Genomic DNA, 72089 nt, shown 5'->3' with positions numbered 1-72089 from the left:
GAGCAAGGTAATGATAGATGCAATGTTACCTTGAGAAAAAAAGCAAGGCCTATTCATACACATTTGTTTGGTCACATTATTGTGTCTGGTCAAACAACTTTTGCAGACTTTAGAAATAATAATTTTTAAAATACCTTCACAACCTACATACCACAGGAAATAGCAGGATTAGGGTACATGCCACAAGCAAAGATGCCGTGGTGGAGGTGCCTTCAACCCTCTGAAAAGTTTGTATCTCTACATAGTTGCCAAGCAGGGAAGAAGAAGAGTTGGTTTTTATATACCTACTTTCTCTATCACTTGAGGAAGAATCAAACCAGCTTACACTCACCTTCCCTTCCCCATAACAGACACCCTGTGTGGTAGGTGGGGCTGAGATAGCTCTAAGAGAGCTGTGACTATCCCAAGGTCACTCAGCTGGCTTCATGTGTAGGAGTGGGGAAACCAACCCGGTTCACCAGATTAGCCTCCGCCACTCATGAGGAGGAGTGGGGAATCAAACCCGTTTCTCCAGATCAGAGTCCACCACTCCAAACCACCGCTCTTAACCACTACACCACACTGGCTCTCGCCAGAATACTTAACAACTAAAGGATTTTGATTAGGTAAATCACAAGAAGGGGTTGTATTGTTTTCATGTTGAAAAATAAGGATCAGTGTGCTTGACAGAAAAGTTGTGAACCTTCAATATAGTAATAAAAATGATGACCGAGGAAACAATCCACCAGGATAGTTTGGGAAGCTCTACTGAAACAAATGGGAGCAGCAAAAACGCGGTCTTTCATAGCTTCCAATGTGGCCTTTCCAGGGGATTGTTCCTCCAGGAGTCACAGCAGAAGCTGGCTGTTTCTTCCATTCTGCACAGAGTGGGGCTTTTCCTCCAGTGTAATATAAATTTAACAGGGAATAGCTCAGCTGAGGAAGCATTTTGGGGGCAAAGGCAAGTAGGGAAGGCAGCTAGACATTTTCATTTTGAAAACAGTCTATCAAAAGCTGTAAACTGTAGCAGGTGCTGCCAAGTATCTTGCCATAACATCTTACTTGCACTTTTAAGCTGCCGCTTCTCTCAGATACCGGTTTATTATCTCTCTCTTTTTTTTAAGTCTAAACAGAATTGAATGTGGGAGCCTGGTGAATTAGCCTTTGAATAAATAACCCGTCCATCATTTGGGTCCGATTGACAACTCCACCGCAGTCCCCAGGGGAGGAAACTAATAAACCTCTAGTTGCTTTGCTATTGTTTTCCTAAAACAATTTGACTTCCGTTGCGATAGCCTCAGATTCCTTCATTAAAAATAGAGTTGCTGGGAGCCAGAGGAAGTGCTCGGCTCGAGCCAAGGCACTGCTTACAAGAAAGCCTTTTTGAGACCACATTTATTTCCCAATTCACAACGATGACTCTCTAAGTGAATCAGAGTCCGACAGCTGCTGGGTCATGTCACACGGCACTCAGAAGCTGGAAGACCCTGCTTCCTTCACGTTTTTTGGAAACCTTCAAACAGCCAGCTGATACCAGGAAAGAAGAAGTGCAGTCCCTGCGACCATCCGAGTTTTATTTACCTCCACTAAAGAGTCAGTCGCCAGACAAGGATCTGAGCTGGATATGGAGAGGTATGTTCCCAGTGGCCTTGAACGCTAGATGAAAGCTCAACTATTTGTAGTAAGTAATCGTTTTCATCCATCGCATTTCGTAGACCTCCTTCTCAATACCATCCTAAACATAGTGCCACCCTTCAAAGTCCATCTAAGTCAATGGGCTTAGAAGGGGGTAACTTTGCTTAGGACAGCACTTTTATCTATTCTAAACATTGCAAAAGGAGTTTTTTGAAAAGACATATGTGTATTATGCAGGGGGGAGGGTTGTGTTATATCGTATTATTCTGTTTCACCAGATTTAAGCAAATTCCATTGATTGAAGGCATGGTTGTATAGCTCTCTAACCGCTGTGCTGTGTGGTCCTTGCAAATCAGATGGCTGCCCAAATTGCACTTTTCCTTTGAGAGAATGGGAGATCTTACTTCCTTCTTTTTCAGAATGACTATAGACTTAACAATCAGGTCATAGGCACCTTTATACTGAAAAGTTAATCTCACTGAATTCAGTAGGGTTTGTACTCCCATTAATATACATAGGATTGCTACCTGAATGTTTGCAAAGGATGCAAACATAAAAAGCATCATACGGGTGAAGAGCATACGTTTGTCATTCTTCACAATACCTGTTATAAAGTCCACAGTTACATCTTTGCATTGGAAAGCAATTTTCTTTATGGCTTGTAATCCTAACCATTTACTATGTAATATCCTCTTTTCTTCCATAATGCAAACAAGGTGGTCTTTTTTCTACCTAGTATAACTATAAATTATTTGGCTCATGGAGGAGAAGTGAATATTAGGATGCAAATACTAAAAATAATAATGAAGATGATTGTGAAGTTTTGAGATTTAACTTCCAGAAGCAAGCTCTACGAATCTTTTAATATCTCAAAGAATTCCAAGGTGTGTTTTTTTAAGGTACACATTCTCCATCTTCCACAAAATTCCACATACCAAATGCTCTCTGTTTTTGATAGCATGTAAACATACTAAACTATAGACTGGACTGTACCCTATTTGGACAAGTTCAGCAGAAGCAGTTGCACCAGGCACCCTTATGAAAATAGGGTTGCAAATTCAGTTTGTAATTGGGACATGTTATGGTGGATTCATATAACGACTTTTCCTCCAAAATGCTTGGGGATTCCCACCCCCCATAATTCCTAATTCTGTTTGAAGCAAGGTTGATTGAAGGAAGTAATGAGTATTCTGTAAACCCCCTAAAACAAATTATTAATACATATAATAACCAAGATACCAAAAGGTGAACAGTTTCATAAGAACCAATTCTATGAGATTTAAAAAAACAGACACAGTTGTGGAGTAGAACAAAAACGTTATGTGGATCTTACAAATCAGTCTGTTAAACCATTTTTTACCATGATAAAATAATCCACACAGGTATCCCTGCTCTCCAGACTTAACAAACCTGATTTTAACCATGTTACACCTGTTTGAAGAACTTTTCACAAGAACAAGGCTCACCTGAATCTCCTTTATAAGGTTACACGCAAGGAAAGACTGTGGGCAAAAACGCATGGTTGCTTTAGCCTCCTTTATTCCCTGTTTCAGCCAGGATTCAGCCAGGATCGCACTCATGTATTTTCGCCGAACGTGTGTTCAATCCTGGCTGAATCAGGGAATAAAGGAGGCTAAAGTGACCATGCGTTTTCACCCTATGATTGAATGAAGTAGTTCCATATTACTAGAATTCAGGTGTTGCTTTGGCAAGGTTCAATTGGAGAAAGGGACAATTCATGCTCACATCTGGTTCTTGTTTTTAATGCAAATACTTGGCTATGAGATATGTGAAAGGGTACTGAAGAAAGCCTCTGAACATATGCAGAGCTCCTCTCCTTGCTACCAAATATTCACAATGTCCCTACATCTAGAACATAAGTGAAGGTTGCATGACAGTCAGTGCAATCCTAAAAATACCTTCCTGGGATTAAGACCCACTGAATAGATCTGCGTCTCTCAATGTGTATAAGTGAACCCAGAGAATATCACACTTAACAAATATTGATTTAGTTAATAAAGCAGTAAAATTGTGAGTTGCCAATATTAAGATCTCTAGTCCAGCTATGAAAGTTAATATGGTTTTCTGAAATTTAAACATTAAAAGGATTACTCTGACTTGTTCCAAAAATATGAAAGAACCTCATAGAACAAGTACTTGTTCTCATTTACTTTAACCACCGAAGGATATTAAACAGCCACCCAGTTTAACAAATCCTAAGTCAAATCCAAAACCTGAAGCTTCATGCCCTTTAACTTTGAGAGTTAAAATGAATTTGCTTTCAAAAAAGGTCTCAACATCCCCATCTGTTAATTTTTATGACAAATGTTCTCTGAATGTGTGGCTGTTTTCCAGATTGTTTCCAAATAGTTAAGAGCCAGGTTGAAAGTCAATGTGGTGTAGCAGCTAAAGACAAGGATCTGGGAGACTCACTACCATGAAAACTCACTGGGTGACCTTAGGTCACTCTCTCTCAGCCTCACCTACCTCATAAGGTTGCTGTGAGGATAAAATGGAGGATGGGTCTCCAGTTGGGAGAAAATTGGGGAACATCTGTAAATATATACATATCTAAACAAATAATAGTCCATAAACAATATTATAATTGGATGTCCAGAGATTCTCCAGGGAAATCATGCTCTGCCAACTCCACTTTGCTGGTGGCATTTGGGATCGAGCTCTGTATTTAATTGTACTTATATATTTATGTGATACAACATAGTGGCTAAGAGAAAATGAGCCTCCAGGAGGTTGCCAGTTCAAAGCCATCCCCAAACTCACTGGGTAGCCTTAGGTAAGCCTCTCTACTCCAGCTTGCAGTATGGATTTGCTATTTTACCTGATAAACATGTTAGAAAGATTAGTGCAACAACAGATCCAAATGCTTTGAACACTGAGAGTAGTTGTGCTATACAAATGCTAAATATGATTACACCAATCAAAACAACTTAATTTTTAATTGTGATATCAGGTTTTCATTCTGAAAGTGAAATGTCAAATTTTTAAGTAAATTTTTAATTTTTTTAAATTCTCCAGAGTTTCAGATTTCCCCCCCCCACACACACACACCCAGTTTAAGTACTGGTGTTGTTGTAGAAGAGTTAAAAATAACATACCTGCCTGTGAAATTGAAAAGCTGCTCTTTATAGAAGCATTATCACTCGAACAGCTAATGGACTTCAAAGGAAACATTTTTTTTATAGTGTGCCAATGAACAATGCTGTTTTCTTGCTCTGTAGAGCGACTGTTTCAAAGCACAATCCCAATAGAGATGTCTTTGCTCCTCTGGGCCTCTTAACAGGTGTCATATATTTCCATTGCCTCTTTTGACTCTGTCAACTGAATCAAGGCTGTTTTTTTTTTCCTGACTGTGAACTGCTGTGCCTTCTTATATCCAGAAAGGCATTAATTAATCTGTTCAAAATGTTAGCGAATGGACGAGAGGTTCATAACCTGAAGATTTTAACCAAAGATCATGGGTTGGGTTCTAACTACGGCAAGTTGAAGCTCTGATTTCAGAACAGATTTTCCTTCTTCTTATTATTCCTGCATCTTCCCCCACAACCCAAGCCATGCACAAAAATTGCTCCTGAAGATTGGGAGACCCAGAGGGACAGGGTGGGATGTAGCATGTGGAAGCTATAGTTTAAGTGGGCATTCTGAAAAAGTCGTGGAACCCTCCCCCCTTTTGCAAGTAGAACAGAAGTGCTTTCTGGTCATTGAAGCTCATTTTTGGATTCCAGCTATTAGCTCTGGACTAATTTGGGGGGGGATTATTATTGGGAAAGTCCTCTGTTGTCTAATTATATAAATATACATTACATAAGGTTGAAAACAATGCTAATCTGCTCAGGATTCCTGTTCAGAAGAGGTGGATTGAAAGTTCACCTTTGTAATCTCTATTTAACTAGGAGGCTGAACCATTTAATGTTTTCATTGAAGTTACTGGCTTGGATTCAAACTTTGTTCACTGCCAATGGAAGGGCATCTCCACCAGCAGAGGGCAGTGATTTTTACAAATTCCACCCTCCCACTGCTGGGCCCTGTGGTACCCGGCACTGTTCCTGGAGTTCCCTGATCCTTGTGATCTATGTTAGGGAGGGGCACAGTGGCCCACAGAAAAAAAGAAAGAAAGAGGAGGTGGGACAGTTCCATGTATCTTGCTGAGCTCAGCACACACTACTTTGGATCGAAGCCACTGTCCACGCAGGCCAATGCCACCTTGTTCTACTTAATTAGATCAGATGTTGTGGGTAGACTTTCCCCAGACGGACTGGGTGAGGGAGAATGAAAGAAAGCTAGTGTAAGAATCTGAACTGGAAGTCCCTGAATCAACTCTCATCTTCACCATGAACTCACTATAGTTAACTTTAGACTGCCCATTCAGCCTACCAATAACACTTGCCTAACTTACAGAGCTGTTCCTAGCTCTGAGATAATGTTGGAGAAAGAGCTCTGAGCTTTAAAGAAAAGGGCAATGTAAGCACTATTACTGCACCATCACTCCTTCAAATAGTAAAGTGGAGACTAACTCCTGTTAAAAAGCATGAAAACAGCAAATCTACGCCAGCTACAGTCAAAGTAGGGATATCTACATACTTAAAGGACTCTAAGGTCTGCAGCAAAATATCACTTTGCCAATTAGTCTTAAGAGAAAAAAAGAGGGGGTTGTGCTGGCATGATAACGACTGAATATTCTCTCGGACTCATGGAAAGTTGAGAAAAGGGTAATGAAAATTAGCTGGCTTAAGGCCCTCAGGAATTCTTGAGGGTGGAGATTTTGAGGGGTAGGAGTGGGATTTCCAAATTGTTTCTCTTCTGCAATTTTCCACCTTGTTATCTGGCTATCATGTTTATATCTGACTGTGTTCCTTCAAGTAGCTCAAGGTAATATAGCTGTAATATGTCTATTTTATTCACACAAATACCCTGAAAGTTATGTTTCTATTACATCTATCTTCAGCTGGCTTCACATGAATCCAGACACCTCTCTTTAGAATAAGATAGATAACCCTTTTTCATATGATGGGAAAAAATGATTAATTTGATAGATACATTTAATTATTCAATAGTCATTCTTTCATAGACCTGGAAATAAAATTTGCCTCTCTGCCCAGCCCCTGTCAACAGTATGCAGCTTAAGTCCTGTGATACATAAAAAGACTTGGGGCTAGTGACTGTCCCTTGGCTTAAGTCACAGGGCTGTTGTGAGGATAAAATGGAGGGAGGAACTACATAAGCCACCCTGAGTTTTTGGAGAAAATGTAAGGAAAAAATGGGCTAGATGGATCTGAGTTTGATTCCAACAGAAGTTGGTTTCAGGTAGCCAGCTCAAGGTTGACTAAGGCTTCCATCCTTCTGAGGTTGGTAAAATGAGCACCCAGCTTGCTGGGGCTAAAGTATAGACGACTGGGGAAGGCAATGGCAAACCACCCCGTAAACATAGTCTGCCTAGTAAACGGTGTGATGTGATGTCAGCCCGTGGGTCAGTAGTGACACGGTACTTGCACAGGGAACTACCTTTACTTTTTTTAATAGATGGATATGTAGACTGCATGATAACACAGCAGCTCAATCAATCTGTGCCAGAGCTGGGCTTCAGCCTACTCACAGCTGTTTGTGTACTTTTAGCTTCAAGCCCTGACAGGTGCTTCATCAGAGCTATTGGGGAACATCTGATAACAACTGGGGCATATTGAAGAACTATCCACTGTCATCAAGGAGTATCAACCTCAGAAAGGAAAGGGCAGCTAGCAGACATAGCAATATTTTCTGTCCCCTTTCATAAATGACTGAATGGGCTCCAATGGGGAATGTAAAATTATGGGGAATGCAAAATGATGTCAAGAATGTGCTTGCCAAGCTTTACTGATTTATTTTTATTATGCAAGATGATGTTGTATTCCAAACCAACAGAGCCATTCAGTTGAATGAAATCCAAGAACTCATGTAATTGCAGTAGACATGTAGCAGGAGCATATAATAGGATTCCACAGGTTTTCCTATGAGCAAAAAACCAAATGCACACTTACATCAATATCTATATTGGTTTTTTAAAAAGACTTTTGGGGGATAAAGTGCACGTACATATCAGCATCCCAAAATGGCCACTTTGTTAGGAAAAACAGCTTTGGAAGGCAAAGAAGCAAAGGTGCTTAGTTGCTGACCCACCAGCTGTTTGTTTGATCCAACTGGCCTCTGACAGGGTTCCACATGCCTGTTTGTAAGTGTAAATTTATGTCCGAAGGTGGATTTGAAGGGAAAGGGGAAAGGAAGTGTAAAGCAGCCCCCTCCCCACATTCACACTTGCATTTTCCACCTATCATGTAGAGCAACGTAGGTTTCCAAGGCAGACCAAGGTGTCACAAGAATGCTCTCTCTCACCCACGCACGTACACATGCCCAGACGTTGTACTTATTGGGTCTCCCCCAGATTTTCAGATTCTTGTGCCCTACACCAGTGCGGCCCCATTGTTGGGTTTTTGTTTTTTGTGGGGGTCAATCCACACAGGGGAGCCTGCATGTGTGGCCGCTAGAGACATAGGTGAGTTATTAGTTTGTTGCCAGGGAGAAGTTCCAATAAACCCTGGAAATGCCTATGAGGGGAAGGAACCTGCACCCCATTTTGATTTCCCGTAGCAAGGTTCTGGCTGCTCTTGCGAAGCCCCAAAGCTGCTTCCATTCTCAATAGGCTGTTTGTGTTGTCAACAAAGTCCAGAGTGATCTACGTCGATTTTGAACCCCTTCATGAATTTTTGTTTACACACACCCATATATCTTTCCCTCTGAGCAAAGCTCTCCCAACGGAATAAGAGGATTCTCCAGACTGTTATCGGATTGATGGAGCTTTTCACAAATGCCATAGAACAACTCCTCTCCACTCCTGCCCCCCACCTCACAGTCATCAAGGATCCCTTTTTCTTCTTGAGTCAGGAATGTTTTCTGAGAGACCTCTGGTTGCACAAAGAGCATCACTGTGTCTCCTTTTAAAGAGAGTTCTGTTATCTTGAGAGGGTTAAATGGGCAATGCTTCTGTCGTGACAACTGAAAAGAGCAGTGTTAAAAACAACGATTAACACAGTAGGCGCCTGCATGAATTAACGGAAAGGTGGGCCATGCAGCAAGGCTGGCGGAGGGGAGGGTGACTAGGAAAGGTACTAGGAACACCAAGTGTGAAGGGGCAATGGGACCAGACGTAGGAGGAATGAGACACTATGTGAGGGAGGGAGAGACACACAGTAGCTGGAGGAAATAAAGAGAAAGTAGCAGGAAAAGAGAAGGAAGATGATTTTGAGGTACAAAGTGCTAAGAAAGCATTAAGAATGTATTGAGTAATAGAAGGAAGAGTCGTTTCAAGAAACAGGAGTCAGGTGAGTAAAATTATCATTTAGCAATCCTAATTGCAAACTGAAAATGAAATTGGAGAGACAATGGGGGTTACCGCACTTTGTATTCCCAGCGATGTATTAAGAGTTGGAAAATGCTATAAAAAACATCGCTTTAAAAGGGTTTTTGGATACCACGGCTTATAAATGGTTGGAAGACGTCTTCACAGGTAAAGGGTCCAAACAAAGTGCGAACAGTGTTTTTTATAACGTTTTCAAACTCTTAATACATCGGTGGGACTACATAGAAAGTGCGAACAGTATTTTTTATAATATTTTCAAACTCTTAATACATCGCTGGGAATACAAGTGCGGTAACCCCCAATATAAAAGCGTGACAACGTAAGGTTTTAGTCCTCTAGCCTAGAACCTTGAATGCAATGCCTTGTGAGGGCTGAGGCCTAAGAGAATAACAGATTAGAAATGACTTGATTTAACTTAAAACATGCACTATTAAAACCATCTATAATCTGGAAGAACCATGGGAGCATCTGCCGGAGATCTCAGTTTTGTGAAGCTGAAGGAATCTTGTGACAGAAAGAAAATCTCCCAAAGCAGTTTTGGGAGCAAATTTAGGAAGAAACGTCAGATACTGGGTAATTTAAGCAGAGTTACACTATTCTAAATCCACTTAAATCAGTGGGTTTAGAAAGGTCCAACACTGCTTAGATGGCCCTGCTGGAACAGTGCAACTTTTTTCTCAGTGGATTCTTTATAGATTTTTGTGTTTAATTCCTTGGCAGTGGAATAATGTGAGCAGTGAGTACATGCTGTACCATATCCTTTTGAAATTATACACATCCTTTTATGATTTCATAAGCAATAATCCAGTGTTTGGGATCCTTAATTTTATCTTTCCTTTCTTACTGGATCAGACCAACCACTGAGATCTGATAACCATGACCACTTATAACCACTGGATATACTTGGTTATTGTTGACGGATTTTTGATGCTGCAGGATCTTCGTTGTTTTTTGGAGGTTTTATTCCATTGTTTTGTATGTTCATGCTTGTGGGGAGAGTTTTTTTTTCTGCTTTTGTCCACTGTTTGCAACTAAATAGACTGAGCATGAGAAGGATATTCTGGTGCTGGTAGTGAAGTGCGCCAGTCATGTTCTAAGCAAGTCTTAGCCTATAGAAACTAACAGCTAGATCTAAGGTGTATTGACTTTAAATTCTAACCATTTCCAAGTAAGCATGCCTAGAATTGAAATCCAAGAACTGCTACAGATTGAGGCAGGTCAGTGGTCAAATTAAGTTCATTCTTGGCTTCACTGGGGCAAGAGCAGCTGAAAAACTCTTGCAAATCCCCAAATATCTTGGTTGGAGCCCTTAAATATCTCTGCCAAGAAATTCCCAAGGGATTATATCTACTCAGTTTACTAATGCCAATAAAGGCTTCATATTCGTATTCATACCTACCCAGCTTGACTCCTCTTTGGGAAGAAAGGCAAGTTTAAAGTACCTTAAGTAGTATGCCATTTTGGATCTTTTCTTGCAAGTTCCCCATCAAACAAGTGTCTTGCTTTGATATTGTTTATGCACGGTATTGGCCCACCCTCTATGTAATGTATTTGTAGGTATGTACATGTGAGCGCATGTATGTGAAGGTTCTGAGACAGTATACAAATGCTCTACCTCCTTAGCACTTAGTGTATGGGGGATACAATATCTTTTACCTTCATTCTGAGTCTTCCCTTTCCACCTTTGTGCTCTCAGCACTGCCTTTGTTTAAGTACATGTCATTGTTATGGCTCTAACTAATAGCATCCATGGCTTCAATCATGATGAATTAGACACTCATTTCCCATGCCACACAGTTTCAGAACTGCTCTAAACAGTTTCCAAAAGTAGCTAAAGGGCATTGCCAACTCCAGGCTGGGAAATTCCTAAGGGATTTGGGGGCAGAGTTTAGGGAGAGGGGAGTTTGGGGAAGAGGAGGAGCTCAGCAGGGAAATGATGTAAGAGGCCACTCTTCAAAGGTGCCATGTCCTCCAGGGAACTGATCTCTGTAGTATGGAGATCAGCTGTAATTCGGGGAGATCTCCAGCCTAGGGATGCCAGGATACTGCTCACCACCCCACAGCTTTGATGGCAAACCAAGAGGCGGTTGTGCTGATGTGCAATGCATCAACACCATGTTTGGGTGAAAACCCAGACATATGTCAGTGCATCATTCTGGAAATTGGTACTACCATAGAGTTTCCAGAGCACTGGCTGATGCAATGACATCACTTCTGCCACTCACTGTTTCACCTAGACACAATATGGACTGCTGGGAGATCACCCACCTGACATGGGCGAAGTGCATGTCTTTCCAGGCCGCATCTGGAGGCTGGTGGCCCTAAGGCTGAGCCATTTTACCAAAAAAATATTCGTAAAACCCTTTAAGCAAACAGATGCACGCAAGGCCTTCTCTCTCTCATCAGTATCCTTCAACTCGATAATATTGTAATTCACTTTAGGAGGAGAGTTGATTAGGCTGGACTGCTTGCAATTTGGTCTAATCGATTCTGTCCCCGCATCAATATGTGTGCGACTAGAACTACTGGGAATCTGGAAAACAAGTGAATCAGCATCTTCCTCCCTTCCCTGCATATTATGTTGTTAATTTTAAATGTTAACAATGATGGTTCGGGAAAGTTCCTGTCATTGCTCTACACTTTAAAGTCTACAGGAGTCTTTAACATATCTTCTGTCTTTAACATATCTTCTGATGGTCAGCTTAAAGCAATGATTAAAAAAAACAAACGTTGCCCCTATTTGAGATTTCAATCAAAACAACAAGTGCAACTGCATTTGCTCCATTAAGAAAACACCAGTTCTGACAAGGTATTATTTCTGCCATCACTTTCTTTTCTAAATTTTGATATGCTGGGAGAATTTTTAAAAGTTCAGAGTTCAAAATGACAAGATTCTAAATCCCGATCATTTAGGAACTGTTCTCACTGCAACAAGTATCACTTTAGTTTTACCACTTAGCATTTTATTTTACCCCTGAACTTTGCCCTGTGGAATGTCAGTACTTCACTGGAAAACATTTGAGACATACCAGAATATAAAATATTTTCTCCTCTGGTCCCTTGTCTTTGGCTTGCCCCAGAGGTGGATTTCTCACCATTCCGCTCCTCTGTCCTTGTCTGCTGTATCTCATGGCATTGGAAAGAAGGAATGTGTGGTGATGCACAGAGAGAGAATTTCAGGGATTGTGCTGTGTGTGTCTTGGGGTACCATTGTTCTGAGACTGAAGGCCAAAAAATGGGTCAAAGAGTTAGATCCACTAATCTTGGTTCCTCTTCTTCTTCTGAAAATCCCACAAGTTTGGTGCAAATCTGAGGAAGAATTAAATACATTTTACATTCTTCCCCTTAAAAATTTAGCAGATTCAGATATTCTCTATTATTATTGCTAGTCGACACTTGAAAAGTCATGTTATCTGCAACATTGTGTGAATGTGGTAATGATCACATATGGAGTCTGTGTGGAGTAGTGATTGGAGTGGCAAACAACAGGTTTGAATCCCCACCCTGCCATGGAAACTTGCTGGGTGACCTTGGGCCAGTTACAAACTCTCAGCCAAGCCTATCTCATAGGGTTGTTGTGAGGATAAAATGTAGGCGAGGATAACAATGTAAGTTGCTTTGGGTCCACCTTGGGGAGAAATGAAGTATAAATGAAGTAAATAAATAATAATAAGAAAAGTTGGTTTTTATATGCTGACTTTCTCTGCCACTTAAGGCAGAATCAAACCGGCTTACAATCACCTTCCCTTCCCCTCCCCACAACAGACACCCTGTGAGGTAGGTGGGGCTGAGAGAGCTTCACTGGCCCAAGGTCACCCAGCTGGCTTCATGTGTAGGAGTGGGGAAACAAACCCAGTTCATCAGATTAGCCCCTGCCGCTCATATGGAGGAGTGGGGAATCAAACCCGGTTCTCCAGATCCAAGTCCACCCCTCCAAACCACTTCTCTTAACCACTACACTACACTGGCTCTCAGTAGTATTTTTTTAGCCATAAAAGATACAGCTAAAACAATACAACTGATATTGTTTTAGCCATAAAAGATATCATGAGAACAATGCATGCTCAATCAGACAAGAAGCACAAATTCAGAGCCATATCTATAGGACATCCTATGAATCCTGGAGGCCATCCTGGATAGTCATCCATGTATGTGGGGCATTGCGGGGAATTTGCCGTTGGCGCAACCAGCCTGCACATATGTCATTTTATTACTCTTTGTGGGCTCTCAAAACGTTTTGGATTTTGGTTTGGATATCAGATTTCCAGATAAGGGATACTCAACCTGTATATGTCTCTGTTTGCTTCTTCAATCCATATAAATATATGGAGAGCCATGCCACTGAAGCAGAACATTTCTCAAAGGAAAATGTTTGGGAATAGGAGTGGGTGGAGGATGAAATTGGGAAATGGACACAGTAGGTGCAGAAGAACAAGGAGCTGAAGAAGATTGTTCCATCCCAAGGGCACATATATAACCAACCAGTTTATACATCTACTGCAGAGAAATCTTTGTGTGCCCTTTCTGAGCACACTGTATCTTGCTCCTCTGTTTTGTTATGCTTGCTATTACTACTTCAGTCTCTCAAAATTTTACTCCCTTTTAACTTTTCCTTTTAATTGGCTGCATACTAAAATGAAATTACAGTCTCCCCACCACCACCTACATTAAAACAATGCCAACATTTCTTAATCTCTCTAAGTTGCTCCATATTATTTGGCTGTCCTCACTGATGTATCCAACACCTCCTAATTTAGTACCAGCCGTAAGATTTACATGGTTAGTTACATGCCAGTTAACTCGGCTTTGAAGTCACTGATAAAGATGTGAAGTAAAACTAGGCCTAACACCAAGCTGTGGTGTTAGCAAGCCTCCCGTACACTCACACCCAAGGTCATTATCTGCCACTTAACATTATCCTCCAGTTACAGACCTTCAGCTGGTGCTTAGTTGGATTCATAAACCTGGATGTGAACTTTCAAGCTATAAGTCATATATCAAGACTGAATACTTTTCTACATTTTATAATATATTTCTATATTCTATAAAAGACCGATATGATCAGCTTTTTGAGGAATTACAGATCTGGGCTTTGAGGGATGTCTGTATGTTTAAAATGATATATTAATATAGTTTGCAGCACACAAATCTCTCTGTTCTGTAGGTCTGAGGACCTTCTATCACTTTTTCTTGTGGGAAAATGTTAGCTACAGAGTTCTGCTATTTATATCACTGCTTCTCCAATTTTAGCTACTACTCCAAGTTAAAAAATAAAGTGAAGAAGTCTTAGCTTCTTCAACCCTGGGAAGAGAACTGAACCTTGTACAAAAAGAGTTCTCTGAACAGCAGGAGTTTGCATGGGCGGGATGAACTCTGCCCACCTTGTCAAGCATGTTTGTCAAAATCCCTGCTCTGTCTGGCTCATAGAGTAATGGAGTATTGTGACTGTATTCTCCCTTCTCATTCAGAGCATGTGACAGCATACGTCAAAAGAGGCTGTGGCCATGAAAACTAGGGCCTTTTATACATGGTCTGTTTCTGCTAGATCTGCTGATCACTAACTGCACAGTATTTACAGTCAAATTCTCAAAACACTATGCCCAAAGGATTTATCCCCTGAAGAAATTGCAGGAGTACCTTGTGATCAATTATGCATCCCCAGCGAAAATGCAGAGCTTTTGAACCACGCATGAGTCCTTTCCCCCTGAAAACACTGCTTTGTAATTGGGGTGTATGTGGTGTATTTTTTAAAAAATATGTCATCAGCCCCCACCAGCCCCACAGCGGGATTCTTTCATTTGCTCTGAACCGAGTGGCCATTTTATAGCAAGAGCAGAGAAGGATCCGAACCAACCCCACCACCACCACCAATTTGTTTCTGGCTATCTCAATGCAGGGGTCATAAGAACATAAAAACACTTGCACAATCATTTGTGACCATTTCATTATTCTATCAGTAGTCTTGCACTTCCCAAAAAAAAAAGCTTTCATGCCTATAAAAGGATGCACATAAGGGGAGAGTGACAAATAAGCCTGGCTCTGTTCCATCCTTCCAAGAAGTGAAACTGACCCACACTCGCTGTGAAACTGACCAAATAATCAGCCGCTTAGGTTGTTTGTGATTATTTCAGTGTTCTCTCAACTGTTCTCGCTGTGAAACTGAGCAAATAAGCAACCTCATGGTAGTCCAGCATTATTTTCTCACTAGTGCATTCACAAATGGCTTCGAAGGGAGGGATTGGATGAGGGGGACAGACACATGGGAGGGAAAAGCAAGAATAGGAGTAGGGAGAAAAAACCCAAGTGACAAATATGCACAGGACCAGCTTTCGATTTGGAATTGAGGCAGATTCAAGGTAAAACAACATCCTGAAAATGTGGGGGGAAAGCGAGGGGAGAGCGAGGCGACTTCTGAAGGTCAGAAAATACATGCATAATTAAAGTGAAGCCCTGAAGTAGTTGGGGGGTGAATGCAATGCTTTTGTCCTGTAAATGATGGAGGAAAAGGAACTAACCAAAAAGTCCTTTTGGGATTTGGAGTGCAATATCTAGATACATCAACTTCTTCTTTCAGTTATATCACTCAAAGCTGCATCCCACAAGTATGTTGACTTCTAGGGAAGAAAAAGAGATTTCTTAAGCACCAGGAAGGTGAAAGAAGCCACTGGGGAGTTGTGCTAGGTTAAATGAGGAAACACTGGAACACTGAGCTCTTGAGAGACTGGCCATTCATTCACTCACGCTTACCAAAGACCCAGGTTAGGCATACAGAAAGTTCTCAGGACAGCTACTGTAGGTCATTACTTATCACATGTAGCTATGCTGGTATTCTGATGAATTAAAAAAAAAACCCACAAGAATTCAAGCTTCACAGCTTAATTCTGTGTTGATTTATCCAGAAGTAAATCTCAGTGAAATCAATTAAACTAATTGTCAAGTAAATGTTCTTAGTATTGAAGCTTTAATTGGTAGATTAGACAACTAAATCATTAGTAGATTAATACAGGGGGAGCAATATTAATAGGTGAGGCTGAAAGTGAAATTTACATTTTCTGTTGTTCTGAAGGCATTTTGACATCCCACTGCCATACTATAATGAGAGGATACAACATTTTACTCAAAAGAAAATTGGCTTTATTGCTTCTTTGGTAGGTTTTGTGGTAGCCTTAGAGATGTTTAAATGCCCCTCCATTTGTAAATAATATGTTAACCAGCTGTATTCACCTCTCTTCTTCAAACTCTCTCTCTCTCTCTTACTATCTTTTTTCAGAGGCTACTCCTAGTGAGCAAAAATGGGTGACTGGAGCTTCCTAGGAGAATTCCTTGAAGAAGTCCACAAGCATTCCACAGTGGTGGGGAAAGTCTGGCTGACTGTGCTCTTTATCTTTCGGATGCTTGTCCTGGGCACAGCAGCAGAGTCCTCATGGGGAGACGAACAGTCCGACTTCATGTGCGACACCCTGCAGCCAGGCTGTGAGAATGTCTGCTACGACAAAGCTTTCCCCATCTCCCACATCAGATACTGGGTCCTGCAGATTATCTTTGTCTCCACCCCTTCCCTGTTGTACATGGGCCATGCAATGCACACTGTGCGTATGGAAGAGAAGAGGAAAATCAAAGAAGGAGCAAAGGCAAACAGTGACACTTTCCGCCAGCATGAGTATCCTGCAGTAGAAAAGACTGAGCTGACCTGTTGGGAGGAAGGAAGTGGGAGAATCATTCTTCGGGGCACTTTGCTGAACACGTACGTCTGCAGCATTTTAATCCGCACCACCATGGAGGTAGGCTTCATTGTTGGACAATACATGCTATATGGAATCTTCCTTGAAACACTATATGTCTGTCACCGGAATCCCTGCCCCAATCCAGTAAACTGCTATGTCTCTCGTCCTACGGAGAAGAATATCTTCATCATCTTCATGCTTGCAGTAGCTGCGCTGTCCCTCTTCTTAAGCCTGGCCGAGCTATATCACTTGGGATGGAAAAAAGCCAAGCAGAAGATCTCTGGTTCTTACAAAAGCAACCCCAGCCCAGCCGCTGGTAAACTGGATTTGGGATCTCAAGAGAAGATCACACAAAGTTGCACTCCTCCTCCGGATTTTAATCAGTGTCTGGCTAACCCTGGTGGGAAGTACATCAGCCCCTTCAGTAATAAAATGGCCTCTCAACAGAACACAGCCAACTTTGCCACAGAGAGGGTTCACAACCAAGAGGATGAAGTTGAAGGGAGTCACTTTATCCAGGCTAACTATACACAAAACCCTGAAGCCGGCAACAGCTCTGCCCCTTGCCTGCTCCCTAATAGCTACTTCCATGACAACCGCAGGACCAGCAGGACCAGCCGTTCCAGTAGTAGTAAGGTGAGATCTGATGACCTATCAGTGTGAACTACCTTCAGCAGGAACAAGAAGGGATGCCTCTCTGGTACACCAGACACCTGAAGTTTTGCTTTTGAAATCCTGCCTGTCTGAGCTCCAGTTCAGCTCATTTTAAGTAGCTGGTTTGACATATTCCAAAAATCTCATTTCAAAGTTGATTTCATGAACTGAAAAAAATTGTTTTTGGAAAGGGGATTGATACACTTTCCAAGAAATAATTAGAAGAAATATAGCATTCTCATGAAGAGCTGTATTTACTCAAATCATACCCCACAAATTTAAACCAGTATAACCAGTATAACTTCGTGAAGAACCCTGGGAACTGTAGTTATGAGACAGGGCTGGGAAGTCTTGTTGGAGGTCACAAGTCCCGCTATAGAACTACAATGTCAAGGATTTATTGATAAAGAACCACAACGGATAACAAGTTTATATGTGAGTTAGATGCGTGACATGGACATATCTTCAGACTGTAACCACTTACGAAATTATCAGGGAGGTGCAATGGGCACACATTATGACAGTTGTAATTTATATCCTCTTGGATAAAGATGAGTCATTGAGTTTAAAGACATCTATTTTAAAGATTAGGCTGACTTCTAACACCAGTTGGTGTTATGCTTTTTCTACTCCATTTCTGCTTGGGAATAATTTTCAGAAATTTCACAAGCATGCCTTGTGACAGTTTTTCTCCTCTTGGCAAACTAAAATATCAGGTTGTCTGATATCAATGTCCTTACTTTTCCTTATTTCTCTGCTGGCCTTCACAAAATATACCAGCGTGACATACTTATCCAAAGTAAATGTGCAATGAATTTTACTTGAATTTTTGATATACATGTGTCTGTATGTAACCACTTTAGACTTTGACTAACCAAAATGTTTGCCAGCCTCACAGCACGAGACAAACACTTCCTCAGTATGGCAGCAACTGCTGTCGTTTCAACAGAAATCTTCATTTTATGGAAGCAGTATTTCCCATGGAAACAAATACAGTTGCAGGAAAGATCTGGAGGAACCCTGAGGCGGCTGGCATATGGATCTGTTTTTGTTGTTTTATTTAATAATCTTTATTCCATTCTTCATTATAAAGTTTAAAGAACCTGGCAGGGATACATCCACATTCAAGCAGTAATGAAAGTAAGATACAGTTTCAAGTAGGGAGGACCTTTCCGACCTTAGTTCCGGAAAGTTCTAAACTGTATATAGTTTGGATGGCTAAAGAAAAAGCCAGGAGAGTCTGAGGCAACCAGATCACAGCAGTGTTATCCAAGGAGACCTTAGTTTCACCTATGCAATTTATATAGACTTTCCAGTACAGGCTGAAGTCCAATCAGACCTTCAAGAAACTGGTTTGCCATATGGCTTGAATGATAAGTTTCTATGGCTTCCTTGTTCACAGTGGAATAGATATTTCTGCTTTTGACCCTGAGGTACCTGAATCTATGCCTCATGGGTGCCAGTGCCTCACAAAAGGTGCCAAATTCAACCAACAGGTAAGCCAAGGCTTTGGCGTATCCACAGAAGACCTAAAGCAAAATTCTCCCTTGCAAATTTACCTCATCCTTCTTCTTAAGAACATTATCTGGTGATTTATGCCAAGCATGTCTGACATTTATCTCTAAAGAACAAGCACCATTCAATTTTGTTCATTCAGGTTGGATCAGCAGCAGCCTGCCAAAGCCAGCTTTGCCTTGTAAACTGTTCAGATGCACACAGGCATGGGTTGTGGATCAGTCTGCTTATTACAGAACTGAGATAAGGGAATTTACCTTGTCTTCTGATTTTAGGAAGGTCTAGTAGCTTGCTGGGGGTAAAGGGAAGATGACTGGGGAAGGCACTGGCAAACCACCCCACAAACAAAGTCTGCCTTGGAAACGTCGGGCTGTGACGTCACCCCATGGGTCAGGAACGACCCGGTGCTTACCTTTAGTAGCTAGAAAGCAGAGTGCTCTGTCTCCCTTTTCAGAAACTATCTTTAATGTGTTTTCTGTAATGTTACATATGGTGCTCAAATTATGGGAGAGGAAGGGGACACCGTACCATCATTACTGCGAAGGGCTGTCTTGCAAGTGGACATTCCCTGTCCTTTTCTTGGCCCGGGGTAGTGAGGGCACTGTGGTAAAGGCATGTGATAAGAAGCAGGGAAAGTCTGTATTTAGAGCATCCTTTCATCAAAGTCCTTAATTTTCCCATAATCCAAACACTATACGGAAGGTGGGAGTTTGCATGTTCTGTACTCAAGACGTTTTGGATAATCTACTGTGCTTTGTTTTGTCTTAATAAAGTTTGGACTAGAATTCTTCTCCTTTGCCTCTCTTCTCACACAGCCAGTATGGGAAGCTTAAAAGCCACATAGTAGGATAAGCACACAAAAAAAACCTTTCAGTCCTAGGTGCTGACCTTCAAAAATCATAACAAGTAAAACAGTCTCAGATTTGGTAAATTCCATGCTACATTAGGGAGTTACAGCAGAAGTACAACAGAGTCCCATGACTTTTTAAACACTAAAACATTTGTTATGGTATAAAAACAGAAAGGGTCTAACATCATATGTCTGAACATGTAATCATTATCTAATGTTCAGGCTGACTGACATACAACATTAGATGTGTTCCGTGATATATTGAAAAATATGTAGATTCCTCACTAGAACTGTTTGTGTTCCTACTTAAGCATTAAAGACTAACAATTTATTCCAGCATAAGTGTTTGTGATTCAGAGCTCACAAAAGCTTGGTGATGCTGGAATAAATTGTATCAGTTTTTAAGGTCTTTGAGGACTCCTATTTCATTTTGCTACAACAGACTTGACGTGACTACCCCTTTGAAATTATTTGGACATTGTAGCACATAAAGCACCACTAATTTCTGAAATCTGGGAGTGGCAATTTGAATTGATCTCACTAAAATGAAAACAGAGATATTCTTGAAGATCCCCCCCCCTTGAATAGAAAAAAAGTGTGTAAAAGCAAGCAAAAACCTCTCTCATACAGGTACATCACATCATTTCCTTTGGACCCTTTCTGGTAATACTTCTCAAATTAACATTTCTTTGAAAGGTTTATTTACATTACGGATAGCCTGCCTTTCTTGCGGAGACTGAAGGCAGATGGGACATTTTCCTCCATGAACCAGAAGTACAGAACATATTTTGTTTGCTTATGAAACAGGTTTTCCCACAACACCAGGATTATTACAGCAAGGCTGTACCTATCAATCCTAACAATACAACCACCATTATGTAGTGTTGTCATGCTATCATAGATGCTGGTTCAGGACTACTGCCATTGCATCCTAGAAGTGCTAGCTTTCTGAATTTGATCTGATTTTAAACAAAAACTAGCTAAACGCCTATCAAATTTTGATGGAGGGCAGCTCCTTTCCCTCCTCCACTATTATGACTTCTCTGCACACAACACACACTTGAAACTTCCAGGGTCTGTCTTCTGTAGGTAACATGGAAGGGTTTCTAAGAAGAGGACCAGGGAAAGGAAGGCTGTCTTTCACCAAACAGCAGAGTCAGGTGACAAAGTCTTCCCTGGACCCAGACTGCTTCTACTCCATCATGAATGGGGGAAAGAGAGAGGGGCTAGGGAGGTGAAATGGGGGAAAGAGAGAGGGGCTAGGGGAGTGAATAATCTCTGAGAGCTTCAAGTTCACCTGACGCTCTCATCCCCCACCCGGGTTCAGAGTAAACAGGGAAGGCAAAACAGCTCCGTCCACGTATAGAATACAGCACCCCCTTTCCCAGCACAACCTGTATGTCACACAAAACCCTGGGCATGGCTTGTCCTCCTTCTGCTACTTCTGCAGCTATTCCAGGGTTCCTCGTAACAGAGAATGCTGCTAAGGCTGAACTATGCAGCACTGATTCTAAAGTCGTTTGACGATCAGCTGTTGAGATCTGCATGCCATAGCTGAGGGAGCAACACCAATAAGGAATTCTGAATCTAGCCAAGGTCTTCCAGCAAAAGCATTCCAACTCTATAAAAAGAAAACCTTTCTTTAAAAAATGCCATTAAATTTAAAAAATGCAGTTCGTTTCAGTATCCTAAAGTTCTCTTCATTTAATGCAGAGTTCTTTTTCATAACGGTTACTGTGGAGTAAAGTGACGATAACAGAAACAGAGCCCTGGATCCCTAATACACAAAGCATGTTCTCTACAACTGTTTTCCTCTCTGCTTATTTGATCCAGGGTTCACTGATGGACCTCAGGCAGCTTGCAGATCTGTGATCAGGTAGAAGAGGTGGAATGCTCCCTTGGCCTTCTCACATCCAGGAACCCAGCTGACACCTACTCACAGTTCTGAATGAAATCAGTCCAGTTTCCTCTGTCCAGATCCTCTTGTGTACATTCAAAATTCCTTCTAACGTTCAGCCCTATAGAACAATTCTTTAAAAAAAAGATGGTACAAATGCAGGGGGGAGCACATCTGCAGCCCAAACGTTTACGGAAATTAGTATATTTGGATGAGATCCAACTTGTGTATATAACTCACTTGTGTATGTAATTTCTAACATGATGCTTAGAATGAAATCAATAGGTGAGAACATAGAAGGGCAGGCTAGAACACTGGAACAGAAAAGATTTTCTTTCTTATGCAAAGGCTAAAAGGCAAAAGTTGCTTCTCTCTGCTGCCTCCCTGGGGAAGGGAAGGGACACTGATCTCTTTGAAGCAGGAATCATTCTTTCCACCTCTATGAAGAGCTGTCGCCTCCTGAAATTGTGCTTTCCAGAAAATTGATACTTGGCATGTTCTGACAATCCTCTCTTTTTAAGGTATTGCCACCTCGAAGTACAAGACCACGGAAAACTTTGAAAATGTAGTCTCAGATCAGCCAACTGATAACCATCAATGGGTGGGAAACTTTTTAAAAAAAAAATGAGTAGGTATTTGTGAGCTACAAATAGAATGAGACGTTATAAACCTTTCAAAAAGGAGATTTATAATGGAAACTTTGACAAACTTAACTATTCTAGCTGTCCTGCCAGGCACAATTACAATCCGCAGCATCTTTCAAATCAGTTGGAGCCTTTTGACTATATGTGTGTGTCTACTATACATACTAAAAATACATGTCAAAATGAGGAAACAGATATTGTATGGGAATAGCAGATGCTGCTTGGAAGCAAAGCTCTCTACTGGGATTTGCCCCCGCAGATGCCAATCATTGCCTTATCTGCTGCATTATGTTACCTAGCAAATTGAAACCCTCTCTCCACAGAGCTCTCCCACTACAGTGCCTGGGGTACTCCCGAGCTGTGCACCCACTGTCAACCCACCACTACCATACCCACACGGATATTCACACTATTCCATCCATAACCTCCTTGGGATTACTGAGTTTCTGAAAATAACTTGCATCCAACAGCTGGGCTGACTAGCAATGTCTTGAATGTGCATACCATGATCCCTGAGACACAGCTAAAGTCCTCTCCTATCCGTTGCCTGATCCCCACCCACATCAAATACTGGGGTGGTAAATTAAAATAGAAAGCAATTCAGAGGAGGACTGATGAATATGGAATACAAAAGAGCCTGAAGGCTTTCTTATGTAGGCTGGTCTTGTGGTAGTAAACAAGTCCTTAAGATGGAAAGTATTGTTGCGTGTAGGGGTATGCACCAATTTTTTAAATTTATTTTTTGGTATTTTTCGGGTTCAGGTTTATCAAACCCAGAAATTTTCGGGTTAATAAACCTGAACCTGAAATATACCCCAAAAAACCCAGGATCTTTCAGATCCAAACTGCCCCCCTTCTCCAGGGTCCGGAGAAGATTGAGAGCGTGTGTGACAGGCCCAAGTGGGGATTCAAACCCGGGTTTCCCAGATACTAGTCCAACACTCTTAACCACTACACAGTGGCTCTCACAATGACACAAGCCCTTCTCAAAGCAGGTTCTATATTACCTATACAACCTGCTGATAGAAAAAAGTTTAATAAATTTCTTGAGACACCTTGCTTGTATGTTCCAAAAATATGAAGGCAAAAACAAGGTGGACCGAGATTTTTTTGTACCAAATTACTACTTAAATAACAGTGGTTATCAAGAATCATCTCATTTACCAACCTGCTGTCTGACCTGTTCATCATCTATAAATGGATAACAATAAATGCCTCCCTGAGAGAGGTGATCGTCACCCTTGCCTTGAAGAAAGGCTGTGGTGCATCCACTTACTCTGGACCCAGGAGAGTTGAATAACTACTGCCCAGTCTCAAATTTACCATTCCTGAGCAAAGTAATAGAACAAAGGGTGACTGAGCAACTTCCTGAGTGAAGCTGATTGTTTGGATCCATTCCAGTCTAGTTTGAGGACTGGTTATGGCACTGAAATGGCCTTGGTCTCCCCGGTGAAGTGTGTGACTCGATTGATTTTCCTGGACCTCTCAGCAGCTTTCAGTACCATCAGTCATGGTATCCTTCTGGTCCACCTTTCAGGGTTGGGAATGGGAGGCACAGTTTTGTGGTGGTTCCAGTCCTACCTCAAAGATACACTTCAGAGTGTGGTGCTGGAGGACTGCTGCTTTGCCCCTTGGCCCCAGGCCTCCTGCAAAGTTTCATCTTCTCCCCCATGCTTTGCAACACCTAAGTCTGACAGCTCATCTGGAGATTTGTACTGAGTTGCCATCAATATGTGGATAACACACAGCTCTATCTCACACTTCCAGCAGATCTCAGGGAGGCTGTGGAAACCATGAACCCTGATGGCAGTTTTGAGAAAGATGAGGGCTAGCAAACTGAAACTTAATTTAAACAAAATAGAAATGCTAATGGTTGGGGGGAGGTCTGACCCAGGAAATGGGAAATTTCTTGGTCTGGGTGGCATTGCACTCCTCCTAAAGGAGCAGGTTCATAGCTTGGGGGTGCTGCTGGAATCAGGCCTGCGGTTGGATGTACAGGTGGAAGCAGTGTTCAGGTGCCTTTCACCAGCTTCGACTGGTGAGCCAGCTGCAGCCGTTCCTGGGCAGGAAAGATCTTGCCACTGTGGTGCACATCCTGGTAACATTTAGATTAGATTGCTACAATGCTCTGTATGTGGGACTGCCCTGGAAGACTGTCCAAAGTTAATAGTTGGTAACAATGCTATAGGCAGAATGCTGAATAGAGTGGGTTGTGAGGGGCCATATCACTGCAGACTTGTTCCCGCCATCTGAGACTAGATGGATGGCAATATCAGAAAGGGCCTTCTTGGTCATGGCACTGAAACTCTGGGACGTCCTCCCCAGGGAGAGTCATCTGACTCTATCGTTGTCTTCTGCCAGCAGGTGAAGCATTTGTTTGCTTTGTTTGGCATTCCCTCTCTAACTCATACTAATCTCCTCCCTTTGTGTGTTTATATTTTATATGTTTATATTATGTTTTGTTTAAAAAAAATTCTATATATTTTTATTTTAAATACTTTTAATGTCTGAAAAGTTTTTAAATACAAATACATAGATTTTTAATTTTTTTATTTAATGTTCACCTCCTTGGGGACACTGAATTGGGTGCAAAGATAGCATCAACATGTGTTCAATAAAATAAATGTGTTTAGTTGACTGATCCAAAGATACTCTTGTCTTAGCAACCTCACTTGGAATGTCTTTTAGATAGCTGGATGGAATTCCTGTTTTCTATCACCATGCATGTAATGGCCTCAAAGGAATAAAATTTATTTCATAACTACTTAATTACTGTTATTCCATTGAATAACTTGTGAACTAATTCACTGATCATAACCCATGCAATACTCCGCTATTGTAAGGAAGCATAATGTTCAGCCCAATTAATTTAGGACTATAGAGACAGTTATACCAAATGACACATCACAGACATGTTGGTTTTGATCTCATTAGGAAAGCTTTCAATCAAATCTTGAGCCTCCAGGGAGAAAGGCATATTTCATGGAGGAAGCATGAGATCTGGAAACCAACTCCTTAATGTGGGAGATTCATCTGAATGAATTTAAGATTGACTGAACATTTTAAATAATTGATTGTTTCAATGTAGTAGGTGATGCTAATTCCCTAGGCTCAATCTCCCACAGTATCTTTGCTCAAACTATCTTGATGTCATAAATTCAATACAATTACAACTAAGTTAAAATTTAAGCTAATATTAAACCTATCCAGAATTTGCAATTAACCCAGGTTCCGCAGTTTTTCAAATGCTCTAACCCTGATGCTAGTAAAACCATATACTTACTCTCTAAAATAAAATAAAAAGATAGTGCTGTAGAATCAAGCCCTCTTTTTCCAAAATGTACTTCAAATGGCTCTGGCTGCTGTCGTGTTGGCCCATCTAACTACTGGTAGTTGGGTGAAATAGGGGTCCTGGTGAGCCTTCTTTCCAGCCAATTTTGGAGAATAGAAGAGGCATGGACATGACAAGGGACAACTTGCTGGGGAGAGGGCTTGGTGGACTAGTCTCTCACCACTGCTCCCGGAGTGATTCCATCTAAGAAGAGACTGAAGAAGAGCAGCTGCATCTTCAGCCATTCCTCTGGCTGATTACAGAGGAGAAGAAACCACGGGCAGGCAACAAGTGGACCACCTTCTCATTGTATCTTATACAGTATCTCTGGACTGTAGGTATGCACTTGGATCAGTCTTTGAGTCGCCACAAATGTGTAAGTCTTTGACTAATTTATCTGAATAAATATACACAGGATGTCTGTTGTAGCACATGGTATAGGATCCCCAAATACCAGTAAGACTCATTTCTGGTTTTGCTGAATTAGAATGTATCAGTAGGTTTAATTTCATTAATCTGAGTTTAAATAGACACCATACCTTTCATAGCCACTACAGGGGTTAAGTTGATCAATAAAGCTAGGCAGCCTATGTTACTGCCATCAACAGCTGTTGTCAATGGTTACAGCGCTTCTGTTTTGTACTTCTGAGTTTTGAAATTTCATTTTATAGTCTTTTAACGCTACAGTTTACACTTTTCCCTCTCTCTGTGTGTATATATCTGTCTACTGAGGTTTCACTTCATGCATCTGACGAAGGCCTTAGCCTCTGAAAGCTTATGCCTTAAACTGGTTACTCTTTACACTGATAAAAGCCTCCTTTTTGGCTTGACTGCAACAGATTAACACAGCTGTATCGCAGTGGACTCCCACTTAGGGAAATGTCATGAGTCTTGCTTGTTTTGATCCTAATGCTAATATCGCCAAGGCAATATTTCTCATATTATGAACTTGCATTAACATTCTAAATGGACTAGGTCTTCACACAAACCCCTCTGCCTAGAAACCTAATTGGATATAGTTGCTTGGCATATGTGCTCTCTGTATTGCTCTCTCCACACACGCACATGCACACTATACCCTTTCCACACATACACCCTATTTCTGTCACCTGACTCCTGATATCAAATACAGATCTATTTACAATAGTTACCACACACACCTTTGACTGCTCATAAGCCTTTAAGAAATACAAAATTATCTTTCCCCTTCCTGATGGGCACCTTGTGTTTCCAAAATTTGAGAAACAGCAGTAGATAAATAACTATTTTCTCTCATTTATCCTTATTACCAATTAGATTTTGGAAGGAAGTCCTCTCTCCCCTCCCCGCACACTCTCATTTGCAATAGATTTTTTGGAGAGGGGATCAACAACTAAATCTTTATCTGATTCCCTGCTGGCAAGAAAAGATACTGTTTTTCCTTATACAGTTTCCCCATGAGTCCCTTTGACGTATGGGTTCATCTGAGACAGTCATTTCAAACCCAAGACCTTATCTTTACCCAACAAAGACAGGATGGGACTTATATATGTGGTTCATAAAACACGCAGCTTGGATAGATGGGAAATACTGCTTTGCTTCCTCCAACATAAAAAATGAAGACACTGTTTCCCTTCGATTTTCTCTGCAGCAGAATGTACTTTACCATGCAATCCATTCCCAAAACCCACTATTGCACTCTAGTGGACAAAAAGGTTATAGAAAACCTCACACATTAAATTCTAATGAATCAGATTTCACAGCTGGCCTAACAATAGTGTATCACTACGCTTGTTTACATATTATTTTGTAAAATCCAAATAAAGAAAATGTTAAAAATAAGTCTGGCTTGCAAGAAAGAGTACTGGTGAATTGGGCTGACCGGCTTCCAAATAGGGTTGCCAACCTTCAGGTAGTAGCTGGAGATCTCCTGCTATTACAACTGATCTCCAGCCGATAGAGATCAGTTCCCCTGGAGAAAATGGCAACTTTGGCAATTGGACTCTATGGCATTAAAGTCCCTCCCCTCCCCAAACCCCGCCCTCTTCAGGCTCCGCCCCAAAAACCTCCTGCCGGTGGCGAAGAGAGACCTGGCAACCCTACTTCCAAAGCATACTGCTTGCTTCTGGAGACCTGATGCTGCTTTAAAGACCAGCACTGTGCGCTGGGCTGTTCTACTAGGCGCAACTCCATATTTGTACATAAGCAAACATCACAAATGCATTCTAAGTCCCCAGAGCCCCTTTTTCTCACCAGAAAACTGATCCTTTAGATGAGCTACTGCTGGAATATCATCAGGGCCAGAGCTACTTTTGGGGAGGGGGGGGCAAAAGTACAAAATGACGCCCCCCATATATTATATGCATATTTTTCTTTATATATACGTATATAATAAATGTATTTAATAAACATATATAATCAACAACTCTTTTAAATGACAAAATAAATTGTGTTGACCTCTATGAATTGTTAATGATCCTATTATGAGTGGACTGCCCCAGACCTTTAAGAAAGCGACGCTTAGCGCTCCTCCTATCGGATACAATGGCTAACTTATGTGCAAGCATGGCTAGGCTTGCTTGGCTAGCAATTAAAATCAGGCAGAGTGTGCCTAAAAACCTACAATAGCCAAGGAAATAGAGAATGAATACTGTTTGATCCTACAGATTGAATGCATGTTTATTTATTTTTCTTTCTAGTTTTAGTCTCTGTAATTTCATGATATTATCAAGCATTCTAATTTTACCCACATTTAGTATTTGTTCGGATATTATTTATGCATTTTGATAACCTTGCCATTTTTAACCATTTTAATAGCAAATCCATTTTGTATTTGTTTTTATCCAATACTATTTAACTATGCAAATTTGCTTTATTAGATGGTCTATGACTGCAAATAAATTATTGATTGCTTGAATTGTTAATGAACAATTACACTTTTACATTATCTATTTTTACATTATCTGTTATCTATTAATCATTACACTTTTGACACTTATCAAACGTGTAAGCTGCTAAGGCTCATAGAGGGGAAGGTTCAGAGCCTGTATAAGATTGCTACCCTTCATGAGATCAAGGATGGAGAGTGTGGTATATTGGTACTATTGCTTTAAGGACAACTCATAACTGAAAGAATTTCATTAACAGCAGCCATGAGACTCTAAAGAGATTGTATTTTTCTGTAAATTTCACAAAAGTGTATTTCCTTAAACCCTATTTCCACTGCACTTTAGATATTTAAAATATGTTTTCCCCAGATGCACTGAGTGAAATGTACTAAAACTATCAGAACAGTCTCACTTGGCTTTAACAAAAAAAGTGACAGGATGAAGTCACTTTGAAAACTTAGCACTACACAATTGTACAGCAAGGCAAGCTAGCTCTTTTGTGATATGAACACATGAAGCTGCCTTACACTGAATCAGACCCCTGGTCCATCCAAGTCAGTATTGTCTACTCAGACTGGCAGCGGCTCTCTAGGGTCTCATCTACTTGCCTAGTCCCCTTAACTGGAGCTGCAGGGGATTGAACCTGGGACCTTCTGCATGCCAAGCAATTTATGTTTCTGGTTTCAAGCAAATTTGTTTCCATGTGGGATTCTAAAAGCTGGGAAAATGATATTTCCCAGTGAAATGCCTCAATTACCTCAATTGCCCAATTCAGGAGAGGTTATCAGGATTCAACAGTTCTTTTATTGGCCAATAAAAGAGCAGTGTGCGTGGAAAATGCCCTTAAAGCATTAGAGCATTGCCCACCAAGAACAAAGGCATACATAGTGTTTTATAGATGTTAGGATTGACAGCAATAATCACAATTGCGTAGAAAATTAGAGCCAATACATATTAGTGTCGTATATGTTCTCATTTGCATGTCCTATGAGAGTGGTCTTAAGGCGTTCACTTTAGGTGGCCATATGATCCCTAATGAAGAATCGAAACTTAACATTCCTTTCTGACACTTCTGGTGTCTTCAATCACTGGTTCTTAGGCTTTGTTAAGGAGCCTGGTTGTACCAGCACAGAAAGAATGATCTCACTGCCACCTGATAGCAATGGCTGCCAGCTTATGCTAACTCGTATTCACACTAGTGAATATGAACCAAAGATTAATTCCTTTTGCCCCTTATACATGGGGCAATGCCTTTACATATGTGTGCAGAATATATATATGTGCCTGATGCTTATGCTCTTATACTTGAGCATAGCACCTTATAATTCTGTGAGTGTTCATGCATGTGAAAGAATATGTTTTCCCATAAATGAAGTTTATAGGCACTTCACCAGGAGCACCTATTCAGATCTGTAGCCCCGGGCCAGATTATGCAGAAGAAACGAGAAGAGGAATTTAAATCAATAATGCGCAGGACATACTAAAACTAAAGACAGCAATTGCCCATAGACAATGCATGATTGCCCCTAGGGAATAATGGAAACCATGCTTGCCCATAGAGAATAAAGGAAACCACAATTGCCATTAGGGAAACCATGCTTGCCCACAGGGAATAAAGGAAACCATGCTTGCCCATAGAGAATAAGAGAAACCATAATTGCCAATAGGGAAGTAAGGACCACACTTGCCCATAAGGAATAAGGGAATGCACGCATGCCCATAGGGAATAATGGAAACCACACTTGCCCACAGGGAATTAGGAAGTGTGGCTTCCTTTATTCTCTATGGGTAAGCATGCTTTCCCTTATTCCCTATGGGCAAGTGTGATTTCCATTATTCCCTATGGACAATCATGCATGCTCTACAGGCAATCATGTATTGTCTATGGACAATTGCTGTCCTTAGTTTTAGTATGTCCCATAACGCGCTCACCTTTTCAGACTCTGGAACGCTCCAAGCCAAAGCGAGCAGTGAGGACTCAAAAGTAAGATTCCCAGAAGACAGCAAAGTGATAAGGGAATCACCCTCTCTGTAGTTAAATGTATTCCTTCTGCTCTTAAAATTAGGAGCTCGCCCCCCGGAACTACCCCAAAATAGTTCTAGAAGTTAATCTGAGAGATTCCATTAGCAAGGAATTTTGTAAAGGAGTCCCAAGGGGCTACAGACATGCCGAATTTAGATGGGACATTGCTGCGCTTCTTGCAAACTTGCAACATTACTGTACCATTCGAGCAAAAGACAGAAAAACAGATTAATGGGCAGTGGTATCTGGATGTTGCAATGATTAAGCCTGATCATGTGAACCAGCCATCACCTTCAGCCTTATGCATGTTATATGAGAATGTGATCCATTTCACAATTGCTACCCAAAAATAACAGGGCTCTTCTCCGCCTCAAGAGTGGGGAAAGCAGGATATACATCTTCAAAATAAAGGGGGAAAGGCACTCGAGCTATGAGCACTAAAAGATTGAATTGCTCCCATTCAGTGGACAACCCCTCCTCTCAACTGCTATCCTTCCAGAGTAGAAAAGGGCAAGAGTCCAACAGCACCTTAAAGACTAACAAAAATATTTTCTGGTAGGGTATGAGCTTTCGTGTGCCACAGCTCACTTCTTCAGCTGTGGCTCACGAAAGCTCACACCCTGCCAGAAAATATTTTTGCTAGTCTTTAAGGTGCTACTGGACTCTTGCCCTTTTCTACTACTAAAAATATTTTCTGCCAGAAAATATTTTGGTTAGTCTTTAAGGTGCTACTGGACTCTGGCCCTTTTCTCCTACTAAAAACATTTCCTGCCAGCAAATATTCTTGCTAGTCTTTAATATCCTTGCTAGTCTTTAAGGTGCTACTGGACTCTGGCCCTTTTCTACTACTAAAAATATTTTCGGCCAGCAAATATTCTTGCTAGTCTTTAAGGGGCTACTGGACTCTGGCCCTTTTCTCCTACTAAAAACATTTCCTGCCAGCAAAATATTCTTGCTAGTCTTTAATATCCTTGCTAGTCTTTAAGGTGCTACTGGACTCTGGCCCTTTTCTCCTACTAAAAACATTTCCTGCCAGCAAATATTCTTGCTAGTCTTTAATATCCTTGCTAGTCTTTAAGGGGCTACTGGACTCTGGCCCTTTTCTCCTACTGAAAATATTTTCTGCCAGCAAATATTCTTGCTAGTCTTTAAGGTGCTACTGGACTCTGGCCCTTTTCTCCTACTAACAATATTTTCTGGCAGGGCCTATTTGGGTTAGTCTTTAAGGTGCTCCTGGACTCTTGCCCTTTTCTCCTACTGCAGACAGACTAACACGGCGTCCCACCGCGGCACACCCTTCCAGACGCCTGCCAATCGGGCCACCCTCTCCCGCCCCACGCGCGCGGCCGGATCGGCAGGGACGCGCCGCCCCTAAAAGACTCTTAAAAGTGCCCCGCTGCCCCCTGGGAGCTGTAGTTCTCCGAGGGCTCCTTGAGCCAGAAAACAGCCGTCTCCGGAAACTTCATTTCCCATGGCCCATCTGCGCTGGAGAGCCCCAGCCACCCACAGCAGGATCTCCTTTTCTCGCACGCAGCCCCGAGCTGTCGGAAGACGCGCAGGTTGCAACCGGAGTCCGGCCGGGGCGTTGCAGAGGGGAAGGGACCCAAGCAGGAGCGGATCCCTTTGCAGCAGCAGCAGCAGCAGCTGCAACAGCTGCAGCTTCTGCATTCTCGCTTCGCCGGGCTGCAGGGGCCGGCCGCCCCCTTCTCCTCGCCTCCGTGGTCCTCATTCCCGCCCGGTGACCGGTGCTCGACTCCCCCCCCAGAGGTCCCCTTCCTTAGCATGAGTCTGTGGGCTCGGGCGGGGGTCTTGGGCGCGCTGGCTTACTGCGCGCACAGCAGGCGGCGAGCCTGGGCCGAACCGAGCCCCCAGGCCGGCCCGCCCCTGGGCCAAGACCAGCCCGAGCTGAAGCTGGTGCTGGTGCTCTTCCGGCACGGGGCGCGCACCCCCCTCCGGGCCATCCCCGACGTCGCGCAGGTGAGCCCCGGCGGCTGGGGCGGGAGGAGACCTGGCTGGGCTTTGCAAGGGGCGGGGGCGCGCCTTGGGGCCCCATCGGGGGGGTCTCCCATCGGTCAATGAAAGCTTGTACATCGCAGGGGCACACGTCTGTATGTCTTGACTGTGTTCCTTTTTGTCTTTACGAGGAGTTTTATGCTTTTAATCTAGATGGGCACCTGGTTAGAATTTATGTATTTGCAATTTTAGCATTTTTTTCTTTTTTTTAATTTTTTTTTTAATTTTTTAAATATTGTCGAAGGCTTTCACGGTCAGAGTTCATTGGTTCTTGTAGGTTTTCCGGGTTCTGTGACCGTGGTCTTGGTATTTTCTTTCCTGACGTTTCGCCAGCAGCTGTGGCCGGCATTTTCATTTAACATATCCGCATGGAAATAATATCCAATAGTAAAAATAATAGTCGTGGTGAAAACAAACAAGCAGTGTTACTAATTTAACAATAAAATGACTTCTCCCTCTTCTTTTAAAAAATAAATTGTGTAAACTTGTGCTAGCGGAACTAATCCCAGTGATATTTTAATTGACCTGTTCTTATCCTATCCAACATTATTAAATCAGTGCCTAATGTAAAATTAATACCAAGTATAGATAAGGGATTAGATCCAAGAATATCCTTTTAATGGTCCCGTTGAAAATTGATTTTCACAGTAAATTCTCCAAGCCTCCCATTCCTCCAAAAATTGTACATTATCCTTCTGATTTATCAAAGCTGTAAGCTTCGCCATCTCAGTCAATTCCAGCATCTTTTTTATCCAGTCTTTTTTGTCTGGTTAATTTTAGCATTTTTTCAACTCAGCTTCTTTGGTTTGTGCACATTAGGGCACATCAGGGCTGCATCGCCCCACGGCTGCCATGAGCCATGGAGGGGGTTCCTCTCAGGTCACCCAGGCCCAACCTCAAAACCATAAGGGGGGGCACACATGTCTTACTTAGGTCCGTGGGCCCCCTGGATTTCTCCTCTCTCTTTTGTCTGCTCCGGTACCAGGTTATGACAGGCACTGTTTTTTTTTTTTAAGTAATGGTAACAAATAAGCCTTAATGTAACACTTTGGAGTGTTTAGAATGCTTCACTTACATGATCTCCATGAGCTTTAGGGGGTCACCGCATTATGTATTCCCAGCGATGTATTAAGAGTTTGAAAATGTTATAAAAAACATCGCTTTAAAAGGGTTTTTGGATGCCACGGCTAATAAATGGCTGGAAGGCGTCTTCACAGCTAAAGGGGCCAAACAAAGTGCGAACAATATTTTTTATAACAGTTTCAAACTCTTAATACATCGCTGGGAATACATAATGCGGTAACCCTATAAGCCCAATATTCTATGTCATTTATTTGCAAGCTGCTTTTGTTCCCACTGGAGAGAAAAGAGAGGTGTAAGTATCTAAATAAATGTGCCCCATATTGTAAATGTGAGGTGAAAATGAGAGTCATGTCCTCTAGTAGTGAGTTAAGGACAGAGGCCAGGTGTCAAGTAAAGACTGACTGGCTTCTGGATGCTTAATACCACAGCTTATGGTTGCCAACCTCCAGGTACTAAGCACAGACTATGGCTATATATAACTCTATGATAAGTGTATTTGAATGATCCACAAAGGCTACAAGGCCAATGTTACATGAAAATTACACTGGTACTACAAAAAGTACGAAAAGTACAGTCACATTCATTCCAAAAATACAAACTTCTTCAGATTTCAGGATCAAATCTATTTACAGACAGGAGGTATAGCCATGGGGTCGGCTTTTGCACCGACCATTGCCAAAATATACATGGCTGATTTTGAGAGGGAATACATATATAATAACAATTCATATGCTGACAACATACGGGCATACCGTAGATTTATAGATGACATGGTATATGTATTTTCCTCAGATCTTGATGTCACTAAATATCTTGATTGGCTGAACAGTTGTTCTGTTATTAAATTTACTGGTAGTATGGACTCCAGACAACTTCCATTCTTGGATACCATGGTATTGCGTAGTGACAACAATATTTTCCATGTCAGTTCTTATAAGAAACCGACAGATTGTAATGCTTTACTCCACTTCAAGTCTCACCACCCTAAACACCTCAGAGTAAATCTGCCCTATGGCCAATTTATAAGAATCAAGCGTAACAATTCTAGGGACTATCAGTATGAAAGAAATGCAGACAGTCTAGCTACAGCACTGAGACAAAGAGGCTATCCACCCTCGGTTGTTAATGATGCAAGAAAGAAAACCGAAACCAGATGTAGGAATGATTTGCTTTACGGTCATTCCAATGAGATTAAAAAACAGCATGACCAACTTACCTTTGCTTTTCAATTTTCGCATTTATCCAGCCATATTACTAACATTATATATAAACATTGGCAGTAAGTGTCTGACATACCTGGCTGTGAGAAAAAACCAAAGATAGGATACTGTAGGACTACGTCCACACGGGACAAATTGGTACATACTGATATGTCTCCTCAAGAACAATTTGATACTAGAAGAGGCCATTTTCGCTGTCGGAACTGTATGGCATGCAATTTAAGTCTGGAAGTAAAAGAGTTCAGAAGGGTTGATTCTGACTTTACATTCAAGCTCAAGGATCTTTCCAATTGTAACACCCGATTTTGTGTTTATTGTTTGATCTGTCCTTGCCAGAAGATTTATGTAGGGTCCAGTACACGGCCCATTAAAGCTAGAATTTTGGAGCACAGGTCAAGGATTAGGGCAGAAAATGGCTCAGCTCCTGTTGTGACTCATTTTGCTAAACTTCACCATGATGCTAACGACCTGCGTTGCTTTGTAGTCTGGAAACTGCGTGGTAAACGATATGATAGAAGGGACACTGAAAGATTATTGAGGCAAAAGGAAGCATATTTCATACACCTGTTTAATTCCCTAGAACCATTTGGTTTAAATCTGGAAAATGATTTAACATGCTTCATTTGAGTGTGTATCACTTTAAGGATTTACTGTGATGTCATGTTAATGTATTCGTAAGCTGCACTGATGTGGATCTTTTCCACAACTGCTTGTAACCCGGTTGGGAACAGAGGAAAGGTGAATCTGTTGGTGCAACCTATGAATGGATATCCATTGTGGAAATATTGGAACTAAAAAATTGTATGTGGTTGCTGTTATACTTAAGAAGATTAATCATCATTGGAGACAGTATTGGAGCTACTGAGGCTAAAATTAAGGAATAAGTGTGCAAATATGATGACTGTAAGTATCAACTTGAAATAAGCATTATTTGATATTTGATAATGTTAATATAGAAGTTTAGATATTTAATGCACAATATTGTAAGATATGTTTATTGGTATAGAAACGGGACTGATGAAGAACTGTGAAACGATATCTCCCTAGGCATCGTCACTGTGCACCATCCTTCAAAGAAGATTGTATTTTTGGAATGAATGTGACTACATTTCGTACTTTTTGTAGTACCAGTGTAATTTTCATGTAACATTGGCCTTGTAGCCTTTGTGGATCATTCAAATACACTTATCATAGAGTTATATATAGCCATAGTCTGTGCTTAGTTACTAACCTTAGGTATTGGTACAGAGGTGTCCTTGTATTGCTAACCTCCAGGTACTAGCTGGAGATATCCTGTTATTACAACCGGTCTCCAGCCGATAGAGATCAGCTCACCTGGAGAAAATGGCCGCTTTGGCAATTGGACTCTATGGCACTGAAGTCCCCCCTCCTCAGGCTGCACCCCCAAAACCTCCCGCCAGTGGAGAAGAGGGACTTGGCAACCCTACAACAGCTAGGTATCACAGTCCTTGAAGGAGGTGCTGCATTTTTCAGGTGGGATATGAAAGCACAGCGTTTAACATAGCAGGACAGCAGAGGCATGCCTACTAGGGTTGCCAGCTCTGGGTTGGGAAATTCTTGGAGATTTTGGGGGTGGAGTCTGAGGAGGGTGGGGTTTGGAGAGGGGAGGGACTTCAATGCCATAGAGTCCAATTGTCAAAGCGGCCATTTTCTCCAGGGGAACTGATCTCTGTCACCTGGAGATCAGTTGTAATAGCAGGAGATCGCCAGCTAGTACCTGGAGGTTGGCAACCCTGATGCCTATGCTGGCCTAGCCATGTAATCTGCTTTGCTGATGGGTCCAAGTATAGAAAGTCTGGAAACAACACATCTTTATAGCACAGGACTACAGTCTCATATGTAGTTCCTGTTAGGCCTGAAGCTAATGTAGAAACATAAACATGTTGATGGTGGTGGGTACATAAAACGTAGACTGCTGCAGAGCGAAGGGAATGAATGAGCTGTCTTGACGAAGTTCTCTGGGTACCAGAAATACACACCGTTAGGGTGCACCAACCTGACCATCCTACATGGTGGCAGGAACCAGCAGAGCCATCGCAGAGTGGACATAGGAATGTCTCTAGAACAAAGGCCGGTGGCTTTTTCCAGGACACTTTCCGCATTCCATTCAGTGGAGGCTTTTTCCTCCAGGACACTTTCCTCGGACAGGTACTTGCCTTGATTCCTTTAAGTGCAACTGTAGCCAACGAAGTCACGTGTGTCTGGTAATAGCCAGTGGGATGCCGTGGAAATGCACATGTAGTGTGTGTCGGACTAGGCTAGGGCAAGGAAGACTTGGGTTCAAACCTGCACTTGACCATGAAACTTACTGGGTCACCTTTGACCAGTCACTAACTCAGCCGAAAGTGGTCATTACTAATTTTTTTATCCTATGGCATTTTTATTCTGTCCTTCCTCTGCGAGCCATGTGGTTCTCTCATCCTGTTAACAACCCTTTGAGGTGGATTAGGCTGAGTGATTGGCCTAAAATGACTCAGGATTCCTCATGGCTGAATGGGGGATTTGTACTCTTATCACTGCATCAATGACTTCCGCAAAGGGTTATTTTGACCAGAAACTTGTGTGTTTGTGTATGTGCAAACCATTCATGTATCTTCAAACCCCTTCAAGGAAGAGTGAGGGGGGAAATCTTGTAAAGACCTCAGGAATTTGTTTGTTTTTACCTTTTTGGATAACATTTGTGTTATATATCTCATATTACCTGTGTGTGTGCCGTCAAGTCACAGCTGATTTATGGCGACCCCATAGGGGTTTCAAGGCAAGAGACGTTTGGAGGTGTTTTGCCATTGCCTGCCTCCACCTGGGCTAATAGAGTTCTGAGAGAACTGTGACTGGCCCAAGGTCACCCAGCAGACTTCATGGGGTGGAGCAGGGAATCGAACCCAAGTCTTCAGATTAGAGCCTGCCGCTCTTAACCACTATACCACCCTGGTTCTATATATTATTACCTAGAACAGCATTTATTTAAATTTTTCCATTTCTGCAAATAGAGTTGGTACCTTATCTCTGTTTGAGTACACGTTTCTGGTTTGGTTTCACTACTGTAGTAGTAGACCCTGTGTGGGTCAGGGGAAGGAAAGTATCAGGCTAGGCTAGAGCGAGAGTTTCTGATCCTCTTTTAGCCAATCAAAACTTTCCATAGATGCTGCCATTCATGAATATTGAATCTAGTGCTAAGAAGGCTTTGCCGTTTCTGCTCACCCAGTTCATGAGTTTTACTAAACAGAAAGAACAGTTGTATTTGGAACAAAGTTGGGGATAGCGTGTAGGTTTCTAAGCACATGCTGCACCTGAATAGCCATGAGCGACTAACAGCGGATGAACTTGCAAGTATAAGCGTAGAGAGGAAAGGATTAATGACATTCCAAAGCTGCAGCAAGCTCTATTGAATCTTTCATGTTGAGGCATTCTCTGATTGCAGTATTTCCAAGGCAAGTGTTCAGCACATGGACTTCTGAAGTTGAGTATAGATTAGCACAACACTTAAATCAGTGGGCAAGACCCATCTCTGTAGTTACCGATGTTCTTTTGTACTCTTTGCATCTCTAGAGCAGAGGTTTCCAAGGAGCACTTGGTGCTCCGCAAAACATCTCCTAGTGCTCCGTGGAGAGATTGGAAAGGAAAATACTATTGTCGTTCAGTTTAATACATAGGTGCTAGGTGAAAATTAGTGCTCCGTGTTAAATTTCTCTCCTGAAAAGTGCTCCATGACTCAAAAAGTTTGGGAAACTCTGCTCTAGAGTAATTAAGTGCAGTATTTCAGCCAGGGCTTGCTCTGGTGCTCATGACTCATGAGATGATTTGGCCAGACTTCCTGAAGTTACATTGTTGTATGTTTCAAAATGCTGCTCCTTGTATGTTTCTCAGTATCTTGCAATAGCATTGCCTGCTTGTTAAAACTAGATACCATTGTGTAATCCAGGGGTCCCTGACATGGCACCCACCGACACCTTTCCTGATGCCCACTGAGTGGTTATAGAAAATAGGCATGGCCAGCTGGCCTGCTGATTGGACTGTGCAGTTTTTTTAAAAGGCTGCTTTGACAGGCAACTGCCACCATACCATAAAGGTCACCACTGCATGACTGAAGGTTTAGTTGTGCATATGAAAGAAAATATTTTTAAAATACTACATTCATTTTTAAAGGCGTCCTGTTAAACACAGCTTCTGCCTGAACTGCTGAAGTGGTGCTATTAGAGTTAAACATAATCTCACTCCCTGACATTTTGTGGTTGGCGCCACCTCTACAGCAGCCATTGTATGTTTGTGCCTGCCCTCCAGTGACAGGGAGTGCTTTGTGTGTGTAAAGTGCTGTCAAGTCGCAGCTGACTTATGGTGACCCCTTTTGGGGTTTTCATGGCAAGAGACTAAGAGGTGGTTTGCCAGTGCCTTCCTCTGCATAGCAACCCTGGTATTCCTTGGTTGTCTCCCATCCAAATACTAACCAGGGCTGACCCTGCTTAGCTTCTGAGATCTGACGAGATCAGGCTAGCCTGGGCCATCCAGGTCAGGACAGGGAGTGCTTTACACGTTCAAAAAAGGTTGGGGGTCCCTGGTGTAATCTCTGGTACAACCTAATCCTATTGAGAATTAGCTTTCTCCAAGCCTATTAAAATAAACCTAATTCTGCATAGGAATGGGCTGCTAATTTTTTTTAACGATGTGAAGCTCCTATCTTAAAGAACCACTCCCCCCTTTTGTTTTGAACAGGTAGAATGGGATCCTGCGCTTTTGGAGATCCCTGCTCAAACAAAGTTCGACTATGCAGTAACTGATCTAGCTGGGGGTCCGAGGCCTCCTTCTCCTTTTGATGACCAATACAAAAAGGTTGTGCTGAAGGTGAGAAACCCCCCCCCCTTTGGATACATGCATTTTGCTGCAGTGATGTACTACTTAACACATTTCAAGACAACTTCTCTACTTCCAGGGTGGTGTGATTGCTGGGCAGCTGACCAAAGTGGGCATGCAGCAGATGTTTGCCCTGGGGGAACGGCTGAGGAAGCATTATATTGAAGACATCACTTTCCTCTCTCCAGCGTTCAAACCTTCAGAGGTCTTGTGAGTCTGTTTTTATGCCAATCTGTTTCCTAACTGATTTTGCACTTCCCATCAAGAACCTCAGCAGGCTTTCTTCAACTGGTCCCCTCTCAACACAAAACTACAGGGAGTTCTTTGCTGTATCCTTCCAGCTTGCGCAAATGTAGGCAACAAGTGCTATGTGTTTCTAAGAGAATGTTATGACATTTGATATTGATAGCAGTTGCCCAGAGCTGGTGGTTATCCATAGTCTCTTCAAGTCCATTAGGACTCCTCCCCGCCCCATCAGCTTGTTCAGGAACAGACAGCCATATGTTTATGCCATTTCATAGGCTACATTCTGTCTTTCAGTGTTCGTTCTACTAATATTTTTCGGAATCTGGAATCTACCCGCTGTTTGCTAGCTGGGCTCTTCCAACAGCAGAAAGAAGGTTAGAAATGAAGGAGAGCTTCTGTTCTCAACCCTGCCTTTGTTTCTCCTGTCACAGATGCTTGTGGCACAACTGTTCTCTTTGAATTTCTCTCCCTTCATTCCTATCAGTTCCTACAATGGTGAATTATTTTTTTTTAGACTGCATCCACACCGTAAATGAGGAACTGCAATTTTATGAGGATGCCAAGAATTTCTGTCTTGGTTGCCTAGGCCATCTGTTCTAATTCACAGCACAGAAGCGAAGACTTACAATATTTGTAGTGTAGACATGTTTTGAGAGCCCGCATGGTATAGTGGTTAAGGTATCGGACTAGGATCTGGGAAACCCAGGTTCAAATCCCCACCCTGTCATGGAATCTTGCTGGGTGACCTCATACATACTCAGCCTCGACCCTGTCAAATATTTGGATGGGAGACCTCCAAGGAATACCAGGATCGTGACAAGGAGGCAGGCAATGGCAAACCACCTCTGAACATTTCCCTTGAAAACCCCACCTGGGGTTGCCGTAAATCAGCTGTGACTTGATGGGGGGGGGGGGCGGGAGACATGGTTTTTGCTCAGTGACCCTGAATGAGTGTCCTCCCCTTTACTTGTCCTCCCTGGAGCTGCAAGCTTGGTTTGACTAAGAACAGGATTACCAGTTTTGGAAATGGGCAATGAAGAGTGTGAGCAACATCAAGCTAAATTGCTAAGGCTGTTAAGTAACTCTCCATGCATTTGTCTGTGCTTGTACTGAAAGGGAGCCAGGTTTAGGTGGTTATTATATATGTACAATATGAAAAAGTCTGTATATTACCACCAGGTGTGTGAAGGCACATGTTAACATGGGTCTGTTTTGCTTCACATTTTACCACAGTGGGGCTCCATCTGCTTGTAGAGGCTTGAGAGCATACAGCCTATAGAGGAAGTTCCCTAGTTGTCTTTACACAAGTCAGGGTAGGTGGAATGGTTGGTTTATGATACACCTGCCCCAAGCAAAAAAGCAAATTAAGCTCCTGGCTTGCAAAGTTCATTAAATTAGCACGAAGCTACTTTTATAGTTTAAAAGTTCAATTATAATTGTATTGCACTAAGGCAGATCTTGATTATACAGGGCCTATTACCATTGTCACAGATGAAGCAAAGTCCGAAGTCCTCTATCCTAATCCACAGAACTGCCAGCGCCTGAGACAGGTGAACAGGTAAACCGCCACAAATCTCCTGAATGTATTGGTGCCACTGAAAACACAAGTTGTGTTGTTTTAATTGTGCAATGTAAACATATATATATTTTAACCCCACCTTTCCTCCAGGATGCTGAGCAGCATGTATCATTTTCCCTCACCTATCAGCATGTCTGTAAGCCACATTTGGGCAGTCCTGGAAAGGCAGCATATAAATATTTCAAATAAACAGGAAGTTGCACCTAAGAATTGAATTGGTCTACTGTGGCATGAACGTTCAAAAACAACAACCTGTTATCCTGTATGCAGGCAATCACTTGCTTATCAAAGACAATATTTATTTATGCATTTTAGAAACATGGGCCCCCTATGTATCCACTTGATCCGCTGCATAGTTTCAATGGGAGTGCTTCTATACTCTGGCTGCTGGCACATAGCTGGAAGTTAGTTCCGTGGGACTTCTTCTCTGAAGCAAGTCCAGGGTTGATGTTGTGCTTTGCCTCCCATATTCTGTGTAAAATGTAAGCAGCTGCAAAAGGCTTTGGGAATGGCAATGCCAGATTCTGTCATAGCCTCAAGTAATACTGGGGGAACATTGCAGAATGGAGGAGTTGCCCTACAGGTAGGAGGAAAAAGCTACATTGTGCCTATTCTATGGCAGCATCACTTGTGTATCAATAGTAAAAAGGGCTAAATTGAAACCCTTAGAAAGCCATCTAGGCATACTTTACACATCTCCTATTTCCTTTTGTCAGCTAGGCAGATGATGGGGGATAAAAACTGTGGACTTAGCCCAGTTGTGATCTCGATACATTTCAGGGAGAGGATACTTGTTGTAGCATCTTTTAAGATTAAGTTGACATAAGTTTTAAAAAAACTCTCTGCTTCTGGACCACCACTAGCAGGGTGATTAACTCCTGCAGCATTGCCCAAATAACCCAAACGATACCAAATATTAAAAACTTCAGTGAAGAGGGGGACAGCAAAGTCAGACTCCTTAATTTCTGGTCTTAAATAATGTACTTCCTTCCCAGGACAACTTTTTTTTTTGCAGTTCCCTGAAGCATTTCTTTCTTTTTTAACCAGAGAAAGGATGGCCACCTTGGGTTTACAGCCAGGCATCTCTGATGATCTGAAGACAATTAAAGAAAAGGTGGGAATCAACAGTGAGAAACAAGTGGATTTTTTTGTCCTACTTGACAACATATTTGCAGAACAGGTATGCAACACGTTCCTGGAAACAATGTCTGTAACATGTTCAAGCTTTACTCTTAACCTCTTTAAATTGGTCATGTAGCGCACATTGCCTCTTTCCTGTTCTTGTCTTTCTCCTTCCACTCTGTTTTATTCCCATTGTCTACATCGTAAACATTCAAGGGATGCTCATGAAACTCTGCAAAGAGCTGTGGTGCCTATATAAACAATATTATACTCCTTCAAACTGTGTGGTAGTTCTTATACATGACACCTGCAGCGTGGGACCAGATCATACAGAGGGATCTCCCAAGCAGCAACTGTAATTTGTTAACTGGGCCCAATCCTGCAATCCTATTAATAGGATGTAGCTGATTTCGTCAGACTAGTTATATTAATGTACTGGATCCACACAGACCAGATACACTCTAAGCAGAAGCTTGTCTAAATCATTTAAGCATCACAAGTTGGGATATTAGCACTAGAAACTCCTACACCAAATGGTTTTCTCCCATACACACACACAGTGTTGGCACTAAAAAATGTAACTGGGGGTGACAGTAATAGAAGCAGAAGCAATATGGGCTTGTTCAGGTAAGTCATCTTTTTCCTTCTGGATTTGTATGCCAAAAACCCCTCGTGCAAGTATTGGCCAGGCCTGTGAGTCTGACCCTCCCCCACCATAAAGAAGGTTGGTTTTTATATGCCGACTTCCTCTACCACTTAAAGAAGAATCAAACCGGCTTACAATCATCTTCCCTTCCACTCCCCCCAACAGACACCCTGTGAGGTAAGTGGGGCTGAGAGAGTTAGGAGAGAACTGTGACTAGCCCAAGGTCACCCAGCTGTCTTCATGTGTAGGAGTGGGGAATCAAACCCGCTTTGATTCAAACTGTAAGTACAACTCAAAACTCTCCTGTAGTTGTGCATTGCAGGGAAAGTGTACAAAAAGCAAGTTTTAGAAAACTAATTTGTTTGTTTTAAAATTGCCAGAAGGAATGTGTAGGATTTTTATACTGCATTCCTATGCAGTCACTCCTGTTTAAGTCCATCAAAGTCAGTGGGCTTAGATTTAAGTCTGCATAAGATTGCACTGTCACAAAGCCCCTACACACCGGCCTTCTTGTCAAGCCAGTCCTGTGCATGTTTACTTGGAAGTAAATTAACCCCAGTGCAGATTTGCTCCTAAGTAAGCATGCTTAGTGCTTCAGCTGTAGCTTTCTTTTGGCACATCTTCCTAGAATTATAGTAATCTTTTCTAAAGTACATAAGAAGCCTAACCAGGAAGAATAATCTAGCATTTGGAGGGCTGGTTTCTGTCTCTCCCACCCACCCCCAACAACAACAATCCCATCTTCCTAGGTTGGAGGGAAGTCTGAAAATGAACTTGTGCACCTTGCATCTCCAAAAACAAGTTTCTCTGCTAAACCCAGGAGGTATCTCAAGAACAGTGAAAAATGAATCCAGCCCCTAAATTCAAATTCAAATTTTCAAGATTTTTATCAGCTTAAACGCTGGTATTAGGATGCCGATCGTGAATATGGTTTGCATTTGATCTTGGATGAACTACTTGCAAGCTTGTTTGATTCACACACTGCTGTCTTTCAGGCACACAATCTGCCCAGCTGCCCTCTTCTGAAGAATTTTCTGCAACTAATTGAGCAAAGGGCCATTGACTCTCTCCTTTATGTCACAGAATACAACTTAAGGTGAGTAGCCCCCTAGGCTTATGGGGAGGTGTATGCAGAGAGGGTGGGATGTATGTCAGTGAAGAAGATTCATATCCTGATTTATGCCAGCTGAGCACAGCTTCATTTTAGTATTTAGAATGTAGGCACTTCCTTTAAGATGGTAGATTTCTAGCTTATCAATACTCAAACTATAAACTGAAGTCTTATTGTTAAGTGCATGTATTCCTAACATTACTTTTTCCCCTTAGGGAAGCTCTTCAAATGTCTGTTGGTCCTCTACTTAATGAACTACAAAAGAACATTAGAGAGGCAATAGAGTCTTCCTCGGCCAGCATCAAGGCCAGGTATATCCGTATCTCATAAGCAAGAGCTGGCCCCATCGTGGAGCAAAACAGTCCACAAGATGGGTCCAGTTCCAGCTACAATATACACTCCTGCAAACCCTAGAGGAGCCTCCAGATTTTCAGAAAATTCCAGTTTGTAAAAATAAAAATAATAGAAGGTGGGAGGCTAAAATTCTTAAGCAATGTATAATGGTTGTGCATGTACCGGTCCCAACACCCACCCATTATTTTCTGAAGACTCGTCCTCATGGTAACTGGGGTCCCATGGTAACCCTTCACAACACCAAAGTCCCCACCTCATGTTATTTTGAGGAAATGAGCCTGGTTTACTGTCCTCTCCAAACAGCAGATGACAGGTGAGTCATTCAGTGCTCTAGAAAGAGGGTGCATTTGATTCCATGCAGCATGTGAGGTGGAGGCCCAGCAGGCCCAGAATGCCCTGCTGCTAGTGGCCACTAGGGAGAGGTGTTGAATGACAAAGATGAAAAAGTGATGCCAATCTCCTCCTGTCCTTTGCAACAGAGTATGCACCACCCAGATGCATCCAGTTGGCACAGACTAGTCCATTAAGAACATACAATACGTGCCAGCAAAAATATAGACCAAAAGGAAGCACATGGAAGAAAGCCTGGGGGACTGGCTATACACAAAGTTCATCGAGAAAATAGTATTTGTAAAGATGGGTGCATTTCTGATAACTGTCAGGGAGATCCAACAGGTATTTATAAAAATTAGACAAACCTGGGCTGTTCACAAGTGGCTCCTATCTGGTTAAACACCAGTACAATGAGAGAAGACAGTGTTTTTTTTATCATAATCCCCAAGTGTTTTTTTGTTTATCATAATCTCTGCCCACAAGAAATGTTAGCAACCCAATACTACTTGTAAATGGAGCTGAGATGACAGAGTCAGTTGTGCTCATGTGGTTCTCCCCCCCCCCTTTCAGAAAGCTCATTCTGTATGCTGTTCATGATGTTACCCTCTTGCCACTATTGATGGCTCTGGGATGCTTCAACTACAAGTGGCCTCCATATGCTTCAGATGTGACACTGGAACTCTACCAGCATTCCAGGGACTGGTTTATACGGCTGACCTATAATGGAGAGGTAAGGAATCCCATGTTGGTGCCTCATGCACAAGCCCAGGGCCTTGGCTGAGCTGTGGTTGATGTGCAGAATGCAAGCTCTGGCTTGTGCGTTATTTGAATACCAGGTAGTGTAACAAGTCAAGCAGCTTGCTCAGGTTAATACGTGGGGCCTTTAGTAGTACATTACTTTGGGTTCTCTCGACTTAGGTTGTTGTTTTTTAAAATAAATCATCGTTGTTCCCTTGAGCAAGTAGCGTTGATGCTTTATAATTTCTGTTTCAAGATGTTCTGGAAATGTTTCAAGTGTGTTGCTTAAATTTCATTTTGTCTTTCTGCAGGAACTGACTGCAAGAGGTTGCAGAGCTGGCCTCTGCCCCTTGGAGGATTTTCTGAATGCGGTTTCATATTATAGCACAAATCCCGAAGAGTACAATCTGCTTTGCTCCAAATCAGAGGACACTGTAAACGGATGACTAACTAGTGACCGTAAAATTATATGCTTACTATAAGCTCCTAAATATAATGAAAACAAGGCATGTTCTCTCTTAACATTTCAAGTGGCATATCGTTAGCAGGTTTGCTACTGGAACGGAGGAGAATGTTTATTCACTTTGGAAACAGGTTTCTGGATGAAAAAAGACGTCTAAGCCCCCCTGCATCTACACAGGACATATTACAGCCCCAAAACAAGAGCTGACAATAGTTTACTACTGTGTGTGTGTATTTAGTGCCATCAAGTCACAGCCGACTTATGGTGACCCCTTTTTGGGGTTTTCATGGCAAGAGACTAACAGAGGTGGTTTGCCAGTGCCTTCCTCTGCACAGCAATCCTGGTATTCCTTGGTGGTCTCCCATCCAAATACTAACCAGGGCTGACCCTGCTTAGCTTCTGATAAGATCAGGCTACCCTGGGCCATCCAGGTCAGGGCAGTTCACTACTAGTGGAGCAAATAATTCTGCTTACCTGAAGGGAATCCAAGGTGTCTTCCACATCAGCTGCCCTTTTCTGAGCTCTGCCGCACCCCTATGGTCCATTCCCCAAAAGTTTTAAATACCTTTTTAATGAAGATCTTGATTCATGCTGAATCTAGTCCTTGTCTTTTGTATTATTTCACTCTACAAAAATTGCGTACACTCGGAGAACAAGAATAATATATACACTTTAAAAAGGAAAGGAAAACTACCATCCACTTTTGCAAGCGCTCAACCCCAGGGTTTTTTGCTCACTGTGTGGTCAAATCTAACGACTGACTGTACTGTGGCTCGCACCAGCTTACTCACGCAGAACCACTTCGAGGGAAAAGGACAAAACACTTAACGCTGAATTTTCCAGAACTGCCTTGGAAGTTAATGAAGAAAGGAAAATTCAGCACAAAAAGTGTCCCTCGTAACATTAACACTAGCCACATAGACCATTAGTCATATACCTTTGTTTGGTTCCAAACCCCTTCAGTCATGTTTTTAGAAACTCTAGCTAGGACGTATAATTATATTTTAAATATGTTTAGCCGCACGAAAGAAAAATAGCTTAACTAAGTAGCATCACTGTTTCTTGACACAGGCTAGAGCTGAGTTTTAAGCGATAAAACAAGAAAAACACTCATACACGGAGCCATTTTTGACTGGCATTGGAATGTAGTACAATTAGCTAAAAGGCAACAAAAATATAGGAAACGGCTGATTGATGTCCAGAAAGATGTTTTTTCCTTGCATCCAATTATAGTACTTGGTAGCAATCGTGGTTGTTGCTGGGAAATGGGCAATATGACCTTAATATGACCAACCTAAAGCTGTTAAGTCTGACAAATGAGTACTCAGTGGGGATTCCAAATGGCTGCTCCCTGCAGTGACAGCAGCAGTTGTCAATTTGGGACCTGCTGATCTGGGCCAATCCAAATGAAAGTCAAGTATCTGTGCAAATGGCAATGGTGCTGTTGCCTCTAAACACAACCCTATGCCCTGCACTAGTTTGTGCAGTATTACCCCCCACCCAGCCCACTTGTAGTGCAACCATTAAGTCCAGACAGCAGTCAGGAACTACCTCTTCGTTTCAAGGCTATGCTCAGGTGAGAATTGTTTGGACATACCACAGAAATTTTCAGGCAATGTACTGATGTTCAGTTATTTAAAAAGAATTGAAAATGGAGGCCAAAGCCTCCAGGACGTCACCATAGGTTGAACTGTGATAACTGTTCCCCAGGCAATAGCTACAGGCTTCTCAGCACAATGTGGTACAGCAGGACTTGGTGCAGACAGGGATCTCAGTTTGCTAACATTTCCTCCTCCTGTGAAGATCATTACCATTGTTGGTTACTGAGCACAAGATGTTTTTCCCCAAAACCCTTCATTATGACAGTTACTAAGCTTGCAGCATGTAAATGCTACACACACTTCCTGGTCAGACTTCTCCAAAGGCATCTATCAGTGGCGACGAACTGCAGGAGCACAAGATTGTACAAACTACTCACTTTTCAGTGGGGCTGTTCTGGCACAAACGGAGTACAGAGATACCCAAGCCAGGCTTGAACATGCACCAGGAGTTACCACCCATTGCTAACCTTTCACTCAAAGGTTTCACTGATGCCCAGCTATTTTTTAAATCTGCTGCCCCCCAAAAAAGTGTTTGGAAATAACCCAAATACAGGCAACACTGGATCGTAGTAACAGAGAAAGGAACTGGTTCTATATATTTTTTGTAAGAAACAATATATTTTATTTTTCTGACACCACAGCCCTGGCAAGTGGTTTTGTACCAAATTTAATGGAGGTTACACAGAGAACGTTTTACGCTGGGGAACGAAAAAATAGCCACAAAAAAAGTCAGGGTAACTTTTAGTGTCTGTTCCACTCCCACATTAATAAAGTCACTGGGGGGGGGGGAATTCTTAGAAAAGGAGAATAAGAAACAGTAAGACTACTGTAGAATGTAACAGTGTCCAAGTCCAGCCTCTTCCTGAAAGTGGCAACACTCCCAGCATGAGAAGTGGCTCTCCTAGATTTACTCCCCAAAATAATACAATGTATTGCAGCTGCCAGAGGAGGAGACAGTAACAGTTGGGGAGGACTGAGATTTTTTTTTTTTTTTAAGAGTGGGAGGGAGAGACAAAAGGTGCTGGACAGCACTCCATAATTTTGAAAAATATGTCCTTAACTTATTTCTTTTAAAAGTTTCCCCCTCATTGAACTTAAGTTCCTTTTGTGCTTTTCATTAATACTCTGCTCTGAGGTCGTAGTTTGGTTTTTTTTTCTATACATTGGAGTTGAAGGAAAATAGTCCAAAGTTCTGAAGATGGATTTTCCATCTAAAAGTAAACAGCCTCTCACCCCAAAGACTAAAGTCTCTGCTAAAATCCCTTTTACAATATAGTACAGTACACAAAAATAACCCCCCCCAAAATAACCAAGAGTCCTGGGAGAAGCCAGTCCAAAGGACGTAAACATACAGAGAATGGTGCAACTTGTGACAAATGGCAAATTCTCAAAATACAGCTACAGATTCTCAAAGCAGGTGCCATCACAGGATACCCAAGTACACAAAAATAATTTTTAAAAAATAAATCTTAAAAAAACAACCTGTTAAAATGAATTCATTTGTTTTCAGGTAATTCCATACATTCGAGATTTCCCAAAGCATCCTCTGGTCTGTTTTCACCTATTGCATGGCAAACTGTGCTCCTGGAGCTCTCGGGGCAGCCCCCAGGACCTGGAATCTCATCTCAATAAGGATCAGAACCATCCAGTCTTATGTAGCAGCTTAAAACATCATATTCCCTGGGTTTCCAGGGCCTTGGCTAAATCCTCCCATTCCCACGTCAGCGGCCATACTCCGGGGTCTCATCTGTGGAGGAATCATGATGTTCTGTTGGGGGCCTATCATGCCCTGCATTGACATCATCATACCAGGTGAGCCCACAGGTCCTGGGTGGCTGTACAGCCCAGCAGGAGCTCGGTCCTTGCCTGGAATCATACCCACTGGATTGCTCATTAGAGTGGGCTGGCCAGGCATTGCTGTTTGTGCTGGTGACATCATTCGATGGTGAGGTCCCATCATGCCTTGTTGCAGAAAGGCAGGCGGTCTCATTGGATTATGGCCCGGCATGGATGATGCTGTTCCCAGAGGAATGTCAGGGGTTCCCACCGGTCCTGGTCCTCCCATGCCAGGTAATGCCAGCCCCATTCTTGGATTCTGGTCTCCCATCATTCCCTGCATGTGAGAAAATCCAGGACCAACACCCTGTGGCTGCTTACGGCCTGGCACTTCCCCACGAGGGAAATACTGTAGTGTCTGGCTAGGCTTCTCTGATGGAATAATCCTGGACAGGTCAAATTCTGGTATTCCAGTGGCTCCAGGGCGAATTACTTCCTGCAGCTCAGGATCAGTAAAAACTGAAGGCATGTTGTTTCCTAGAACAGTGAACGAGTCCGGTCCCCCAGGACCTCCAGACTTGCAAAGTACTGGATCCGTTGAACTTTGAGGCATATTGGTGGGACGCCCCAAAGGTCCTTCACCATGGAAGGTCATTCCAGCTGGAAAGTTGCCTTGCCCTCCACTAGGTCCATTATGGGGAAATGGTACTTGCTGTGGAGGGGACTGTACTGGAGGAAACCCCTGCGGAAAGCCCAAGCGTCCTTGAGGTACCATTGGAGAATCTTGGGAGCCATGGCCCATCATTGAATTGTGTGACATCAGGCCAGGTCCCACAGGGACACCGTGAGGAGGTATGCTGGGTCCCATAGCATTTGGAGAGGGCATCTGGTTACTATGAGAGAGAGGTTGAGTCATTCCCATTGGGCTAAGTGTTGGCATTGAGCCCGCTTGGTTGGGACCAGAAAGACGAGGATTCTGGGAGTTAATGCCCATTCCTGGAAAGAACAGAAAGAATCAAGATTAGAAAAACAAAAGCCAGTGAAAATACAAAAGCTTTATATAATGCAACATAACCACTCTTTTTTTCAGAAATTGCAGCTCTCCAACATTTGCTTCATTACTACAACTCACTAGAAATCCTGCATAACACACCATATCAGAATATTGCTATGCTTGACTTTTCTCTCATGCTAAGTATGTCACAGATGCCACATTGTGTGTGTTGTAGAGAATGGCATTTTATGCTGCTGAATATGCCACAAAAACACTGTTCCAGTGATAATTTTTCTCCCAAGGAATCCCTTGTTATATCGTAGGGGATTCCAAATCATATTCTGCAATGCATGCTGTTCACAGAGAATAGGGATACACCCATATCTGTTGCTACGTACTATAGGGTAAGATCAGTAATGGCAGGCAAGCCATTTTTCAGGGGACATGACTTGTCCTAGCAACTTCCTATTACAGAGGCTGAATACAACAAAGTAGAAACACCACGCTATCCCAATCCTACTCCAAAATGAGAAAGGATGCTTATTTCTCATTCCTTTTGCATAAAACTGAGAAAGATTTGCGGGCAAAGCCTACAGTGTCCATGAATGAAGACGCCAAAACAAAAGCACAGTTTGTCATTCAATTTCCTGTCAAGGGACCAGCTCCTGGCCCCAGGGCAGCTAAAAAGGTCTCTCACTTTTCCCAACTCCTGTTTGAAAAGGGAGGTTGCCTACATAAAACAAAAGAGAACAGAGTTCCAATGATATAACTGTCCCAGGGCCTCATAAGAGCACGCACACTTGCTCTTTCAAACTTATCCTAGCAATTTTTTGCTTTAGAAGAAAGATGCCCAATGGCATTCAAGTGGGCCTGTTTAAAGCTCAACTATTTAAGCTTCCTTTAAACCAACCAGGAAAAATCAAACAAAGAAAACGAGAACTGCTGGGCCATTTCTACTTCCCTTAATAGAACCAGCTCCTGGAATAGTCGTAGACAAAGGACTATCACCACCAGTCCCACAGCTGATAACATATTATATCAACAATAGACAGAGCCACGTATTGGGAACTAGCTCATTTGCCTACAATGAACTGTCGAGAAAACATGACCACGCAGAGACCAAAGAGACACACTCTGGCCTCCTTACTTGTAAACACTGTTGGTTGGAAAGGTAAGCCAACATGTAGAAAAAGAGAGAGAAGGATATTAACTAGTCTTCAGAAGTGTCTCCTGTTAAATCCTCAATTCATTACAATTTACACTTTTCAAAAACCCAACTTAGTACACTGCTAACTGAAGCTTGGACAAATATTTGGAGAATTTGCTCTTGAACCTTGACTCCAAGCAGATCTATTTTAGTGAACCAGAGTTCACAGAGCTGGATAAGTTATTCACAAAAGGAATTAAGTTTAATGCAAGGAATCAAGAATTTTATCCATTTCTCCCCCTATCATATCTGCTGTCAGCGGCTACTGATGAGAACTACGTGTTAAGGTCCCATCCCCACTGGCACTTGTTTTTTACCAGAAAGATTGTTCATTGGTGGCAGGTTTGGGGAACGTGCTGGAGGAGAGTCATCATCTGATGAGGCTACAGTCTTGATAGCATCGTGGTACAGCGGTGTAGAGCTGGGCATAGCAAACTTGGACATCCGAGACATCATGATGGAGAGAGGATTCTGAGACAGGGTAGGTTCTGGAGGCATTGTGTACGGACTGCTAGAAGGAAGATTTCCAGGAAGCGTCACTGGAGCTGCCTGGCTAACCGTTGAAGGGGGTGCACCACCTAAAAGAAATATGTTCAAGTTAGTTAATGATTAAAGTCTAGATTTCACCTAGAATGCGCTAGGAGCATCACTAAGGGCATATGCACATAGCAACTTTCTGAACTCCAGACTAGATGCTATTGGTTTCTATTTGAGGTGGTTTTATACAAATTCATATTATTGGTCTACCCCAGTACTGATTGCAGGGAGCTCTCCAAGGTCTTCCCCAGCATTGCTACCCACACTCCTTGTATGTAGAAGGTGCCTGCTGCAGTGCATGATTGCACCAGGGACCTTCAGCATACACAGCTTGTAATCTACCAATGAGCTGTAGCTGTCCTATATGAACTATACTTGTGTCAAAGGGCTAACTTTCAACTAAGCAGCTGCTTTCTCATTATGGAGTTTCACACATGAAACCTTGATACAGGATTTTTCATCTGCATACACACATGGAATAGCCCCCTTCTGACCATGATCTACTTAAAGGCTGTCTACATCAGGCCATGTGGCCCACCTCTGGGGCCAATGAAGATTCCAAGGCACTATCCAATTTAGATAAAATATATTATTCTGCCTCTGCAGATGGCAGTTTACTATGATGAAGTAGCCACAGGTTGCTCAAATAACTTTCTACCCAATATAGGTATCCAAGGCAGTCTATCTAGAGCAGTGATGGCGAACCTTTTAGAGACCGAGTGCCCAAACTGCAACCCAAAACCCACTTATTTATCGCAAAGTGCCAACACAGCTAGAGTCCACATGGGGTTGCCAGGTCCCTCTTTGCCACCTGCGGGAGGTTTTTGGAGCGGAGCCTGAGGATGGTGGGGTTTGGGGAGGGACTTCAATGCCGTAGAGTCCAATTGCCAAAGTGGCCATTTTCTCCAGGTGAACTGAAATAGCAGATCTCCTGCTATTACCTGGAGGTTGGCAACCCTGCATGGGTGGCCGAGCGGGGGAAGGAAAGCAGCTGGACCATAGCCCCCACCCATTCAGTCTGGTTCTTTTTCTAACTGTTCTTACGAATTAAAAAAGACTGTTATGTGGGGGGGCTGATGGTGGGGACAGCCCTCTGCACATGCTCAGAGGCACCTTCGGTTGCATGAACGAGCAGAGTGGAAATCCGAGCTAAGCAAAGGGCTTGGCTCCAGCACAAACGCCAGGTGGGCCCCCGTTCAGCCCTCACCGCCAACCCCCTGTGCTGCAGTCACCAACCAGCCCACCACAGACGGCTACCCAGGCATCCCACTCCTGGTCCAGCCCACTCCTGGCTCCGCCTCTTCCAGTTCTCGGCAGAAAGCTCGTTGTTGTCTTCACTTCCGGAGCGTGCAGCCGGCGACTGTGGAGAGGGCACTGGAAAGGAGTCCGGTGCTTCCCGGAGGAGCCGGGAAGGCACCGCTGGTCCCCAGCCTCCTCAGCCGGGGGAACGAACTTAGGCAAACTCTGTGCTGGGGCAACGGCGTGCGTGCCCACAGAGAGGGCTCTGAGTGCCACCTTTGGCACCCATACCATAGGTTCGCCACCACTGATCTAGAGGATTCAGTCATGATCCCCATACAAATGCATCACTCCATTCGTTCTGTACTGGGCTGAAGAGCCAAATGTCCAGGAGCAAAGCAACACAATGAACATGAAGACTATTCTCGTTTCCTTTTTAAAAAATGCCCTCCACAAGACCCCTTCAAGCTGTGGATCTGAAATGAATACAGATGTCAGAGCATGTATGTTCCGGATCTGCTGAATATGAGCTCTGAAAATGGCAATTCACCACGATGAATTTCCTCTGGTGGCTAGTACAACAATACTGTAGTAACATGTTACATGTAGACATACTGTATAGATCAGGCTTATCCAAACTGCGGCCCAGGACGGCTATGAATGCGGCCCAATACAAAATCATAAACTTACTTAAAACATTATGAATCAGCTATTTTTAGTGTTAGTGTATTTTATGTGCGGCCCAAGACAATTCTTCTTCTTCCAATGTGGCCCAGGGAAGCCAAAAGATTGGACACCCCTGGTATAGATACTGTAGTTACTGAGTTTTAGCCCACATTGTTTAAAAGCAAAGATACAGCTAGAATCCTTCTGGATACTAGCCTTCTCTGATGGGCCCAGACACCAGGGTCCAACAAGAGCTACTATTCCTGATAAATTGCCATCTCAGTAATGAGGTAGTTAATTTTAATTTCTGGAAATTTTATGTCCAGCAAGTGCCACATGCATTTCTAGGCTAGTATGGTATAATTACAGGCATCTACTGTATACTGCCAGTCACCAACATTACAATCCTCATCAGTAGGGGTTCCACATCTATCTGCTCCAAGGTTTCTGCAAACTTTGGGGGGGGGGAGAGAGAGTAATCAGTAACACAATTCTAGCAAAGGATCCAGAGAGGAGAGAAAATGCACAAGAACCCAATTTTTATAAATTAAGAGAACAGCTTTGCTTCCAGTGAAGAAAAGTGTATTATGAATATCAGTTACCTCATTGGTAAATACCAGTGCAGACCCAGGACCATCACTGCCATGACATATGTTAAGGAATACTACATAGCAAAAAGAGGCTTACAAGTTGAACAACACATGTCATGCTAAGTTTTTAATGTGAAAGAGCCAACCAACTTGTCATATGCCATGTTCTCTACTAACACAAACACATGAAAAGTTTATTCAGCATCATGGCAGGTTTTAGATGTCAAGCAAAGCTGTTTTCCACCTGAAGCCCAGGTCTTGAAAATAAGATTTCATTGCAATTTTGTTAGAATGGAATTACAACCCTTTGAATTAGTGTGACAAAGGGGGAACTTGCATGACTGATAGTGTTAGATGTCAACTCTGAATCTAACTGTTATCACCCAGCATCAATTACTACTTGGGATAGAATTTCTCTAATGTGTCAAGTGGATGGCTCATATCATTCACAAAAAACAGCAAAACCAGGCCACCCCCAAAAGTAAGATTCTCTACATAATCAAGGGACTCCCCAGGAACTCAGAAAAACATGTAAATATATAAAAATGTAAAAATCCAAAACTTGGCTGGATGAGGTCTGAGCATGCTTCAGAAGGCATGACATGCAGCAAACAATCGATTCAGTGGAATAAAGAAAGCTCAGGTAGCCCATTCCTGGGGGGTGGGGTGGGGAATAGATACGCAGCAGCCAGGAGCAGCGCAGCAGTGCTGCCTCCTCAGGGGCTTCCTGGGTGCAAAAGCAATAAATACAAAAAATAAAACTAGAGAATCCTCAAAAATCCCTCATAGTGCTAACAGGGCTACGCCAGTTAAATAGCTGGCGTAGCAACAACACAGCACGAAGGGGTGTTCCCAGGCCAACAAGGGTTAGGAAGCTGCCTGAAGGCAGCTCAAACCCCAGCAATGCCTCCCAGGACACCGACGTGGGGAGTTACACCAGGACAACTCTGGTGAGAGGCAGCGCCGGCACCCACATGCCACCAGCAATCAGGGGGACCAGTGCAAGTCGCCCTACGTTGGCGCCTGTACCAGTTTGAATGACACAAGTAGCACAGACACCAGCATATGAGTAACACCGGTTCCTGTGCGGTTCCTGCCCCCCGCCCCCCTTCAGGATTGCATGGTAACACTGGAATATTTACAGAATCCAGGAGGGAGAGATTTACATGAGCTGTTTTGGGGGGGGATTTCTAAACTGTTTCTCTCCTCTCTGGCAATTCCTTGCAGACCCCCAGCTGGATTTATTCCAACTGTTTCCAGTGTAGGCTCAACTGTTGAACTTACTCTTGAAATTACACAATGATAACTCAAAATAAAATAAGGATATTGGGTACTTTGACAGACTTTTAAAGTTTTAACAGAAAAACACTGGTTAAGTTCCATCAGACAGCTTGGCTCAGAGGTGCAGGAATGTGTGCACTTTTCTGTGTTTCAAACACGCCACTGCACTGATAGCTTTGAAGCACTAGACGGCAGTGTAGCCAAACAGTTGACATGGCTGCCTTCCTAATTCTTGGAATAATGTGATTTCACAGACTGAAGAGCTCCCAAGGCTGGCTCCATCAAACAATTGCATGCAAACACTGCACACTGGGGGCTTGTTTTATTAGAACCTTGCAGGATTAAAACAGCCAGTTCCCTTTAAGCTATAAATCTAGAAGATTAAATAGGACTTGAAATTCTGCAGGGCATCTTAGACCCTGTGAATCAAGATAAGGGACTGCATTTTTGGGAATGGCAAAATCTATACAGAATCCAGCTGGCATCTGCAATCAAACCATCAAGAAGCATGCCAACCCCAAATCAATTTTTAGCTTCCTCCCAAAAGGAATTTGTGAAGCTAAGTAAGGGGGCAGAGAATTTACCAGAAACCATTTCCCACCTAAACTGTTTAATGGTAATATTCTTTCCCTGCCTCCTCCATCCGCCAAGTCTGCAGTCTTGTTCACTTTCACCAATTCAATTGGCAATTGTCCTTATTTTATAATTTTGCAACCTATACAGAAATTTCCACAGCACAAAAATGCTGAAAGAAATCAGCCCATGATGTGAACTCTTCCCCTGGTTAAAGAACCTAATATACTACTCAGCAGCTTTTGCTTAGGAATTAAAGAATGAAGGGCAAGAATACATCTGCCCCTCTTGGACAGTGTAAATACATCTTGAATGGAGTACTAATTATAATCTGTTTCAGACTATTTAGGATTTTTTACTGTAGAATGTAAATGGAATCTAGAATGTAAATCTAGGAAGGATAATCTGTTTGTACAACCATCTTTTTGTGGTTTAAGATAACCCATACCTCACTCAGTATGTTTGCCTCACTTTTTAACTAGTTTAACTCCTTTGCCCAGGGCCGGTGCCAGTCATTTTTATGCCCTAGGCAAGGCTAATTATTTGTGCCCCCCACCCAGTTAACTAATTTTCAAAAAGAGATGTCTTGTAGAAAAATAAAAGCACAAAACCTTTTATAAGACATTATAATTATGTTCCGTAGCACTGTCAGTTGCATTTTTTTCAAGAAACTAATCAGTTTAAACCTGTGCTGCTCAGGCCAGTTCTGCGCCCCTCTGAAGTCTGCGCCCTAGGCGACCACCCAGTTCGCCTAATGGTAGCACCGGCCCTGCCTGTGCCTAACACTGATATTTAGTGAGTGATGGTTTTTCATACAATTCCTCTATACCAGAAGCAATATGACTCCTAAACATCTGTACTTCAACGTTGTTACTCAAGGCACAAGAGCAGGGGACTTTCAAATAGTAGCAACCTATTGCCCAGAAATATACAGAGAAGGAAAAACTAACCTGACTCAACGTTCCCCATCATGGCTGGTGAAGACATGGCAAGAGATGCTTTGTGGTTAGGGGGGATTCCAGGACTCTGCAACGGAGGCTTTGGAGACGAAGTCCACCCTGGAGAAGGTGCAGGGAGGGATGGAGACTTGAGATGGACAGGAGAAGCGGCAGCAGACCCCATAACAGGGGGAGATTTGATTGAAGCTGCAGCTGCTGCAGCAGCTGGACCTGCAAGTATCCCTGCTAGTTGGGATGGAGTCTGAGGAGATTTGAGATTCCCAGAGGGTGAACCCAGCATTGGAGATTGGACCTGGCGCATCGTGGGAGATTTTAGTGGGTTTATGCCCGGTGAATGAACCTGGCTGGCTCCGGAGACGTCCAAGGGCTTGCGGCCAAGATTGCGTTGAACAGGAGGAGCTGTGTTGAGGCTGTTCGGGTTACTGGAAGGGTTCAGAGGTAGTGGTGGCATGTGGCTAAGCCGGTTGTTAGTCCTTTGGTCAGGCCCTATTTGCTCTCTGTGATTCCGAAGACCGACTCCTGGGCCCTGAGGCATGGGATGGAAAGGTCTTGGGCCCATTCCATACTCCTGCTGTGGATGGTCACCAAACGGCAAGGGTACCATTTTCTGCTGAGAGGGGAGCATTTCCGAGACACCTGCACGCATTTTCATCATCTCCTCTGGGCCCACTCCAGCTTCCCTCATCTTCTGAGGTATCATTGGTGGGTTAGAACTCATGTTAACATTCAGATTCACATCCCCCTTCATGCTACCAGGGCCCATCCCAAATTCCAAATCCCGACCTGCAGCCATCTGAGGTGGCATTCCTTTTGCGAAGTCTCCCCTGGAGGGGCTCATTGATCCTTCAACTGGCATACGTGGAAATATGGGGTTATTGCCAGGCTCCATGTGTCTCTGAGGGGGAATCATCCGGTTCATTTCCATTCCAGGCCTGATCCCTTCTATGCTCATGCCAGGGGGAAGTCCTAGCTGTTTTTCAGCTAACTGCTGTTGGAACATATCCTCAGGCAAGCCCTGAGGATTTGGAAACCGCTCCCCTCGACCAGGACCACTGAACACCCCCTGACCAGGAGGGAAGTTTCGGCCATCTGGAATTTTTGGCACATCTTCTGGCCAAGGAACACCTGAAAGCCCAGGTCTAGTTGTGGCATTTGGGACGTTGGGACCCTCTATGTCAGGATTTATCATTCCAGGAAATCCAGGCAGACGCATCTGACTGCCAGGCACATTGGGATGGGGGGCCATGCCCCTTGGGGGCAATGAATGAGACATAGTCATGCCATCAGAAAAGGCTTCTGGGCCACCAGGTCCCCAGCCCTCACCTGGGGTTATCTGGTATGGTGGTGGGGGACCTCTGACCAACCCTCGTGGCCCATGCTGGTGAACCATCATATCCTGCAAGGAACATTGCTGTACAACCTGTTCTTGCTTCCTCCTCTTTTCCTCATAGAACTCCTGTTGAAGCTTCAGCCAGGCCACCTGTTCAGGAGTCATGTGGTCCAAATGGTCTGGTCCTATAGGGCCAGGCTGAGAGTTCATGGATGGTGGCCCAACTTCATCTGGTGAGAAGGGCATGTCTCTGTGCCCTTGGGGGCCAAAGGGAACCCCTCCTTCAGTCCTGGGCCCAGGCCCTTTACCTAAACTTTGGGACTGAGCCATCATTGCTTGTATTGGCCCTTCAGACTTCTTTTGGGGTCCATCCAGTACTCCTGAATTTGGCTGAGGCCCCCCAGGTTGTCCTCCAGTGAACTCTTTTTCATCCGGAAAAAGCATGCGCTGAATATCTCGTAGAGTCTGCAGTGAACGTTCTCTATGTTCCAGCTGCTCTTGGGACAGTCCATCTGGATTTTCCCCCATATTTTGTGGTTCCCCTCCAGATACCTGCTGGTTGGGACCTTTAGGGTCTGCAGTGGAACTATTACTCCCTTGAGATATCGGACTTACTGCTCGATTATTGGGGGTTGAAGTCTGCCCAAATCCTTCAGTTTGCAGAGGAGTGGAGTTTGCAGGACTTCCTGCAGACATTACTTTGTTTTCTAACCCAGGATTGTCCTGGTCAATAGGGCAAGGAGGGCCAGTAGATTTGGGTGCTGGTGTTGGAACCGGAATGGGTGGAGTCTGCTGCATTTTGGCATTCTGGGGTGGAGTCTGCTCTTGGGAAACAGGAAGCTGCGACTGAGCCTGGGGCTTTGTATCATTTCGGAGTGGTGGAATCTGAGTGTTCTGTGGGAGGAAAAATAAATTTCAATGGGCTCTAAACAGAAAAGAAAACAGGTGAAGAACACACAAGGAAAACCAAACTCCAACACAACTTCTGACAGTTCAATTTACCAAGCTGGAGAATGTATTTCGGGGGTGTTAAAATTCTCACCCAAACCAGAAGCAAACTCTCTCCCCCTCATTTTTCTTCACCTGTGAAGAGGTTACCTACCAATGGTAAAGTGTTTCGCTCTGCCTTGTTAGAGATGTTCTGAATGTGAAAAGATACAATGGTTTCAACTTGTCCCTTTAGTACAGCTTCTGCAGCCCTGAGAAGACAAAAAAAAGAAGCCTGGATGTCCTTCGGTAGTTAAGGCCACACTATCTAAGAGGGCGTGAAAAATACTTGGCTTACTTTTATAAATCCTAAGGAGCAATAAATTTTACTGCTTGTTCATCCTCCATGCATGCTGGATCACGTTAAAGAACACAGCCACACCAATCTTCATTCACAATTAGGTTTCAGTGGGTAATAAGAGCCCGTCAATGCCAGGCTGCAAATAGATTTTTACTGGCCTTCCCACCCACTAAACCTCAGACTTTTAAGTATTTCATTTTTTTTTTACAGATTTTTTAAAGCTTTCCTACATGCTTTCTATTTTAGTGAAGAAAACCACACACTGCTTCATGTGATGTGGGCAAACAATTATGTCACCATACGTAATTGAAATGGCAGCTAATTATGATTATTGCATTGTGTACTAATAGCAAAAAAAGACCCCTTTGCAATGCATCATAGCAAAGAGATAACCACAGAAAAAAGTTATCTTTTACAAAGATGCCCAGCCTCATATCTTGGGCTAAACCTGAAACTGTAGCTGTGTTCAAGGGTAACGCCAAGTTTCACTTACTTATTGGCCATCTCAGTTGAAAAGACATAAACCACTTTGGATGGCGTCTTCTGCGTGCTACTTGGCTCTGACGTGGCAGCCTGACCATGGGAAGGTGTGGAAGATCGTGGGGCTGAGGCATTTGAAGGAGCAGTGGAGTGTGCTGAATGCTGGGAATCCTGTGATTTTGCATGATCAGTAGAGCCGAGGTCTGGAAGGAAACATTTCAATCCTGAAGCACAGAAGCTATTCCCATTTCTCTGAAAGCTTACTTTACACACAGCAAATCCAGAGAAGTCTATTTTGTCAGTCTATATGAGTCAATTCTTTAAATAGGTGTCCCTCTTTATGCCATCAGCTATGTCAAGTTGTTTTTCACCAGGTGTACCACACACTTTATAGGCTGTATTTTAGAGTACTTTGAGGCTTCTGCACTATCTTTAGGAATAGAATTCTCACACAGTATAGTGCAGCAGGATGACATGTAACTTTCACTCCACAAGATTCCTGCAGATTGATTAAGCAGGCCCTAGTGCACTGAGCAAATTCTTGCCACAGACAAAGCTATGGCATCTTTTACTTTGTTTAGCCAGATTAGAGCTGTTTTTAAACCACGTATTTTAAAGGGAACCCATTCATACCAATATGAAGGTGCCCTGCCACAATTACTACCATCTTGACTATTCAATACAAACAGCATGCCTCTGTAGCTTTAAACCATGCTCCTTAGCTACCTTCCTAAAAGAAACATACTAGAGGTAAACCTGGGGGATTTTTCAAGAGCACCAAAATATTTATTTAAGCATCAGTAGACTAGAACATTTCAGTTATATGGATTCTCTTGCCACTTTGAGCATAATGTTTGCATATTTAAATAGATATTAACTTACACCATAAATCTGAAGAACAAGGGATAAGGGATAAGGCCAAATAAGATTATTTCTGGAGCCTTTGAGAAAGAAAACAATACCATGAAGCAACACAGCACCTAATTTGAGGTTTCCATGCTATCCTTTGAGAGAACAAACCAGCAAAATATCCAGGCATGCAAATTGTTTTGCAAAAGTTAGGTGCTAGATAAAATGAGAAACTTGTTTCCTAACTGTTGCAGCAAGCATCCTGATTTGTTTTTTTTTTTTAGGTGCCAGAGACTAAGTGCCTCGAATTTGTACTCCTGCTAACACCAGATAGGAATGAAGCACAGAAAAATGTATTTAATTAAACCATAGGAGTTGCTACTGTTAAAAATCTGGCTACAAAAGGGAATTGTCTGGCTCAGCCAATAATGGAACACTGGAGTACAGGTACGCCAGTTCTGTCTCATTCAAGCAGGTGTGAGTGGGAAGAAAGGGGGATTATTCCCACACACAATTCCATTATTGGCATGTTTCTGTGGCTGTTTGCCCCCACATGGGTAATGACTGCAACGGCTTGGCTAAAAACATGTTGCCATGACCATTCAAATCATGGCAGCCACATAACACCCAAACTGAGTTTCCACGTAAGTGTTGCTGAGCCACAAGCTCAACAGCAGCTGGCCTAAGATACTAGGAACACTTTGTCCAATATTCTAAACGTTATAGGACCTTGAAGACCAACATTAGACCTGTGTTCCAAAAGTCTCCAGGATGCCACACTGTTGCAACAGATAGGCCTTCCCCACCTCAATTAAGGCTACATTCCAAGTATGTGGCAATGTAGCTACCTTTTTACTAGCGGCAAATATCCTCTCCCAATTTCTAGCTAATGCCAATTTCACTGAGCCAGTAGGTACAAGCACTATCCTTCAGTACAAGAATTACACCAATGGAAACAAATGGAAATGGGGTGGAGGAGGAGAGCTTTTGTTACCACACCCAACATGTCTTCATTGAGACAGAAAGCAAAACATAAAGCCATTTGTTCCCAATCCATTAAACAGAAGTCATCTGACCTTGTATGTTGCCAGGGATGGGATAAAATCCCAATAGCAGGGCTTTTGCTCCCAAAGCTTTTCCTTTCTCATGATTTTCTTCCAGGAGGAACTCATTTTACTTTACGGTTTTTAACCCGTTCCATTTCACAGGCTCAGGCAGCAAAGCTGCATTAGCCCAATAAGGCATATTAATTGGAATGCATTGTACACAAGCATTAAAATCTAATCCTGGACTTGAAACGCTCACCTAAACAAGTTTGACACTTGCAATTGCTTTTCACAAGATATTCTGTATTCCACGATAGATGCCAGAGGACAAAATACATGCACACCACATCAATTATTAATGACATCCCAGGATTTCAAGTGTGGCTTTAAACCTATGTCACCAGCAACCCATTCTTTTCCCAGGTGTGAAAAGCAGCCCATGGCAGGGATTTCTGCCAGCAGGGCAGGCCTTCCTTACCTCCACCCTCCTGCAGGCTGTCCAAATTGCTCCCTGAAATGCTGCCCCAGAAAAGCATGAGGGGTGTAGTCTGCAGCAGGAAAAAAAATTAGCAAAACCTGTCCCCCATCCCCCATCTTATGTTCATGGAAATTTTCCATAGGATCCAGCCACATAGGTCCAAGGGGGGAAACGGCTGCTGCTGCAGACAGTTATTGAGAATGTCCATAGCATGAGTTGGGTCCCATGGGCACGTGTCCTTCCCCCCACCCCCATCAAACATCTAAAATTAAAAGCTCAGAAAAGCAACCATTCTTATAAGCGGTTGCTAACTCCTTTAATTGCATTATGTTGTAAAAAGCTTTCTTTATAACTAAATGCAGAATTTACTGCCCCTTTTCATGGGCTCAGAGCAAGTCAAAATGTTACAGAGGAGACAAACGGATCTCCTATGAAGTCTCAATCAAACTCAGCACCCCTCAATATTGCTGCCCCTTCGTGCAGATGCATACCTTTGATTTCCGCTTCATCACTGGGAGTCCCAGCATCCCTCTGTTCAAAAGAGTCTGCTGAAATGCTCCTCTCTCTCTTTCCTTTCCCCTTTGAACCATTGCCAGCCCCGTTCTTCAACCCCATGCTTCCGCCTTGTCCCGGGAGCACTTTCGGGGTGTGGCCCCCACTCTTGGGGTCACAGGGAGAGGGCTGGGATTGGCCTGTCGAGCCCCCCTGTTTACCCTGGTTGGAGAACTTAGAGTCCAGCTGGGGGTTGCCAGATGGGGACATCACTGTAGGGGGACGTACCATCACCTCCTGCTTTGATTTGGGACTACTGAAAAGGAGAAACAGAACATAAGAATGCCAATCCACTCAGCAGCTGCCACCTCCCTCAGCCTCTCTATATACATTGTGGCAGGCACCGACAAGTCATCTGCATGCTTAGCATCATCCAACTGCTATTTCAAAAATGTCTTGAAATAGGTACTCCCCTGTTTGAGGTATCACTATTTGAGGAGAAAGCAAGGCAGCAGCCACCCATATGCCAGGAACTAGGCAGTCACATGGGGATCTACCTCTGCAGCTTCTGTCAATAAAGACAATGGTTTCTATGTACAAAGACTTGCCTCACACTAAGGCCAGCGCAAAGTAAATAATCAAGATGCCATAAAGTCACTATGCCACCCATTTGGATTCAAGACACAGTTCAACTATCGGAGAATTCAAGCTAATCTAGAGAGCTCCACTTGATGACTACAACTTAATTTACGTGCATATGATTTTCTATCCCAAGTTTACTATTGAAAGGCAAGAGTAGTAGATAAAAACAATCCAATTCAATTGCTTTTAAATGGAAGCTAGAGATAGGGTTTACATATTTGCTACCAGAAAAAGAGCAGTCATAAAACAGATTTAACTGAGCTTCCTACTCATACAGTGATTGCAGAGGTGGTGAGAATACAATTTAGAGCTGATCTATGTGCTATGGTAAGCAGCTAGTATGTGCCCTAAGCACCACACATAGGATCCAAGATCAGCTTCCATGAGTGAAGGGAAAGAGTTAAATTTAATATTGTTAATGCTAATTGGTTTGTTAAGGTTATATCCTATTTATTTAATATTGCTTGAGGTAAGCCTTCCTACATACTTCTCAGAGTAAAAGGAATGGGATATAAATCATCTAAATAAAAATCTGGGGAATCACACAAGTTTGCCCAAATATTGCAATTCCATGTGAGCAGACCTCTTAAATGTGTACATCAGTGATCATATGTAACATATAGATTTGCCCTCAGATAGGATTTGCTTAGTGCTAGCGACAAGGCAGAGGAGACTGAATTTAAGAAAGCCAAACAAACAGCCACTCAAAAACATGCACATAACATCTCAGTTATTTTAGCCAGACTGCCCCGATCACCCAATCAAAGGAAGCTGCATGTCAATTTACTGGAGTTGTAAAAACCACTTTGGGAGCAGCCCATTTCTCCCTGAAAACTAGAGCACTTCCTTCCTGTTACAATATTTATTTCTCCCATGAATGAAGTACCAGCTGTCAGGCAGGCTGATCAGATCTGTCACCTCTCCTTAAAAGTTCTCTGACAAATCAGAAGGCTGTATAAAATGCTCAATGGGTCAAAACACACACACGCACACATTAAGGGCTGTGCAGCATCAGTTTCCTCTTCTGAGAAAAGAGGCAGAGAAACTTTGGTCTAGAGAGTAAAAATTATGAACCTAAACAGGACACTAGGACAGACCATGCTTGGGTGGAATAACACACAGAAAAGGTCAGAATGTGAACAAGAGTTCTCCCAGCTCTCAGAGTTCGATAAAATTAGCAGATGCTCATATGACAGGGCCTCTAGCAGTTCAAGCACAGAAGGCAATCTGCCCTTCATACAGCTGCCCTTTTGTAACCTTTATGGAAGAATTAAGACTCACTACTTACTTCTGGGCATTTCCTGATGGGGAATTTCTCACTTTGGGGTTACTGGAATGCATTGACAGAAATCCTAAGCACACAGCCACACACACCAACTGGCTATTGTCAAGTTCCTCTAGGGTGCCTGCTATTGCTGCTGGCAGTTTTGAAGCACTTTCTGCCCCGTGCTTTCCTCAGTGCTGTCGATATGCTTGTCTTTTTCCTCTTTTCCTCTCTCCGTTGTTGCACTGGGCCTTTCCGTCTTGCAGCTCCAGCATTCTCCAAATGTGTGACTCCTGCTGCTGGGAGGAAGTCTCGCATCTCCAGGGCACACTGCACCAAACCAGCCAAAGAACAGTAGACTAGTAAAAAGAAATCTCCAGTTAACTAAATTAGATCAATCAGTACCTGGTGATTCTTCCAGCTTTTAACTGGAGGAGGAGGGTCAAAAGTGTTCAGATAAATAGAAGGTGCATGTACATAAACAATCGAAAGTAAATGTTTTTCAGACATCAGATCTTTAAACAACCAGGTGTACTTGATCTAGCAGATAAGGGAAACGTTTCTCTGTAGTCAAACCCAAATCATGTACAAACACACATCAGCAGAGGCTGTAAGTCTGAACCTTCCCAAAAAAATACTAGATACCAGTCACAGCAATAAAAATCTAGCTGTAGATTAGCAAAACTAAACCTAACGCTAGATTTTTAACACTGGCAACAAATACTTTGGTGCAGTGGATGGCAAAACTGATGAAATGAAAGACTGGGGGTAGGGCGGGTGGGGGGAGAGAGATACATTCCAAGTTCCAAATAATATTCAACCAGGATCACAGTACTTTGCTTCTCCAATTTGGCCAAAAGTTCCCAGCTTCTACTGAAAGTGTTATGCAGTCTTTGAGCTGCAGATCAAGTTTTCCCATCTACTACCAAGCATATTTAAAAACACATATACCATGGAAATTGAGACACCAGGCATCATGTCAGGTGTAGATTTTTTTAAAAAAGCTGTTTGATCACAGTTACTGAAGATCTAAAGTATTTTGTCCTTCAGGCAAAAGCATTCTGGAATAATTGTGTATCTTGTCTTTCATAGCAAAAGTAGATTTATTGCTAATGTAGCACTAGATAAATTTTACTCAAAATTGAATATTCCTTTTATAATTCAGCACATGGTTTGACAGGTTCCTGCATGTTATGAAGAAGCTCCTGTTTCAGGGAAACAGTATTTAACAGAAAGATTTGTTTTGAGGCAAGCAGATACCATTGAAAAACTAAAGAAGTATCTGGTGCTGCAGTAACATACTGCAAATTATGAGACCAACTAGGCATGATCGTAAAATTATTGGTACTGAATTTTGCCTCAGTGTTACACCAACATATTTTGCTGAGGTAATTTTGATGTGGCGTCTCAGCACTACCTTATTTTGGTACCCTTTCATCTTTTTGGAAGAACAATGCTTTCCTAGACTAAGAGATGCTTAATGGTCCCTACATGTTTGCCAGGGAACCCCTATCTTTGTGGCCTTACACATAACCAACACAGAGAGGTTTATTGTTTTGCCCATGGCAAAGAACAGAGTGTGCCAATCAAACCTATTCATTCTAGACTAGTCACAAGAAAGCTACTACTGATGCTCAAGAAGTTAGAAACACTTCTGTGCCAAAGATGGCATTGTACTTTACATGTACTGTATACAGACAACAACACCCAAGACCTTGTTATCACCACAGAGAAACTGCCCTGAGGCCTACACCTTGCTAATGTTCATGAATCCTTTCTTGTTACCACCCCCCAAATCATTTTAAGAAGGAATTCTTAAGATTAAGAGCACAACAGAGCACTAAAAGACGACATGTAACAGGGAATGCTATCAATTAGCAATGTCAAAATGCAAGTAAGTTTCACATCATATACCTGTTGTATCTGCTTTCATTCTTAACAAATGTATACATCCTTTATTAGAACCAATAAGAATGTCTTAGCACTCACCATCACACTACATGGATTTTTTACTTTGATGCTCAAGCATATTTTATACCTAATGAAAGATGTTGATAGGATGGAAATCGTGGTTGAAGCCAAATGAAATTCAACAGACATGAATGCAGAATTCTGCATTTAGGCAAAGAGAATCAAATGCAAAGGTACAGGACGCGAGATACCTGGCTTGGCAGTAGTACATGTGAAAAGGATCTTGGGATTGCAGTTCATCACAAGCAGAACATGAGTCAGGAATGTGATGCAGCTGCAAAAACTGGCTAATGTGATTTTAACTTGTATTATTAGAAACAGCCTCCAAGACACAAGAAGTAATAATTCCACTCTATTCCATGCTAGTCAGAACTCATCTGACCACACTTGGCAGGGGAAGGTGTCAACCAATTGGAATGGGTTCAGAGGCAGGAGCAACAAAGATGCTCAGGGAGGCTCATTGAAAACAAGCCCTAAGAAACAAGGTTGAGGGAACAGGGTATGTTTAGACTAGAGAAGACTAAATGAAGACACAGCTTCTGCTCTTCAACTGCCTAAAGGGCTGTCACACACAAGAGGGAGGGGCTGTCGCTCAGTGGTAGAGCATCTGCTTGGCATGCAGAAGGTCCCAGGTTCAATCCCCGGCATCTCCAGTTAAAGGGACTAGGCAAGTAGGTGATGTGAAAGAACTCTGCCTAGGACCCTGGAGAGCTGTTGCCGGTCTGAGTAGACAATACTGAATTTGATGGACCAAGGGTCTGATTCAGTATAAGGTAGCTTCATGTGTTCATGTGTCATACTCTCTTATCTTCCAGACAGCAAGGGTAGGTCTAATGGGCTTGTTACAGGAAGGCTGGTTTGGCCTGAATATTAAAAGCAGATCAGTAATGGGACCATTGAATGGGGGGGAGGTCTTTGCTTGGAGCTCTGGACAGCCATCTCTCATAAATGCTCTAAATTCGAATTTCCCGCATTGAATAGCAAATTGGATTAGATGGGCTAATAAGGCTCCTTTCAACCCTAGAACTCCATGGCTTGGATCTACCTGAGCATTCCCAGAAATGGAAAGATTTCCACCCAGAGAGCATGACACTCACCTCCCCCCTCCCACTGCAGTCCAAAATGCTCCCCAGAATGAGGACGTCACACCCCATGGATGGCAATTCGTTTGGGCACAAAAATGCTCCAGTGAATCCAAGTCTAAGATTAGTATGCATGAAAGGGATGTTTTATATGTGCAACCACAGCTATTCCAATAGTTTTTAATATACTACTCAAAAAGCATTTTTCTACTAACAGACTTCTTTAGACACACCTTCAGAACATTAAAATTGCTTGATATCTGGGGCACACTCATACAAAACACTACATCTCCCACTTCATGTCTGGTTTTGCCATTGTTATCCATGAAAAACTCCACAAAAGTAGCTTTCTATCACCCACTGTGGGTTCTTGTCCTCAGGCTAGCAAAGCTTCTTTTGTACCATGCTAGCCTTACTCTACTGCCCCATGTGATGGCTAGCCTGTAAGTTTAAAAGTGATTTCAGTAACAAATATTTAAGTCAACTTGAAAGCCTCGGACTTTGTAAGTCCTCTCATCTTCACTTCTATATGCACTTACCAGAACTTCAATGTCACAACATGATGCTGATCATCCTAAAGGAGACCCTTTTAGAAGCCCTTTGCATACAAATAAAGATCACCTGAAATAAAACAAAAGCTTTAATAAAGAAAGATCCACAGTAAAAGACAGCCTCCCCCACAGATGCCTAGCAAGAAAAATACAAATTGTTATGCTAGCTCCGCCGTACAAACTGAGCGGCTGGATATGTATTTAGCAACTGGTCTGTGCTCCTTTCTGCTACTGTAGAAGACAGTAACAAGAAACAGAATTAAAAAGCAATCACAAATGGGAGGGAGGGGCAGGTGCAGTTGCTAACTGTTATTCACCTGGGCTGCATGGTGAATGCCCCCTTGTAAGCAGCCCTGCTTAACCATAAGGCAGAGCATCAAAATAGCTGGACTGCCCTTTAATGGTACAGCAGAAAGCTATGACATCCCAAGAACAGAAAATGGTGTTATAAATACAGTAACAGGTTGAGTATTGCTTATCCAGAATGCTTGGGACCAGAAGTGTTCCATATTTTGGATCGTTCCGTATTTTGGTATTTGCATATTCATAATGAGATACCTTGGGGATGAAACCCAAGTCTAAACATAAAATTCATTTATGTTTTATATACACTTTATACACATAGCCTGAATGTAATTTTAAACAATATTTTAAATAATTTTGTGTACACTGAACCATCAGAAAGCAGCTGGGTGTGCTGCAGAGGGCCTGTGAGTAATGCCTGCATGTATGCTCAAAATATCCGTATTTCAGATCTTTCCGTATTTTGGATGTCCGGATAAGGGATACTCAACCTGTAGTACTTCCATAGCTATAATCCTAATGTCAGCAAAATCTATTCTGCCCTATATGTACTGAAATATAGTAAACTGCCTTGTAAAAAGGTAAGACACAAACTCCACCCACAGCATACACAATCCGGATGGATACTTCACTTGTTTTAGTAGCAACCACCAGTATGATGAATAGAAGTAACATCCTAGATCAGCAGCAGAGATTAACCAAAAATACTTGACTTAGATACTTGGGCTTGAAGGTACTAATTGCTGTAGGTTATCAAGGCCTGCAGAGCTGATGGTCCCATCTTTGGGCTAACTCATAAGCAAGTTTCCAATTGTGGCAAAGTTCTAGAGAGGTTATTTGAAGACATTCATTTACCTTCAGAATCCAAGACATGCTGCAGTTAAGACACTAACAGTAACTAGAAATTTGAGATTTGGGAAATACAATGTCCCTTCCTCAAAATATTATATCCACCACTACTATTTCTAGAGTTACGTGGTATCTCCAACCTAATACCAGAAATCCGACAAATTATCAGAACTTGCATCCTCTCATCCATGTTACTTGCTTACATGGAGTTCTATGGTACGGTACACTATGATCAGAAGCCTGATTCCCAATCCCACTGCTTTCTTGGTAAGCCTTAACAAATACAGCGTAGCCTTTCATTCCCACAGGCTTCATTAATGCAATGACTTTTGCACTGAAACTGAATGCATTAGTATGTCTGGAGACAAATGGCCAAGGATTGATACTTCAAAACATATTTTTTTATGGGAAGGATACACAAACACAGAAATGTGCCAGTACAACAGTTCTGAGCAAGGACTGTTCAGAATGTTAGTATTTCTTTCTTTTTATTGTAAGCCGCCACCACCTCAGCAATTCAATTATTTGATGCATTTTTTATCCTACCCATCCTTCAGTGAGCTCAAGGTGGCATTCATCATTCTCACCTCCTCGTTTATCCTCACAACGACCCCATGAGGAAGGTTAGATTGAGGGACAGCAACTGACTCAAGGACACCCAGCAAGCTTCATGGCAGAATGGGGATATGAACCTAGGTCCCCAAGACTCTATCTCTATAATAATTGGTGGTATCTGCAATATGAGGAGCCAGGTGTAAGCATAGTTTCCACATAGATTTTCCACAAAATACATATTGGAGCAACTATACTTGGAAAGGTAGCCCAACTATGTCCAGTGTTTCACAAGTATGTAGGATTTAGTTGCTGCAACAAGCACAGTAATTTCTGCCAGAAAGCAACAAGGAAGGGTCATTATTGAGGACGTTACTTAATTATTTTCATGCTCCACAATCTTATTTCTACAAACCACAGTAAGACAGACAGAAGAATACTTTTAGGAACTGCATAAAACAATAAAAGGCAAGGAAAGAAGGCAAGAGTGTAACCACTAACTTCATTAACATGAGGAATCAGCTGAAAGCAGGGATGCGCACAGAATTTCTCTTCATCTTGGCAGTTACTAGGTTTCTATATAGAAGTAGATGATATCCAAAGGTAATCTTCCCTGTTCTCATAACAAGGTGGATAATTCCACAAGGAGTATACAAGTTTAGAGTTACAGAGTTATGTAATACAAAAGGTAGTTAATTTTGAGATTACTGAATGCAAAAGGCACAGAGGTCAGAATGGCTGCAGAAGTCACCCAACAAGGAGTAGACTATTCCTTAATCAAAAGCTCATATCCTGCCAGAAAATATTTTTGTTAGTCTTTAAGGTGCTACTGGACTCTTGCTCTTTTCTACTACCTTAATCAACCAATAAGCCCCAAAAAATCAGATATGAACAGAAATATGCTACACATTAACAGGTACCCACTGTATGTCACTATTGTAAATGGAGTTTTTTTTTCCTATCTGAAGACTACTGCCTTTCAAGGCCAAGGACCCACCTTTCAAGGCCAAGGAACCTAGGTGGCAGTATGGGGCCCACTGAGCTGCAGACATTCAACCAGGAGGTCATGCCATTTGAAGACCAGCCCAAGTTGGGACCTCACAGGTGTCAAGGCCAGGACCACAGGAATAAAACCAGATGAGCTATGGACAGGAAACACAAGCTGAACCCCAGAAGATGACCTGC

General features: G+C 42.6%; 3 protein-coding genes across 4 annotated transcripts; 2 read left to right on the top strand and 1 right to left on the bottom strand.

Moving 5' to 3' along the window:
- The first annotated feature begins 16296 nt into the window (after positions 1 to 16296).
- On the top strand, positions 16297 to 17418 carry GJA5 (gap junction protein alpha 5). Its single transcript, XM_056858341.1, has one exon. The coding sequence runs from the start codon at positions 16315 to 16317 to the stop codon at positions 17407 to 17409; it is 1095 nt and encodes a 364-aa protein (XP_056714319.1). The 5' UTR covers positions 16297 to 16314; the 3' UTR covers positions 17410 to 17418.
- Positions 17419 to 30416: 12998 nt separating this feature from the next.
- Positions 30417 to 46287, top strand: ACP6 (acid phosphatase 6, lysophosphatidic). Its single transcript, XM_056858198.1, has 11 exons — positions 30417 to 30488; positions 31944 to 32504; positions 39575 to 39703; positions 39792 to 39922; positions 40253 to 40332; positions 41429 to 41516; positions 42585 to 42717; positions 44301 to 44401; positions 44632 to 44727; positions 45674 to 45833; positions 46153 to 46287. The coding sequence occupies exons 1-11, from the start codon at positions 30417 to 30419 to the stop codon at positions 46285 to 46287; spliced, it is 1686 nt and encodes a 561-aa protein (XP_056714176.1).
- Positions 46288 to 48502: 2215 nt separating this feature from the next.
- Positions 48503 to 65810, bottom strand: BCL9 (BCL9 transcription coactivator). Of its 2 annotated transcripts, XM_056858917.1 has the most exons (7): positions 65621 to 65810; positions 63690 to 64006; positions 60839 to 61028; positions 60160 to 60256; positions 57719 to 59951; positions 52200 to 52460; positions 48503 to 50677 (listed from the first exon to the last, which is right to left on the bottom strand). In XM_056858917.1, exons 1-7 carry the CDS (start codon positions 65671 to 65673, stop codon positions 49569 to 49571), a joined length of 4260 nt encoding a protein of 1419 aa, XP_056714895.1. In that variant the 5' UTR covers positions 65674 to 65810; the 3' UTR covers positions 48503 to 49568. The 2 variants fall into 2 exon arrangements, with proteins under 2 accessions (XP_056714895.1, XP_056714896.1); XM_056858918.1 differs by lacking the exons at positions 60839 to 61028; positions 65621 to 65810 and having other exon boundaries at positions 63690 to 63818.
- Positions 65811 to 72089: the final 6279 nt, after the last annotated feature.

Source organism: Euleptes europaea, chromosome 12 (genome assembly GCF_029931775.1).
Source record: "Euleptes europaea isolate rEulEur1 chromosome 12, rEulEur1.hap1, whole genome shotgun sequence".
In the NCBI taxonomy this organism is placed as follows: domain Eukaryota; kingdom Metazoa; phylum Chordata; class Lepidosauria; order Squamata; family Sphaerodactylidae; genus Euleptes; species Euleptes europaea.
The sequence above is the reverse complement of the archived record's forward strand: the minus strand, read 5'-3'. Positions and strand labels throughout refer to the sequence as shown.

Excerpts from the sequence above, each read along its gene's own strand:
- BCL9 (XM_056858917.1), bottom strand. The coding sequence starts at position 65,673 with ATGCATTCCAGTAACCCCAAAGTGAGAAATTCCCCATCAGGAAATGCC. Across the intron at positions 60,257-60,838 it reads TCAACTGAGATGGCCAATAA|GGCTGCAGAAGCTGTACTAA; the intron begins GTAAGTGAAACT and ends TTGTCTTCTCAG. Across the intron at positions 59,952-60,159 it reads AGCGAAACACTTTACCATTG|AACACTCAGATTCCACCACT; the intron begins GTAGGTAACCTC and ends TTCCTCCCACAG.
- ACP6 (XM_056858198.1), top strand. The coding sequence starts at position 30,417 with ATGTCCCATAACGCGCTCACCTTTTCAGACTCTGGAACGCTCCAAGCC. Across the intron at positions 39,704-39,791 it reads ACAAAAAGGTTGTGCTGAAG|GGTGGTGTGATTGCTGGGCA; the intron begins GTGAGAAACCCC and ends CTCTACTTCCAG. Across the intron at positions 44,728-45,673 it reads TCGGCCAGCATCAAGGCCAG|AAAGCTCATTCTGTATGCTG; the intron begins GTATATCCGTAT and ends CCCCCCTTTCAG.
- GJA5 (XM_056858341.1), top strand. The coding sequence starts at position 16,315 with ATGGGTGACTGGAGCTTCCTAGGAGAATTCCTTGAAGAAGTCCACAAG.